Source organism: Ambystoma mexicanum, chromosome 1q (assembly GCF_040938575.1).
Source record: "Ambystoma mexicanum isolate Mex_15411 chromosome 1q, UKY_AmexF1_1, whole genome shotgun sequence".
Classification (NCBI taxonomy): Eukaryota; Metazoa; Chordata; class Amphibia; order Caudata; family Ambystomatidae; genus Ambystoma; species Ambystoma mexicanum.
The window spans coordinates 155,438,366-155,510,454 of NC_090922.1; the positions used below are offsets into that span (position 1 = coordinate 155,438,366).

General features: G+C 46.1%; 1 protein-coding gene across 1 annotated transcript; it reads right to left on the reverse strand.

Annotated features, from left to right (window-relative positions):
* Positions 1 to 51,546: 51,546 nt before the first annotated feature.
* On the reverse strand, positions 51,547 to 54,711 carry FOXC2 (forkhead box C2). Its single transcript, XM_069636284.1, has one exon. The coding sequence runs from the start codon at positions 54,147 to 54,149 to the stop codon at positions 52,800 to 52,802; it is 1,350 nt and encodes a 449-aa protein (XP_069492385.1). The 5' UTR covers positions 54,150 to 54,711; the 3' UTR covers positions 51,547 to 52,799.
* Positions 54,712 to 72,089: the final 17,378 nt, after the last annotated feature.

Here is a 72,089-nt window from a genome sequence, read left to right on the forward strand (position 1 = left end):
GCAAGGCGTTTTCAAATGGGATAGCACCATTGTTAAAGGTTTTTGTAAATCACACCCAACATGTTTCCATTCTGTTTAATACTCGTCTGCTATTCATATGTTTAGTACTATTCTTTCCTATCGGTATTATTGGTAAGGATATTAAATAAATTAATCATTGTGTATTATATTTATATGAAATGACGCATATGCACACCTTACAGCAGACCTTTCGCCAGTTCCTTCAGGAAATATCACATCCTGGTGGACATTCTGCTTTTCTACCACAGCCAAGTCATTCATTCTATCAAGGGCCTAGAGATGGATCAATGCACTGGCAGCGCTACTAAAGAAGGAAAGCAGAAGGTGCAGCTCTTAGTGCTCCGCTGTAAATGCTCATGAGTGCGTGTAGTGCCCACCTTGAGGCCGAGCTCACGTCAGCAGAACAAACAATACCTGCATGTGATGGTGTTTCGCAGGGCCCTGGTCCTTGCAGTGCAGCTCGCTGCTCAGGTTGCGTACCATTAGGTGTGCAGCGGTGTAGACGCAGTGCGGTAAGCCCTGGCATTGACCAAAAATATTGTAAATAAAAAAAAACGCCTGCTTGGAATGTTCAGATTTCGGCTGTACCAAAATTGCATACAGCTGAAAATGCCAAACATATCAACCATTCGGTTTCATTATAGCGAACAAGGGAAGCCGGGGTTACGGGTGTGTCCCCAGCATCCAAAACAAGGAAGTTTTGGAAGAAAAAAAGAAAAGTAAAGGTCCCTGCAGCACCGGTTCCCATCCACGGAATTGAAGGGAACCGGTGCTGCAGGGACTTGGCGGCGCACAGCGAGGTGTGCTGCCAAACGACAAGAAAGGGGGTTAGGGGAGCAGGGTGTAGAAAGGCCATGTAGTGTTGAGGTGCTTATTTCTAAAACAAACATTTAAAATGCACGGTTTCCATCTTCGTAATGATAGCGTTCAAAATAATCATGCACATCCCGGGCTTTAAGTGGGCTGGGGCCAAGCCCCAGCAGGCTCCCAAATCTCGTTTGGGGCAGGGCCCAGCCGGGGCTCACTAGTCTCCCCTGGCAGCACCGGTCACTAGATCACAAGGATTTGTTTCTAAAGCCTGAAGTTCTCGCTCATGTGCGAGAGCTTCAGGCTTAAGAAAAAAATGTCTTTCATCCATAATGGTGGTGCCGCATCTGCGAGGCATCTTTTCAAGCTAGAGATGCCCATGGGCCGGCACCACCATTATGGAGAGAAATGTGAGGCTGCTGGAAGCAGAGCCCTTGTTTTCTAAATCGTGAAGCTCTGGCGCATTTGCGGGAGTTTCAGTCTTTAGGAAAAAGGCCTGCGCTTCCAGCGGCCTCACCCTTTCAGCCTTAATGGTGACACTGCCCCATACCAGCTACTGAGGGGCAGCACCACTATTAAGGCTGAAAAGGCGAGGTGCTGTACCCTGCCAGGAAAGCCTATAGACAATAAATGCAGACCAAAGGGGAGAGGGTGCAGATCTCTACAATAGGCAGCCTGGCAGGGGTGCCTATAGCCCATTGAGCTGGGGCTCTTCAAGGGGGCACAGCAGACGACCCCCTACAGTTAGGCCACCCCCCCTTGATGAGTCCCGGCTCCATTCGCAGTGCCACTTAAGGCACCGCACACATCCATAAGCCCTTGTAAGCATGGCAGGACTGCTGTCCAGGGCTGCACAGGGTGCTCCATGTGCACGATGTTTGGTGTGTGATGGATGCGGTATGAACATGGCGGGCGATTCAAGGCCAGGACAGTGCACCCCGTATGCGCAGTGAAGGTTTGCTCTACTCACAGCGCATGCGCATTGAAGGATGCTGCGTGCATAGATGCTTAAAGAACAGACAGTGCAGAATTTGACACAAAGAACACTTTGGTAAATCAGGCCTTGTACAATTGCAGAGACAATGGGCCTGATTCACAGAAGCCTTTTACAATGATGCAATCCCACTGGAAAATGCGCTGAGAATCAGGGGAAATATGTAGGGCTGTACCGAATAGCATATTTAGTATTCGGCCGGATACCGAATAGTTTGTCAACTATTCGGCCGGAGCCGAATAGTGAGCCGAATAGTTTTTTTTTTTTTAGGCCCCCCTATGCAATACAATCTCGGGCCACCGGCTTTGGCCCGGTGGCCCGACAAACACAACATTATTGCGGTGAGGCCGCAGGGGTTCCCTGTGGCCCCGCGGCCTCACCGTGCTCAAGGGGTGAGGGGGGGGGCACATTTCACAGCGAGGCCGCCGGGGTCGGCAAAGGGCCCGGCGGCCTCATGAGTCTGGGGGGGCGCTCCTTTAGGAGCGGCCCCCCAATGCAAAATAAACGTCGGGCCACCGGCTTTGCACCGGTGGCCCGACAAACAGAACATTATTGCGGTGAGGCCGCGGGGGTTCCCTAAGGCCCCGCGGCCTCACCGTGGTGAGGGGGATGGGGGGCACCGAGGCCGCCGGGGTCGGCAAAGTGCCCCGGCGGCCTCATGAGTCTGGGGGGGCCGCTCCTGTAGGAGCGGCCCCCCAATGCAAAATAAACGTCGGGCCACCGGCTTTGCACCAGTGGCCCGACAAATTGAACATTATTGCGGTGAGGCCGCGGGGGTTCCCTGAGGCCCCGCGGCCTCACCGTGGTGAGGGGGATGGGGGGCACCGAGGCCGCCGGGGTCGGCAAAGTGCCCCGGCGGCCTCATGAGTCTGGGGGGGCCGCTCCTGTAGGAGCGGCCCCCCAATGCAAAATAAACGTCGGGCCACCGGCTTTGCACCGGTGGCCCGACAAACAGAACATTATTGCGGTGAGGCCGCGGGGGTTCCCTGAGGCCCCGCGGCCTCACCGTGGTGAGGGGGATGGGGGGCACCGAGGCCGCCGGGGTCGGCAAAGTGCCCCGGCGGCCTCATGAGTCTGGGGGGGCCGCTCCTGTAGGAGCGGCCCCCCAATGCAAAATAAACGTCGGGCCACCGGCTTTGCACCGGTGGCCCGACAAATTGAACATTATTGCGGTGAGGCCGCGGGGGTTCCCTGAGGCCCCGCGGCCTCACCGTGGTGAGGGGGATGGGGGGCACCGAGGCCGCCGGGGTCGGCAAAGTGCCCCGGCGGCCTCATGAGTCTGGGGGGGCCGCTCCTGTAGGAGCGGCCCCCCAATGCAAAATAAACGTCGGGCCACCGGCTTTGCACCGGTGGCCCGACAAACAGAACATTATTGCGGTGAGGCCGCGGGGGTTCCCTGAGGCCCCGCGGCCTCACCGTGGTGAGGGGGATGGGGGGCACCGAGGCCGCCGGGGTCGGCAAAGTGCCCCGGCGGCCTCATGAGTCTGGGGGGGCCGCTCCTGTAGGAGCGGCCCCCCAATGCAAAATAAACGTCGGGCCACCGGCTTTGCACCGGTGGCCCGACAAATTGAACATTATTGCGGTGAGGCCGCGGGGGTTCCCTGAGGCCCCGCGGCCTCACCGTGGTGAGGGGGATGGGGGGCACCGAGGCCGCCGGGGTCGGCAAAGTGCCCCGGCGGCCTCATGAGTCTGGGGGGGCCGCTCCTGTAGGAGCGGCCCCCCAATGCAAAATAAACGTCGGGCCACCGGCTTTGCACCGGTGGCCCGACAAACAGAACATTATTGCGGTGAGGCCGCGGGGGTTCCCTGAGGCCCCGCGGCCTCACCGTGGTGAGGGGGATGGGGGGCACCGAGGCCGCCGGGGTCGGCAAAGTGCCCCGGCGGCCTCATGAGTCTGGGGGGGCCGCTCCTGTAGGAGCGGCCCCCCAATGCAAAATAAACGTCGGGCCACCGGCTTTGCACCGGTGGCCCGACAAATTGAACATTATTGCGGTGAGGCCGCGGGGGTTCCCTGAGGCCCCGCGGCCTCACCGTGGTGAGGGGGATGGGGGGCACCGAGGCCGCCGGGGTCGGCAAAGTGCCCCGGCGGCCTCATGAGTCTGGGGGGGCCGCTCCTGTAGGAGCGGCCCCCCAATGCAAAATAAACGTCGGGCCACCGGCTTTGCACCGGTGGCCCGACAAATTGAACATTATTGCGGTGAGGCCGCGGGGGTTCCCTGAGGCCCCGCGGCCTCACCGTGATGAGGGGGTATGGGGGGGGGGTCGGGTCACTTACCTGGTGAATGGGTCCGGGTGCTGGCATAGGAAGTGAGGGAAGGGAAGAACTGTTCCCTTCCCTCGCTTCCTATTTCAACACGTTAGGCTGGTTCCTCTGTGGTCAGACTGCAGAAGCCAATAGGCAAACAGCTTGTTTGGCTTCTGCAGCCTGAACACTGTCAAACATTCTATGATTGGCTGTCATCTCCCAAACAGGGAGAGGGCAGCTAATCATAGAAAGTGGACTTCGGCTTCGAGTCCCTAAACAGAAACTATTCTGCCGAAGCCGGATAGCTGTATTTCAGCCGAACTTCGGCAGAATAGGGACTCGAAGCCGAAGTTCGGTACAGCCCTAGAAATATGTGGTATTTGCAGTGCAGCAATGGCTGCCATTCCAGGAGCGACCGATAAGTGTGGGCTATTTCTTCTCTAAGGCACACAGAATGCATCCTTGAGCAATGTGATCATTTCCAGAAACAGATGCCGTACAATAGCAATGTGTATTGTCCACTGTATGGCTCCCTGCTATTCCCGAGGCGTTTCCATATTGGCGATACCACATGCGCTGGAAGGGGAGCCCCCTCGGACTTCAAAAAGGCAGTTTCTTTTGGAAGTCACTCTGACTTCATAGAAAAATGATTTCCGTTATGAGATCGTAATGGAAATTATTTCTTTACGAAGGCCGAGTGACTTAAAAACAAACGATTTCTTCATGATTTCATAGGGCTCTCCCCACCCCTTGACATGGAGCCCTCCATGTCATGGGGTGGAGGAGAGGAAGAGCCAGATGAATTAAAAAAATAAGTAGTTTATTTTTGCAGTCTCTGCCTTCATAAAGACATTATTTCCACTATGGTTCGGTACCTAAACAGAAATAATGTCTTTATGATGGCAGAGTGACTTCAAAAAGAAACTATTTCGTTTTGAAGTTATAGGGCTCCCCTCTCACCCCATGACATGGAAGCCTCCAGCTCTTCTGGCATGACAAATGTGCCTGCTACAGGGAGCTGGAGGGCTTGCTCCCTGCACAGGTGGATTCAAAAGGTAAGAAATGTGTTTTTGTTTAAATGTATGTGCATGTAAGTGTGTGTGTGTGTATGTGTGTGTAATATCGAATGAGTGAGTGCATGGTGTATCAGTGGCTGCCTTTGTGTGCGCGTGTGAGTTTATGTTGAAAGGATGCACAAGTAAATGTATTAGTGGCTGGATGTGCATGAGTGCATGGTGAACGAATGTGCGTGTGCTTGCCTGGATTACTTATTGGTTATCTTCATTGCTCATAGCCTTACTCTTCCTAGTCCCAGTACTTGTGTATGAGGCATACACACACACTGGGACAAGGTAGAGGAACGTGGAGGTAATGCCGGGCTTACTTAGATGTAATCTTCAGTAATTCTAGCCCTAATGTTCCTCATCCCAGTACTTGTGTGTGAGGCACTGCAACAAGGTAGAGGGAAGTGGAGGTAATGCCTGGCTTAGTCACCTTTAATTTTCATTTCTCCTAGTCTCATTCCTCCTCATCCCGGTACTTACCGATGAGTCAAGAGTCCCCCTACACAAGTTCTGAGATGAGGAAGAGGAATGTGGAGGCAATTCTGGCCGGAAGAGATAATTTTAGTGTAGAGGGTGGGAGGGAGAGGGGATGTGTTGCAGGGGTTGTGTGCTAAATCATAATGGTCATCCATGTCCAGGCTAGGCAGGCGTTGATAGGTGTTATTAATGGCTAGACTGGCATTTTGATGCAGCAAGTCTAGCCATTTCATAGTGTGGCATGCAATTTTGTATTGGCATCTTCAATAAAGCAAGCATGTTAAGTGTTATTATGTAGATATACTGGCTTTCATATGTAGCCAGATTAGCCATTTCTATTGTGGTATGATATTTTATATTGGGCATCTTTGATACAGCAAGCATGATACGTTTTATTATGTAGCTAGACTGACATTTTGGTGCAGCCAGTTTGGATGTATTTTCACAATGTGGTATCCATTTTGGTAAAGCCAACTGGAGTATGGTGTGGGGGTACTAGTATATATTGGTAGATTGGTAGAACCAGCATGGGCATATTTTCTCATAGTATTGTTACTGGCATTGTGCGCAAAGCAAACACAAGTATGTTCTTATATGGAAATACTGGCATATACTGGTGCAAACACAAGAGAGGAGTATAAAGCTACCCCTTCCTCTTGTGTCAAGACCTTACGTGACCTATAAAGTGAGTGCAGATGTAGAATAAATGCTGCACTGAGCCCGGCTTATCCTGTTTCATAAAAAAATAACCAATTTCATGATCAACTAAGAAATACATTCAGTACACAATAATGAAATTAACAGAATTCAAAAACGAAAAATCATACAATTTCACATACATATACATTTATCATAACATTTTATTAAGCAAGCAAGGTCATAGAACTCCAGTACTCCTTGCTCATTAAAGTGCACACATGTGGTGTGGGGTTAGTAATGGAGAGTGTTTTGTATACAAGTGACATATTTCAGAGAATTCTTCATAATTAGCCTATAAGGGTATGAGAACACAACCACGTCCATCTTTTCAAAAAATGCTAGTGCATTACTATTCATTTGTATATATCTAGATTAAATAATTTTGTTTCACTGTGGTTTTATGTGTTCAGCACATTGCCCAGTGGTTGAGATCAGTTGATTTTACTTTCCACTTTGTTTTGTTCACAAAAGGGTGTTTTTTTTTTCAAAGAGTATTCTGTCGACATGAGCTGTTTCGGTCCTTTATTGATGATTAGCACATCCCAGCAATCATCTTGCTAAATGTTGTACTGGGCCTTCATCAGGACATACAATAACTTAATCACAATATTCAAATTGTTTGACTACTCCTTCGTAATATCATCAAAATCTGAATCTCATTCCGATATTTAGGGAAGATGAGTTATTTCTTTTGACTGATATCTCTTTACAATTTCAAGGATCTCCTCCCAATGTGGTTTCAACCTATCTTCATCAGGTGGGATCTTTTTATTTTAGTCGGTCTGTAGGTGCCTGATGGTTTTTATATATTTTCTTCTTTATTGCAATCACTGTCTATGTTCATGGAGTGGCTGTTCATGGGTGTGTTCTTCATCGGCGTGACCTTCCTGATGCATCCAATATGGAAATGTATGGGCGCAGTCAGCGTGACCTTTATTTTACACTTGCACCTATTGGGGGCAAAGGCATCATGAAAATATGTTGGAGAAATCCTCCTGTGCACGTCAGTAACTTGCATCTATAGGATTCTTTTCATGAGTTACCCTACAAAACCAATTGAAAATAGTTTGCCTTTGTACCCAACTTTTCCCAAAAAATTGCTGTAAAATGCACCATTTTAACACATTATTAAAAAAATATTTTCGGGGTGAGATCCGCCGAAGCTCCTTTAATTGGTTCGGGCTCCCTCGATATGCTCAGTCACTAAGACATATTTGGGGGAAATATTTATGCCCATCCACTTAACAAATTCACCAGCCCCACTGCTGTTTCTTACTGTGGTATTGTATCTTTTTCTGGAAATCTGTGATAAAATAACCATGATAATTACTATTGCTTCAACTGGCAATTTGGTGCAACCAGTCTAAATATGTCTTAATGTGGCATGGCATGTTATACTTTAATATGTTTATGAAGTGTCTAGACTGGTCTACATTGTGCAGCCAGTTGGACACGTTTTCATTGTGGCATGGTATTTTTATAGGCAAAGCATTACATTAATTAAAGCATTAATGTTTCTGTGCACTGTTGGTGACTTGCATGTATTGGATTTTTGGATTGGTGTTTGTTTGTTTGTTTGTTTATTTTATTTCTATAGCGCTCCGGACCCGGGAGTAAATGGGCGCTTAGTACAAGTTGCAAGGCACAGTACATGGTGATAAACAGTAATAGTTGCCCAGCAAAACAATTGCAAACGCTCTGGTTTTGCAGAAAGTGTGCTGTATGCATTAAAACCCATATTTATATATTTCTCCTAGTGCAGCGTGTTGCGTGACCCTGCAGCTGCATGATCATCATGTGTTTTGCGCAAGTGTGGTAGTCTAGGCCGGCCCAGAGTGTGGCGCGACCTGTGATTTGTTGCAGAGCTTTGAGGGGGTGGGGCCCATATTTTGTGCTAAGCCACTGCCTTGCAATGGAGGCTGGCTTGGATCTATGGCCGGCAGGATGGCCGAGATGGAGACTAGACTATCAGACCACCACGGCCTGGGCTTGCAGCACCGCTGCACGAGCATTGCAAGCAACAGAGAATGGGGAAGAAGATCCGACTGACACTGTCTGAACCAATGTGAAGACATTTAAAGCGAGAGGCGAAGTTCCACGGTATAAGTCCTGAAAAATAAGTGATGGGAATACGGAATGAGCTTCAGCACCGAGAAAGTGACAGGAGAGCGAGATAGGGTGCCCCGGCCACTTTGGGATACATAAACTTCATTGAGATTAGTATTTTTATTCTTCTGCCACACGCATACGAAAAGTGATTGCAATCAACTATTCTCACCAATGGTCACCCCTTGATCACTTCAGACTTAATTGCAAAAATATATAGGTTGTCCACAAATGAAGCTTTGCTTGTGCTGGCTTTAAGCCCTCTTCTTTTGGAATTCGTGTTCGTGTTCTTTTCCTTTTAGAAGTATAATACTACATGTACCAGAATGCAGTGTAATGTGTGCTTAAAAGCCCAAACTGTCTGAGCAGCTAACCAATGGGGCACCTTGGAGCACTGTAAACTCTCCTACTGCTATAAAAAAAAGTCTTAAAGACACCCCCAAAGGAGCCTGCGTGGTAGTCCCTGCTTTTAGTCATTTTTTGACGGTCATGCATCTAGCTGTGAGGCATGATGAGATTAAATCCTCTGTGCAACAGACCAAATATATATTTTATTTAAGTAAATGTAACAGACAGATTTGAAAAGCGTATTCATTTTATTTAGTTATTGTTTTGTTCAAAGTATGCAATTATTTAGCATCCAGTTGTGGCTGTGGCTGGGGCATAATGGTCCAGGCACATAGTTAAAAAAAATGTCAGTAACTAATTGAGACCCTGCTGGGGCACTGAACTCTGCAGGCACCTCCGCTACTCCCTCAGCGGCCTTTGAGGGGAGGTCTCCCTCTAAAATCAGTAGTAGGCCTCATCCACTTGCGGGTACCCTTCACCTGTGCCCCTGTGCCCCGGTCTTCAGTGAGAATGTGTGCATGCCCCGCCTGGGCTTTGATTCCAGGGAACACAATTTCGAAAGGGCTGAAGTAAACTGTGGGGCAGAGGAAGAAGGTGAGTCGTCTGCTGGAATTATGCCGGTGTGTTATGTCAATATGCTGCGCCACCATAGCAGTTTCAGAGCATGCAGATGTGTTCATGGAGTGGCATAATGCGCCTCCGCCAGGGCTAGCCATGGCTCATTCCGAGTATGGCGGTAGTCATAGCGCTATTTGCGCCATGACTACCTTCCATACCGGTACCGACTCCGACTTGGTTCGATGGGGACTTACCGGTGTAGTCCGACCTTTGCGGGACCGGTAAGTCCCCATTGAAAAATCCATTCCCCATTCCCATTTGAGCCCTCTTAGGGCTCAATGGGAATGGGGAAGTAGCTAATAACGGTACCACAATTTGCGGTACCGTTATTATCTCTGAAATCCCTTAACGGGTCCCATCCATAACGTCTGGTCAGACCAGGCATTAAATGGGGGACCTGCTAAGGGACCTCGGAATAGGGCGCAAAGAGTTTACCGGCACCGGTGTCCTTACTGGTGCCGGTAATCCCTTTGTGCCCAACTCAGAATGAGGTCCCATGAGTGAAGGGAAGATTAGCGGAGGCGAAAGGGGCAATTGATGCTGGAAACGCAGAAGGGGTGCATCAGTCGGAGTATGTTTTGCGACAGCACGGGGGAACTTCAGTCCTGTTAGGTTGCCCATGGTTCTCCAAAAGGGAGGAGGTGGTTGTGATTATACCCAAGTGTTATACAAGTGGAATGATACTTACAGAAAAACACATATGCAATGAGTGTAATTAACCCACCCATCATCTGTATGACATTACATTTGTAGTTATGTCTATTTTTACCTATATAGTAATCTTTTTTTAATTTTTTTTTATTGATATAGCTGGCATAAGTCAACGTTACAATACATAAAATATTCAATTTCTAATATATTTACAAAACAACAAATACAAAACGAAAAATAGAAAACGAAAAGCGAAAGAAAAAAAAGGTAAAAAGAAAAAAAGAAGGAAAAAAGTAAATAACTATTAACTTCATAGAAATCCGTTACATATATGTACATTTCCATTGCATTAAAAAAGAAAATAATAAAATGAGTAATTTAGATTAAGTCAACATATGCATACTCTCAATTATCAATCAATTAATTGAACCCTTTAGCATACACTTAAACCTTATGTGCCTCGATGTGTTAAATGTAATTCATATTAAAAACCTAAGGCACTTATTCGTAAATGTGTCAGGTGGCCAGAGTGAAAACATTTCAACAAATAATCCGGGGTGGCATCCCAATAGGGTTCCAAAACCTTTTTAAAAGCGTTCATTCGCTTGTCCATTAACAGCCCATTCTACTAAGGGAAGTTTCAATGTCTCAATCTGTAGATGGTTTTTACAAAACTGACAGTAGCTTTCAGAATGTGGCATAACTCGACGCCGTGCCAACACCTCCCGAGTAAGCCAGAGATTGAATATTGAAGTGGTGGAGACGCAGAGGGCCTAATTCACAAAGTGTTCTTCAATTGTAGCATCCTGGTTTATGCTGCGCTACCTCAGGGTCAATCCTGCCCTGGCTGGTCCTACAGCCACTCCTATTTGACCCATTGTGTTTCTTGACATATGCAGGACGTCCAGGTTCTGCTGGACCCAGAACTCTTCAAACTCAGCCAGTGGCCCGCCCCTGCCAGGTGCACCTCTTGAATAGCCCCGGGATTTCAAGAATACAAAATCAAAAATGGTAAATACACAATGCAGCAAATATTCAGGCGTCCCCCTCCTCCCCGAGAGAAAGCAATGGATAACAATTTCACCTAGAATCAAACAAATTAAAGGCGATAGTACGCAAGCCTACACAAATTGCCTTGAAAGGCCTAGTATGAGTGCACACCCATGCGTCATGCGTTTATTGGCAGCCCAGGTCCGTACAATCTGCCAAACCCTGCATTTACCATCTGCAGGTCCTGTGCAAAGTGTTGCCCCATCTGAAATGGTTGTTGTTGGAGCCCACATTTTGGCATCATGGCGCCAAGCATTGCAGTTTCCCTGATCAGGTGTAGTTATCGGGCATTTTTTTATAAATTAAAGTGACCTGTCCTCACTGCTCTGAAAAATGGTAGCTGGGATTCAGTTGTTAGGTTTGATGAGGCTTGGAGTACATAGGCAGGAAGGAAAGGATGAGGAGGAAGAAAAAGGCTCTGTAGCCAATCAGAGAGCCTCTAAAGTTCTTAAGCTAGGCAAGGCCTCCAACCTACCAGTATTTTATCTTAATGGCCTGGGAGGGACATGCAGTGTTATACTTGCTCTCAGAAATGCAGGGCACCGGCTGTATTACTTTCTTCAGTGCAATAGTTTAAAACAACATGTTTCACAAAAAAACAGTACATAATTAACAAACAGCAGCACATTTTAATCAGTTTAAAAAGCAATTTTTCAGATCAATTTTAAGCCTTCTTTGAGAATGTCATAGCAGCAATATATAGCGGGATTTCTTGTCCATTTAAAAAACGATGCCAGAAAAGCTCTGTCGATAAGGCCGCTTCGTTGTGTACACATTTTCCCAACTTCTGTGTTACCTTCTAGGCCACTGATACACAAAGGCATCGCTATGGGAACTGTGGACCCCCAAAATATCTTGTAAGGCGCCTACAGAATCTTCCAAATGTAGCACCGGGGCTAGCAGTGAAAATGTAGTATAGAACCCACCCGCCACCTCCTGGCACAGCTTCATTGGCTAATGTTGCAGAGGAGAAGCCATTTTGGGTCCCTCTCCATTAATGTAATGGGCATTTGTATGGCGCCTTTCACCGCTGGCATGGTCTCAACGCGCTGCAGGTTGAACTCCCTACGGGACCGAAGTCCAAGTACGGGAATTCATCAGTAGGTCATAGAATGGGTGTGTGCATGTGATCAAATATGAAGGTAGGCAAGGGTGGCCAAGTCCCAGCTAGTCACTCATGTTGAGTACGCATGTGGGTGGGTGGAGAGCTGTGTTCTTGAGATTATGCGCAAGAGATATTGTGTGTGCAGCGAGACTGAAGAACAGTATCTTCCACAAATGCAGCCCTCTATTCCAATTTCTAACCTTTTCCCATATACGCCAGAACACTTGTGGCACTCATGCAGGGGAGGCTGCCACCTCAGATCTAGATATTCCTGTTTCCGTGACTCCTTACTGTCTGCATATCCTTCATGATAAGGTTGGCATAGCTCCCAGCACTAAGAGAAAATTGGGGTATACTCATGAATTATAAATAATAACATAACATTAGTCTTCCTTAGTGATCCATGTTAGGTAACATTTCACTCACTGCTATTTTACCTCTATATTTGTGGACCCCCTACTTTTTGCTTTTGTTTCAGCCTCCTGTCCTGAATTTCTGCCATTGAAGCACAGCCTTCAGCTGCAATCCACTGGGCTTTCGCTCATCGTTCTGGGGAAACTGACTTGTCCTTCTGGACTGAGGTCCTTGCGTTTTTTGGCCATAGACATCCCTTAAGGAGTTTTTGGTAACTGGACAATTTGCCAAGAAATAGACTAGTTGCAGCAGAAGCTTTTTGTGTATTTGCATTAACTTTTACTGAGCCAAACCGCGTTTACTGTGTGTGGCTCATGACTGAGGCTAATGTCCGTCATAGCTGTGCCACAAGGTCTTTTGTCTTGTCTTTGGCCATTTTGTCCACTGGCCTTCACCTTGCGCTTTGTGACCCAGGGAGTCCTTCTTGGGCATGCAATCTCCCACGAAAGCTGGCATTTTTAGCAGGCTAATGCATGTTACATGGGTGGGTACCCAGGAAGTGGGCTGGGATTGTCTGGTCCCAATCCACACTAGTGGGGCCAGAATGTCTGGTGTGCCTGTGTATGTGAGAGCTGCAGTAGTCTCTGATTGGACTGTTGGCGGGCATGAGTGGGCAGACCTCCGCATTGGCCAGCCTGGTACGAGCCCACCCTGGACATTTAGGATTTGAAGAGGGGCTCTGAGTGCAGACCCGGAGATCACACTTAGTTTCGTATCAACCTATACATGGAGTCAAGTATCCTGAGAAAAGAAGCAGATCCAAAGACTGCCCGGAACCACGCAGAGAAGGCTTGGCACCCTGAGCCCACTGTTGTCCTGGTAGAGCCCTGCTTTGCGCTCGATCTCCAAAGACCTGCAAAGGTGCTTTAACCCTTTGGAATGGTGGGACCAGTCCCTCTAAATGCCTCCTTGGTGCCCTGCAAACAAGCCATCTCGGAAGTGTCCCTGTGCCCCCCAGTGGACTGACCAGTTGGTACCTTGACACCCGTGCTGGAGTTTCGGCTTGAGATTTGGGAGCATGGTAAGGATTCTAATCAGGTGTCATACACCGGACCAGGACTCTTGCCCTTAGCCTAGGATATTGCGCTCAATTAGAATACTTTGTTTTTATTTCCTAGAATTCAGATTGAGCTGGCACCCGACCAGTCTCACACCCCCTTTTACAAATACCCCGGGTCACAACGGACCATGAACCAGGCCGGTGGGTGGTAATACAATATTTATTTATTTTAAATTCAAAGAAAAACACAATTTTAAAATTGGGCAGCAATCACCAATGGGGTGATAATTACAATGTAAACTGATGAAATACACTTGGTTCACCTTCTACTAGAACATATCCAAAGCACAGATGAATAGGAGCAATATTACTGTTCAGGTAGATAGCACCGAGTTAAGATTTCCCCCTGCAATGCTCCCTCAAATTTTGAGTGGATAGAAAGGAGCAGCAAGGAGTCAGAGATACTAGGCAGCAAATGGAATTACAATTACGGGTTTGAAGACCTTTGCATTTGCATAAATGACACTCAGAATTGCTAAATAATGAATTTATATGTGCGGTTAAATAAATGGGGTAAATATGATTTCTAACAGTATCAGCGATATCTACAAGGCAAGGTATCAACAAAGGGCATACAGTTCAAAAATCAACTTGAAAGTAAGACACAATGCAGCCAAAATCACAAGTTGGAAAGTTGAATTTTCTGCTTTTTACAGGTTTAAATGTCAAAAACGTTTTTTTTTAAAAACGGGTGAAATAGACACAATCGGAATGCGGTTTTTAGGCTGGCTGGTAGATGCACATCACATGGATTATATAGAAGTGAAAGAGTGACTCTAGCTGAATAACTGGTTGAGATTTTCAATGTGGAAGGAGATTCGGTTTTGGGAAAATAAAAGCAGTTAACAGAGAAAATAAGTTTGGAAAGAAAGGACAAGTTTTACTTAAACTAGATTATCAAGAAGATAGCTCTGCCCATGAAACAGGTTAAGCAGCCGTCTTGACCTCCTTCACACCCGTGTTTCTTTATGTGGAAATTAATTAAATTATTAAAAATATGACTAAAAAATCAAGGACAGGGTGCACAGAGAATTCAGACTATCTTAAACAAATTATCAGGGTATTGATGGGATTACTTAGAGTTGGAACGCAGACAAGATATCAAGATAGGGTAGGCTATATAAAACACAACTCTTCCAATAATGCCTTAAAGATGTCCCACCCTACCTCTAGACATGCTTTCTACCACTCTTGCATCAGGAGAATATTGTAACACTCATACCACTGTAAAGGAAATCTGTATACTCTGCACTAACCTAGTATCCATGCTGTTCTGTATACTCAACCACCACGTAAATCTATCCTCGGATAGAGAAAACACCACACAATATGATTGTGTGCTGACATTGAAATGTACATTCTAATGTATATATGAACTGCATCTCAAGCAAGTATCCATGTAACAGCACCACGATGCCCCTGAGCCGTTGGCGCTTTATAAATCCAAATAAATAAATAAAAAATAAATATGTTTTGTGATGGGATGGGGAGATACTCACAATCAGTACTGGAGTTTGGAATTTGGGACAGCCAACCGGATTGCTGGACACAAGGCAATATCTGGTCACCCCTGGGCTCTCCTAGCAGAAAACCGCTGGGCAAAGGTCTGGTCACGGCACAGTGGCATGCAGATAGTGGGGCAAGAAGCTGGTCTGGTCACAGGATAGTCTCAAAAAGGGTACCATAGCTTTTTCCCCTTCTCCCAGAATTAGTGGGATTTTGTTATGGGGTTAGTTCTGAAGGGTGATTCTGCCTGGAAAGGAGGGCTTCAACCAACTATCCCTTTCTGGCAGTGCAGTTTGGAATCTGCAGGGTGGATCTGGAATGTCTGGATATGCAGGCGCTGGCAATTTCAGAAGTGAGTGTCCTGTCTCTGTGAGCTCCGGCTTCCATTTCCATAGTGGACACCCCGAGCACGTTTTGGCCAGGCCAGGCACCCCAAAGTGCAAAATGGCTCATAAGAGGTTACATGTGATTTTACCAAAGTAAAACATAACTAAAACGTTTTTAACTAAACATTTTTACTGAAAAATAGACCAATATTTTTTTACATTTAGGGCCCCTAGCCCCAAATCCCTGTTTCCCTTTGTTTATAATCCCACCCCAACCCCGCCAATCCCATGTTAACCCCTAACCCAAACCCATATATATATAGTATATGGCCCACTCTGAATTTCTTTGCAAAGTTTGGTGAGGTTTGGTCCAGGGGGGGTGTCATGATCTCTGCTTCCAAAAGGTCAGGGTTTTCCCAACTCCCTTGGAAGCAGATCCATAACCCAGGTTCTTCCGAGTGCCAACCAGTCGCAATTGGGACCTTTTGGACCCAGTCCTGGCGCCAGTGGCACCAGGCTCATAAATATGCCCAGTCCCAGCGCTGGAAGCGCCGGGCTCATAATGCTTGGGTGGACTTACCTGCAGCAGACCATGCTGCTTACTTGCCTGCCAGTTGAGTCTCTGATCCTCTTCTGTTTGGAACTACTTTTCCTGTTGGGTGGGGCAGGAGCCACTCCCTAGATTCAGAACACTGGAACTCTTCTGGAAAGCAGGAACTCTTTTCTTACCTAGGCGTGGCTGTGGAAGGAGACACCTAAGCACTACAGGAGACTATTTAAACCACACCCGATGGATGAATCTTGCTTTGCGTTATTCTGCATCCTCAGCAGCAGAACGCTCATCGTGTCTTCTGCATCTGATCCTGGGCCTAAGGAAAAAGGCTTACCATTCTGAATCCAGTCTTCAGCAACACCTATAAAGACAAGAAAGAACAGGTTAGCATTACGGTCTTCAGTGACAGCTCTTCACTTACCTGGTCCATCGGCTGTCACCAACGCCTCGCGCTGCATTCCGGCATCTGAAAGACAAAGGCTTACCTACTCTTCGTGCGCTCCGGAGGTCTCCACACTGCATTCCGGCATCTGAAAGACAAAAGCTTACCAACTCTTCGCACGCTCCGGAGGCCTTCGGCGCTGCATCCCGCATCTGAAAGACAAAACAAGGTGCGTTTAAAGACATTGGGGAACTTTAATACTCACGTGCCATTACTCCTTTCCACATCTAACCCAGTGGGTATTCCGGCACCCTGCAGCCGCCCCGAACTTGTACCTGCAAAATAAAAAGACAGTTAGAGCGCATCGTGAAGCAGGCAACAAGCGCTTACTTACGTGCTTCCAGGCGCTTCTATTCATCACACGGGCTCCATCTTCAACTCACTTCAGCCCGCCATCCGCCATCCGCCATCGCCGGAACCCTGCAAAACTAGAGACATCATTACTAAAGACTTTAAAGACATTAGAATTACTCGAAACTTACCGTTCGTGCAGTAAACGACGGACAGCAGTCCTCTGAAGTCAAGAGGCCTGCTCGCCTTATCCAGTGAAGAAACTGGTTACAGCACCCTGCCTCGAGGCAGATGGAGAGCACGGCGTTCACTTACCTAAGGTGAGAGCGTTAACCTTTGGGGTTCTACAGGAGAAGAGAAAGGGAAGAAGAGAGAGACATTCAATAACCCAGTTCATTAATCCCACATTTTCTATCTGCAGACATCTTACTCTTCGAGCCAGACATACAGTGCACAGAGGTCCAGCCCAAAGAGCCAGCCGTGTGTTACACATCACCTTTGAAGATACGGTATATGCCCAGTCAAGACCGGCGCCTCTACGGGAATCAGGTGAGCGTTACAGAACGCAAAGCCTACCACATAACTCCCGTCCAGGCGCTATGGAAACCTCAGATACCGACCAGCTAGCCCAGTTACTTGGGGAACTAAGGGCAGAAGTGCATGCAGCCCGTCAGGAAACAAACGCTCTAAGAAGGGAACTGATTATTTCCAAGGAGCGAACAGATGATCTAGCCCGACAAGAATAGAGGTCCTCTTGCCGAGCGTGAAAACCAGTTCCGTGACCTCGCATTTGGTGATACCTCTGGTCCTCATTAGCCCTGATAATCCGGATCGATTACATGCAATTGAAGCTTACGTCGACAGCGGTGCCATCAGCAATTATGTGGATCATGAAATGGTTTTGAGGATGAATCTAACTCTTTGTCCCAAGGCTGTAAAGGACGTCATTACTACGGTGGATGGTACGGAGATAGCCTCCGGGCCAGTAACGCATACCACTCAAGAAGTGACGCTAGTAAGTCAAGATGGACACCATGAGAAGATCGTGTTCGATGTGATCAAGGCCCCTCAGTTTCAGATTATTCTAGGAATACCTTGGTTAGAGAAACACAATCCTCTGATCGATTGGCGAGCAAGAACGGTCCAGTTTCCAGAATGTGCCTCTACTTGTCACCCTCCACCTGGTGTTGCACTGGCAGCAATTTCTTCAGAGACTCCCCAGTTACCTCCCGAATACCTAGAATACCAAGATGTTTTCCGGAAGGATCAGGCTAACTCTCTACCTCCTCATAGGTCTTATGACTGCCAGATCGACCTGATACCTGGATCTACTCCTCCTTGTAGTAGAATTTATGCCCTCACCGAGCCTGAGAACCTTCACCTTCGACAATACCTGGATCAATACCTGGCAAATGGGTTTATTCGTCCTTCCAAGTCCCCTGCTTCTTCAGCTTTGTTCTTCGTTCCAAAAAAGGAAGGAGACCTTAGAACTTGTATAGATTATCGCTCCCTGAACCAGATCACCGTTAAGAATAGATATCCGTTACCTTTGATCCCTGAACTCCTGGACCAAGTCAGAAAAGCATGCATATATACAAAGCTGGATCTTAGAGGAGCTTACCACTTGGTACGAGTAAAAGAGGGCGATGAATGGAAGACGGCCTTCCGCACCAAGTATGGGCTATTTGAATATCAGGTCATGCCCTTCGGACTTTGTAATGCCCCGGCCGCCTTTCAATATTTTATGAACGATGTCCTCAGAGAGCTCATAGATGTGTGTGTTGTTGTTTACATTGACGACATCCTCGTTTATTCTTCATCGGAATCTGAACATCGGAAACACGTGAAAATGGTCCTCGAAAGATTGCGTCAACACAAACTTTTCGCTAAGTTGGAAAAATGTGTTTTCAACGTGACTGAAGTTGAATTCTTGGGATTCATATTATCACCTGGCGGAGTGCGTATGGATTCAAAGAAGGTCGATGCAGTTCTCAAATGGCCATCACCATCCTCCGTAAAAGGTGTGCAAAGCATGTTAGGCTTCGCTAACTTTTACCGCAGGTTTATCCCCGAATTCTCTCGAATAGTCCAGCCCATCACTGCCTTGTTAAAGAAAAACAAACGTTTTGAATGGTCTACCGAGGCGGAACAAGCTTTCCAGGATTTGAAGACTAAATTTATCTCTGCACCAATCTTAAAACACCCTCGCCCCGAACTCCCCTACATCGTGGAAACTGATGCTTCAAGCCTTGCCATGGGGGCAGTTCTATCACAAAAGGACCCGGTAACCAATCAGTTGCATCCCGTGGCATTTTGGTCCCGCAAATTCTCGCCTCCTGAAATCAATTACACGATTACTGACAAGGAACTTCTGGCTATCAAGTCTGCCTTTAAGGCTTGGCGGCATTATCTGCTGAGGGCCCGACACACCGTTACTGTGATTACGGATCACCGAAACCTGCAATATTTGAAAACCGCAAAAGCCCAATCCTCTAGACAACTCCGTTGGGCATTATTCTTTGCCGAGTTTGACTTTATAATTACCTATCGACCTGGTACAAAAAACGGTAAAGCTGGTGCCCTTTCTCGGATGGGAGTGGAAGAACACTTGATCAACCCTAAACCTGTACCAATCATTCCCGAACAAAGAATTCTGGGTGTAATCGCCACAGAATCCATAGAGGAAGTTAAGGATAAAGCCAGGCATCTGGTAACTCCAGCAGACATACAGAATTGGCATCTGCAGGGAAAGGACTTTGCAGTAAAGGACAAATTATTGTATTTCCAAGAACGATTATACCTACCCAGCACAGATTTACAGAAAAAAGTAATCTCTTGTTATCACGATTCTTTAATGGATGGACATCCCGGTATGGCCAAGACCTCAGAAGAGATCAAGCGCTACTTCTGGTGGCTGTCTTGGAAAAAAGATATCAGAGACTTTATAATGTCCTGTGGAGTATGCGCCCAAAACAAGAGTCAAAAGGAAAGACCAGCAGGCCTCTTACGCCCTATTGACATCCCACCTCGCCCTTGGCATACGCTTTCTATGGACTTCATCACCAATCTACCTCCATGCTCCGGATACAATACGATTCTAGTAATCGTGGACTTATTCTCCAAGATGGCGCATTTCATTCTGCTCAAAGGCTTGCCAACAGCAGCAACTTTGGCCCGAGAATTTCTCGAAAACATCGTCCGACTGCACGGTTTTCCTTCGGTTCTAATTTCGGATCGAGGTAGTCAATTTATTTCTCATTTTTGGCGAAGTTGCTGTCGGTCGGCACAAATTGATGTGAGACTATCGACCAGTCACCACCCTCAGACCGACGGACAAACCGAGAGGACCAATCAAACTCTGGAACAGTATTTACGCTGCATGCTGCAACAAACTGAAAAAACTTGGAAAGACATCCTTTGGATAGCCGAATATGCCTACAATAACTCTGTCCATTCGGGAACTGGGAAAACCCCGTTTTTTCTTTTGTACGGCAGTCACCCTCGAACCTCGGAGTTGGATCCCCTCCAAGATCTTGAAACACCAGCAGTAGACTACCTGCATTCTACAATCACCCAAGCCTTTAAGGAAGCTGTTTCTCTCCTTCAAAGGGCTAAAGAACAATACAAGAAAGGAGCAGATCAACATCGGAAGGAAGCCCCTCAATATCAAGTAGGAGATCAAGTCTGGTTATCCACCAAATATCTACCTCTAAAAGGGCCACGCACATTCAACCCAAGATACCTTGGTCCCTATTCCATCACTACCATAGTAAACCCAGTAGCGGTCAAGTTGGTCTTGCCCCCGCACATGAAGATACATCCGGTCTTCCACGTCTCTCTATTAAAACCCGTGCAACCTCAAACCCGACTAACCAAATCTCCAAAACCTATCCTAGTTGATGGAGAACTCGAGTTTGAAGTCAAAAGCATTCTGGACTCCAAGATCTCCAAATCTAAACTATTCTACCTAATTGACTGGAAAGGCTACGGCCCCCAAGAGAGATCCTGGGACCCTGCTGAATATGTCCACGCTCCTCGCCTAATCAAAAGATTTCACCGAACATTTCCTGACAAGCCAAAACCCCCGGAGAAGCCCGGTTTGGGAGGGGCCTTGAGGGGGGGTACTGTCATGATCTCTGCTTCCAAAAGGTCAGGGTTTTCCCAACTCCCTTGGAAGCAGATCCATAACCCAGGTTCCGAGTGCCAACCAGTCCCAATTGGGACCTTTTGGACCCAGTCCTGGCGCCAGTGGCACCAGGCTCATAAATATGCCCAGTCCCAGCGCTGGAAGCGCCGGGCTCATAATGCTTGGGTGGACTTACCTGCAGCAGACCATGCTGCTTACTTGCCTGCCAGTTGAATCTCTGATCCTCTTCTGTTTGGAACTACTTTTCCTGTTGGGTGGGGCAGGAGCCACTCCCTAGATTCAGAACACTGGAACTCTTCTGGAAAGCAGGAACTCTTTTCTTACCTAGGCGTGGCTGTGGAAGGAGACATCTAAGCACTACAGGAGACTATTTAAACCACACCCGATGGATGAATCTTGCTTTGCGTTATTCTGCATCCTCAGCAGCAGAACGCTCATCGTGTCTTCTGCATCTGATCCTGGGCCTAAGGAAAAAGGCTTACCCTCTGAATCCAGTCTTCAGCAACACCTATAAAGACAAGAAAGAACAGGTTAGCATTACGGTCTTCAGTGACAGCTCTTCACTTACCTGGTCCATCGGCTGTCACCAACGCCTCGCGCTGCATTCCGGCATCTGAAAGACAAAGGCTTACCTACTCTTCGTGCGCTCCGGAGGTCTCCACACTGCATTCCGGCATCTGAAAGACAAAAGCTTACCAACTCTTCGCACGCTCCGGAGGCCTTCGGCGCTGCATCCCACATCTGAAAGACAAAACAAGGTGCGTTTAAAGACATTGGGGAACTTTAATACTCACGTGCCATTACTCCTTTCCACATCTAACCCAGTGGGTATTCCGGCACCCTGCAGCCGCCCCGAACTTGTACCTGCAAAATAAAAAGACAGTTAGAGCGCATCGTGAAGCAGGCAACAAGCGCTTACTTACGTGCTTCCAGGCGCTTCTATTCATCACACGGGCTCCATCTTCAACTCACTTCAGCCCGCCATCCGCCATCCGCCATCGCCGGAACCCTGCAAAACAAGATACATCATTACTAAAGACTTTAAAGACATTAGAATTACTCGAAACTTACCGTTCGTGCAGTAAACGACGGACAGCAGTCCTCTGAAGTCAAGAGGCCTGCTCCCCTTATCCAGTGAAGAAACTGGTTACAGCACCCTGCCTCGAGGCAGATGGAGAGCACGGCGTTCACTTACCTAAGGTGAGAGCGTTAACCTTTGGGGTTCTACAGGAGAAGACAAAGGGAAGAAGAGAGAGACATTCAATAACCCAGTTCATTAATCCCACATTTTCTATCTGCAGACATCTTACCCTTCGAGCCAGACATACAGTGCACAGAGGTCCAGCCCAAAGAGCCAGCCGTGTGTTACACATCACCTTTGAAGATACGGTATATGCCCAGTCAAGACCGGCACCTCTACGGGAATCAGGTGAGCGTTACAGGGGGCCAAAGTTTTGGGGGCTGCCAAAATTTCTTTTTTTCCCATAGACTGAATGGGGGAAAAACTTTGCTCATGCCTACAGGCCAAACCGCTGGGCAGATTTTCACCAAATTTGCAGCAGGAGCAGCGGCTTGGTCCCGACAGCGTGCTTTTGTAAATTTGGTGAAAATTCATCCAGTAGTTTTTTTAAAACGACCAAAAAGTAGGTCACAAAACATTGGTGATATCTATGTCCACTCCGCAGACAACCTTCCCTGTTCGGTCTGCGACCAGGACACCGATTGGTTAATCGGCTTGCGTCATGTCCGTGGACATGCGACGTGTTCGCTGATTGGATGGTGAAGAGTATGAAGTGCGTCAGATTTTTGGAAATGCCCGCTACCTTGGATTCGCGGACAGTGGTCGGTGTCCGCAGACATCGCCGTAAAAACATATTAAAAACACAACATTGTACTTGTCAAACATATCAAATAATCTCTGGGGAGATGAGTGGTGATGAGGATGGGATGGTATATGGCTGCAAGAAGCAAAAAAACAGGTGTTTTTTTGTCACAAAAGTCTGCGAACAGTGCTGAAAAGTTTGTGGACACCTCAGCATTACAGGGTTGGTGAAATGCAGTTCTTTGATGGCTTATAACATTGGCAGCACTTAATGGAACTGCATCTAATTATGCTTGTATATGTCTGCCCTGATTCTGAGTGAGTATGCAAAGTTTGGTGGGATACTGTCATGAGGGGGCAACATTAGAGGGGGGGGTGTTCCTAAAATAATGTAAAGGCTTATAAATGAGGTGCCATTTGACGAATCTACACTTAATTTGGGAAACCGATAATACATTTAGATATGAATGTTTTTGTGAAGTTTGGTGGGATTTTGTGAAGAGGGGGCAAAATTAGAGGGGAGGGTCCCAAAATAATGTAAAGGCTTATAAATGTGGTGCCATTTGACAAATCTACACAAAGGTTTGCAAAATGGTTATAGATCTATATATAGATGTTTTCGTAAAGTCTGAATGGATTTAGTCAAGTGGGGGCTAGGTTATATGACGATTGTATGTGCATACATTTGACACTTTTGAAAAAATAAAACATGGGTGGATTTCCAGCAAACTTGTGTAAGGAGCATTGGCAAGGACCTACAAGCATGGTTTTGCAAGTGTGCCAGTGTTTTATTATTTGACACTGGCTTTGTGGTAAAGCTATTCGAAATTAGGATAGATCTGAAAGGGAAGAAAAATATGTTTGTGGTTATAGGGTCATAGGGTTCTCTTTTTGCCTTTTGCAAGCTGCCATGGAAAGCGAAGAGGGGCCTTGTATGGAACCCTCACCTTCCCTTTTCATGGTGGCCATCTTGGAAAAGGATTTTCCTTCCTACACCGGGACACCATAGGCCTCCCGGTGTAGGAAGAAAAATCCTCTTTTTTAGCACCCCGGGTTCCCGCTTTGGGAACCTAGGGTGCTAATGGCCTTGATCCCCCATTTCAGGGGCTGGAATGGGGGGATAATGGCCAGAGACCTCGTTATCCACCCTCGCTTTGCTTGGGCTGATAACTTGGGCTGCTGGGCCAGTATCCCCCGTTTCAGTCCCTGGAACGGAGGATGAACGCCACAATATTCCCATTAGCATAACACAAAATGCAAATGGAAATGATGGAAAATCTTGAGTCCATGTACTTTACTGAGAAATATAAAGTAGGTGGAGTCCATACATGTTTTGTTGGTCTTAGCAGTGCACGGTGGTGGCGTGAGTTATGGTTGTTTATCTTACTGTAACTGGCGAATTTCTGGTGTTTTTCAATTTTCCTTGAAACCATGACGTCCCTTTAACAAAGTTTTTTCTTTGAATTTCATAGGTTTTTATTAGTCCAACATAACGATAACGTCCCTTTAACAAAGTTTGTTCAGTGAATATATATATATAGATCAATTCAGTAAAAAAAATGTTGTTAAGAGGACGTTATGGTTACAAGTAATATCGAAAAACCCCTGAAATTCAACAGTTATGGTAAGCTAAGCAACCGTAACTCACACCACCACCGTGCACTGCTAAGACTAACACCCAGGACATCAAAGATGACATCACAAATATCATTGATGACATCACTGATGACATCACATGGGCATTTACTTTTCATACAAGGGGTTGTGAATGTAATGTTGGCAAAAAAGTATCAGGGATTATCGGGAGATGTGTAATAAACTACATACTTCATCACACAATGTAGTGTTCTAAAGAAAATTCTATTGCAGTATTATTTCTAGTACAGGAACCTACTCACAAAGAAATGTAGTTATTGGCTGCAGCATACATCACAGAGGTGCTATATTTGTAACTTTCCAAAGTCATATAATAAAACAGTGAATGCTTCTGTATCAGACCTTTCAGGTCTGTGAAACATGTACTAAGTAGCTAATAATGCATCACTTACTACATATTTCTACTAATACACACAAAACATAAATAGACTACAATGCATACAAATATGGGGCTTATATATGGAGAGTATAGTAAGCAAACAAGAGGCAATATCATTAGAAACTGTGTATAATCTACATGATTGTATTCACGCACAAAAATGATTTCTGTGTTTCAGGCCTGCTTCTTCCCCTATATATGTACATCATAAAATGTGATTAAATTCTAAGGAAAGTAGTGTTAGAACATGTGAGAATAGCAATATCCATAAATGTAATACCTTTTGAAAGTTAACTTTCTGACTGTCAGTAAATAGACCCACCTGGCCTAGATATGGCAGTGAACAAAAAAGAAGGGGCTAGACATGTGATGTCATCAGTGATGTCATCAATGATATTTGCGATGTCATCTTTGATGTCCTGGCTGTTAGTCTTAGCAGTGCACGGTGGTGGCGGGAGTTATGGTTGCTTAGCTTGTCATACTGTCGAATTTCTGGGGTTTTTCGATTTTACTTGTAACCATAACGTCCTTTTAACAGTGTTTTTTTACTGAATTTCATAGGTTTTTATTAGTGCAACTTAACCATAACGTCCCTTTAACAAAGTTTTTTCATTGAATTTCATAGGTTTTTATTAGTCCTACTTAACCATTACGTCCCTTTAACAAAGTTTTTTCAGTGAATTTCATAGGTTTTTATTAGTGCAACTTAACCATTACGTCCCTTTAACAAAGTTTTTTCAGTTCATTTCATAGGTTTTTATTAGTGCAACTTAACCATAACATCCCTTTAACCAAGTTTTTTTTACCAGTGCATGCTATTTTCCTACAACTTACTAATATCATACTTAGCAAATATAACAATATTTGTGTCCAATTTACAAAGTGTCACCTTAAAACTGCCTGCCATTTCCCACCTTCTAAAAGCATTTTTAACACTTCTATAAACTTTTTGCAACTATTTCAACTAGTTTTGCATCCGTAAACATCTACGAACATCTGACTTCATTGCGGACCTTCCGGACAGTGCCACATGACCATACGCTGGCGCGCGACATGATGACGTGTCCGAGAACCCGTCCACACTGCACGATAAGATCTGTTTTTCTCGGACAGTTCGGGACTGCATTTTCTACTGATCTAGGAACTTTCAACTTCAAAATTTCCCTAGCACACTCCCTACACCTTTTCGTACTCATTATCCATTACCAATCTAGTACACAGTACATACTTGGAAGAAATGTATCAAAACTGCTTTTTATCTTAAAAATGGAATCAGTTATTGCCATCCCTCCTCCCCAAGTGCCACAACCACCACCACCAGCTGGAGGACCTTCATAACAAAAAAAGTGCAGTACTTTCAAAGACAATGAAAAGGACCAAGAAGATGAGGTAGAGGAAGTACCTACTTCTAGCACCAAGATTGAATAATGCGTGTGCCAGTTCGTTGCTACTGTTGGGAGTGTACCAAAGACTAAAGCTACCAAAGTGAAATGCACTGAGTGCAATTTTTTACTCAGTCGCAGACTACCTGGACAGTACTCTTACAGGACCACCTCCATACACCACCACACCAAATCCAATGACCGCAATGCTCTCAGAAAGGTTGTGCCTTTCTCAGCAAGTAGTAAGCTGCCTTCCTCCACCTCATCTTCCTCTACAAATACTGTAACCACACAGCCTGATGTTACAGGCATTGGTGCATTATAAATAAATAAATAAGGAGAGCTACGGACCATTATCGTCCATTGCAGCCCGTGAAATGGTGGATAAAGGCCATTAGCACCCTTGGTTCCCAAAGCGGGAACCCAGGGTGCTAAAACATAGATGCCATGACCCAGACAATCTGGCTACTGCCCACGGCTACAGGCTATACCGCGGTCACCAAAGGTATAGGACTATTTTTTGTACCTACATTATTACACTTGTCCAAAAATAAAACACGGGCACATTTGCAAAACCATGCTTTAATGTCCTTGCCAATGCTCCTCACGAGTTTGCTCGAAATCCGCCCATGTTTTATTTTTTTACAGCGTCAAAATGTGTGTACAGACAATAGTCATATAACTTAGCCACCACTCGACAAATCCATTCAGTCTTTACACAAACATTGAAGGTTTGGTCTATAATCTTTCTCAAACCTTTTGTCCACATTCGTCAAATAGCAATAAAGTTATAAGCCATCAAAAATGTTGAGACCCCCCCTCTAATTTCACCCCCTCTTGAGAAAATCCCACCAAACTTTAGAAAACAATTTATATCTAGATCCAAAATCATTTTGCCAAATGTTGTGCAGATTTGTCAAATGACACCACATTTATATGCCTTTACAATATTTTGGGACCCCCATCTAATTTTGCCCCCTCTTGACAGAATCCCAAAACATTTTGCAAAACCATTCAGGATTAGTTCTAGGATAAAATTGCAAAATTACATGCAGTTTCATTGAGTGGCGCAAAAGTTATAAGCCATCCAAAAAGTGCTTTTATCCAACCGTGTAATGCAGAAATAGGTATAGATGTCCTACGACATCTAAAGTGTCCGCGAACACCACAGGACTGTCCCAGGACATCCAGAGTGTTTGCAGACTTTCGGGGGGTGAAACAACCTGTTTTTTGCCTTCTTATGGCCATATCCAATCCAATCCTCATCCCCCCACATCCCCAGAGATTGTTTGTCGAGTTTGACAAGTGAAATGCTCCGTGACAAGTCCGCGAACCAAGATGGTGGGTGTTTCAGGAAAACAGGCACATTTCACGTTTTCACACCATCCAATCAGCTGCCACGTCCCGGTGTCCGCGGACCACGCAAAAGTCTGTGAATTTTTCTGGCCAATCGGATGCCAGTCCGCAGACAGTGCAGCCAATCAGAGGCCAGTCCGCAGACCGAACAGGGAAGCGAGTCCGCAGAGCGGACATAGATATCACTAACTTATTTTCCCTTACGTTTTGGTCATTTAAAAGAAAATGACTGGACGGATTTACACCAAATTAACAAAAGCACGCTTTCGGGACCAAGCCGCCGCTCCTGCCGCAAATTTGGTCTAAATCCGTCCAGCGGTTTGGGCTGTAGGCGTGAGCAAAGTTTTTTCCCATTATGTCTATGGGAAAAAAAGAAATTTTGGGACCCCGCCTATAACTTTGTCCCCGCCTGGACCAAGCCTCACCAAACTTTGAAAAAAGATTCAGAGTGGGCCATATACCTTTTTTTGAGGATTCGTCCAGAGGGAGCAAAGTTATAAGCTACCCAGAAAGTGCTCTTCCTATGGGATTAGCAACTTAACCATAACTACACGGCCACTACCGCCACTATATATTAAAAGATTCAGTATTGTTTGGGCAAAAATGTTTAGATATATATTTTAATAGTTATGTTTAATTCGGTAAAATCACTGCATACCTCATAAGTCTCAATCATCATGAACATTTGCATGTCATCACTCAATTCCAGGACTTCCTTCACTCAACTCAGTCCCTGGGCTCCCACACTCCTCTCTCAGCAGAGACTGTGGCCTCCCCCTCCCTAACCCAGCAATCCTTGGTTTATCCCACCCCTCTTCCAGCACAGCCCCGGGGCTACAACCACCACTCTCTCAGCAGTCCCTGGGCTCTCTCCATCCACCCCTTTCGCATCAGTCCCTGGGCTACACCCAGGCCCCTGCAAGCACAGTACGTGGGCTCCCCCACCGTTCTCTTAATGCAGTCCCTGGGCTGCCCTCACCCCTCTCCTAACACAGTCCCTGGGCCCCATCCACCCAACTCCCATCACAGTCCCTGGTCTAGCCCACTCCTCTTCCAACACAGTCACTTGGTTCCCACCACCCCACTCCAATCAGTCCCAGAGCTCCCCCACCCTACTCCTAGCAGTCCCTGGGCTCTCCATCCTGCTCGGAGCAGTCCCAGTGCTCTCCCATCCCACTCCCACACAGGAGCAAGCTACGCTTACCTGGGGCCACAGCCAGTCAAGACGCCTTGTTCGCTCTGCCATTCCTCTGCTCCAGATGGAAATAATACACCTGGAAGTGTACTTTCTTGCTCTTCCATTTGTGTTCGTTTCCTGAATCAGCCACGCCCACTGCCCCTAAGCTTGGCCCTGTGACACAAAGCATGTGCAGCAGGGGCCATATTGGTATGGGATATGCACGATAGTACATACCATCGCGCGGCAGCTTTTTTTTTAACCAGTTTTTTTAATTGCTATTTTCAGGCTATGGGGCTGTGCCCTCCCATGCAGCAGGACACCCTCCCCCCCCACGCCCCTGAGGGGAGGGTGCCCCCCCCAATTTGAAGACCAATGCCAGTTTAATTAACAAGGGAAGAGGACACTGTAGCACAAATATAACTATACATTTAATGACCATTGCATGATACCGTTCATTATGACATCCCACAAGGTTTTGACAGGCACAGTGGCTTCATCAGGGACATCTAGCAGTATCAACATGAGTGAGTCAATTAGACGCCCCCGCCCTCCCAACACTGCAGTGATACAATGGCAGGTATGCTTGGAGGGTTCAATCATTATTATGGTGAGTCGGCACCACTATTTATCTTGTCGCAGCTTAAATAAGATAATTAGAAATTGTATTTCATTAATTTCCATAGAATTGTGAGTGGGGTGCAACCCACTGTGTCGTGCCTCCGTGCCGGGAAAGCAGAATAACAATAACAAATAAGTGACCTAGGCTAACTAGCCTTCGTGTGGGCTGCACACCCTTGTAACCACTCTTTTGGTTGGATGAATTTAATTCAGTACATGACGTTTGAGGTAAAATTATAACGGTACTTTATGTAAATAAGTCAATTGTTCAAAAACAGAATGCTCAAAATATAATGTATGTCCTTCATCAGGGTGTCTTTACATAATCCCAATTTAAAATAAACCGTCTTCAACTCAGGAAACTCTAACGCATGGAGAGATTTCTAATCCGGAGCAGGGTGTGCACTGTTCGGCTTGTGTGCCCATGCGTCCAGCGCAGACCAGCCCATATGCACTGGCGCTAAAATGCTGACAACGACTGAGGGTTAATCACAAAGTTAATCACTCACCCCAGACACCTGACCTCCCCTCTGCGGGACATACGATTGTGTTTGATGTCCCTACAACGACATGAGTTTTTTCAAAATAATTTTATTTGACAAAATTATCTGGAAAAAAACTCATTGAATGTTATTTTTTTTATATTTGGGGGCCGCCATTATATTTGGCAGGGTGTCCCCAAACCCCACTTAGCCTATATAATATAAACCCTACCCGACCCCCTCCGAAACCCTTGTATCCACGTACACTCCATATATTTTGATTAGTTATTTCAAAATAATTTTGTCGAAAAAATGATTTTGAAAAAACGGTTGGGGATGAATCAACGCAATACCATATGTTTGAATCTGAACATGCCAGGGCTGTAACTCATGTATGTAATTTCAAAATAATGGATTACAGTACTTAGAACTGGGAGAAAACAGGCATGGAGCGCTACATTAATAGGTGGTAATATTATTTATTACAATGTCAGATGGAGCATATATATCTCTCATGTGTAGACTGTAATTGCAGATGCTAACTCCACTCTAGGGCTACAGAAACCACGGTCCACCATTTAGTGCCTCAAAGAGTATTGCAAAAATACATTGTTCACTGATGCATGTATTGTTTAAATAATATTAATTCCAAAATCAAAAAGGATTGGGGCGTACAGTTACAAAGATTCACTGTCAGAATGACATATATCATGGTAATCACTTCGTGTTGTATTATTAAATCATTTTTGGGTACATGTGTACTTAACTGAAAAACTCTACGTGTTATTACAGGCAAATCATACCGACGGTCCCCGATAATTAGCACTACTTTAATAGGTTTTTGCCAAATTGGCAGTCATAAATTTGGTTTGGGAGCAATCTGACATTCAGGGTGCGCTAACTGTGCCATGTAACATTCATGTATGTGTTCTGGAATGCTCCCCCCCAGAAAGAAGGAATTCAACCAATGTGGAGCCAAAAGAAAAACAATGTAGGCTACATAAACCTTTCCAGCGAGGGCACTGATGCCATGCAATGCTCCTAGCCACATCCCTGAACACTCTTTCTTGTACCTCGTAATTTATTATTTCACCAGAAGGGCTCAGTTGGTTTGTCTAATATATATATATATATATATATATATATATATATATATATATATATATATATATATATATTGTGCTGGAGTCGGGCCACTGCAGTGTTTCAAACCCATGTTGTTCGGCATTGACTTGTCAAGACGAGAAGCTTGCCACTCATCTATCCTCCCTGCCCTATACTAATCTGCCTCGCTCCACATATTGATCTGTCTTGCTCTTTTTATCTATCTGGCACTCTATATGGAGCTGTCTCACCCACTATCTTGATCCGTCTCCCTCTCTATATTGATCTATTTCACTCCGTATCTTGATCTGTCTTGCTCTCTATCTCTGCTTATCCCACTCTCTATATCTTTCTGGCTCGCTCTCTATACGGATCAGTCTCGCTCTCTATATCGGTCTATCAAGCTCTCGATATCTGTTTAGTTTGATCTCTATACTGATCTGTCTCACTAACTGTATCAATCTGTCTCATTGCCCCTATTGTTCTCTCTCACTACCCATTTTGATCCATCTCCCTCTCTTTATTGATATGTGTCACTCCTTATATTGAACTGTGTCACTTACTATATCTAGCTCAATATCTATCTATCTCACTCTCTATAGTGATCTGTCTCAATCTCTATATCTATCTCACTCTCTATAGTGTTCTGTCTTGCTCTCTGTATTGATCTAGCCTGCTCTCTATATCTATCTCAGCCTCTATTTTAATTGGTCTCACTCTCTATGTTGATCTGTCTTGCTCACCATATTGATCAGACTCTCTCTCTATATATACATATCTATCTCCCTCTATATCTATCCATTTCACTCTCTATACTGATCTGTCCCAATCTATATCTATCTGTCTGTGAATCTCCTTTTCTATAGCTGGTCAACTATATAATGCTAGATATAAGTATGCTAAATTATATAAAATGATTCAAAGATATGTTTACTAGACAGACTCTCCGGCATGAAATTGAAAATATTGCAGCATGAAATGGAATATTTGCAGCATAAAAAAGCTAATTCTGTGGCACAAAATTGTATTTATTGCAGCATGTTTGCGACACATATTTTATTGACCACAGAGTCAAAGATTGGCAGGTTGCAAGAACAAGGCAGTATGTGAGGCCACAAAAGAGCTAGGTTGTCACTATTTGCCCCTTTGTATCAATTTAATAGGAAGAGTCCCAGATGTACCAGGCTTGCCAAAACAGTGTTTATTTTATTCTACATTGTTGGTTGAATGTACTTTCTTACTTAATATTATTATTTGTGTTGTTTATTATCAGTTGTAATGGTGAAGTTTTTCCACTTCTATGTTCTCCAATCCCCCAAGTGGGTACACATCGCACTCACAAACATCCCTGACCAATTCCCCATCACAACTTACACTCCTAATCCTCTAACTCTGCCAGTCATGCACCTACTCACATGTTCTGTCACACTGCCAATTCACAACCCAAGCTCCCCGGGCTTTGCCATACTCCAAAACATACAATTGCTATCCTCTACCTACAAGAACTGAGGACTATTCAAAACATTACTCAACATTTTTCCTGTTCAAAGTCATACTTATCGAATTCACTTTTATTCCATCTGACCGATCCACATCTTACCCCACTTAGTGAGGCAAACTAATACAAAGAATTACATCAACATTAAAAACATATAACAAAACATACTGCAAGGTGAGTCCTCTAACACAATCTAAAAGAAATTCTAAGAAAATGGCCGCCAGTGAAGGAAAAACGGAGTTAGTTTTCCCTTTCCATGGTGGCCATCAGAAGTGAAAGCGCTCGGAACCAAAGTTTTCCCGGCCTGTTCGCACCCAAAAAAGGACAGATAAGAAGGTAAGTGGGGTTGGGAGGGTATGGAGAGGATTGGTTGCAGGGGGGTGGAAGGGAAGGAAAAACAAAATCTTACCTGCACCCCCGGCGGGGGAGAATGGCGGCCTACAGCTGTGAGGAGGCTCGGAGTGGGGATAGCCCTGTTCAGTTCCGAGCCTCGTCATTGGCTGAGGGGCTGCCACACCCCCCGTCGCGGACAAAGGAATGGAATCCCGGACGAGGGATTCCCGGCGAGGTATGGACCTGGCGATGACGAATCCGAATGTTTGTTTCATTCTGGTTGACTCTTGCCGGGTACTATTATAAAATATAAAAACTCCTGGTCGTATGGTATTTATTTTTTCAACATTTCTGTCTGTATTGAGCCGTATTCATTTTTTGTCATTTTGTTTCTGTATGTACCCACAAAATTGCAACCAGTGGTTTTCTGCATTCATTCAAATAAAAATGGTAGTGCTTTGATGCCTGTAATGGAACACTCATAGAGCTGGATGAGTTCTTGCCCATCCAGCCAAGATCCATGTTCACCCCAGAAACAAAATCAAATTATTTTTATGCTTACATGATAAATATCTCTGTGGCCTTTTAAACATTTTCAAAGTGAAACTAATCACTTTTTGGACCTCTCAGTTACGTTAATTTGCAGAGCTATTGGCCTGCAAGGCATGATTGACAATCTGAAGAGCTAAAAATAAGACTGATGAATTCCCGCTTTTTCATTTTTTTACAAATAAATAATGAAAGCAATCGGAGTGGTTGCCATCTTTATTTATATGTAAAATAAGTAAACCCAGAAAACCGAGAGCCCTTATTATGAATATGAAAGTGCAGATCAGCTTCTTTCCTCACCACAGTCAGTGCTGCCTATGGGTCTGATTTGCAAAAGTCTTTTTCAATGGCACAATTGAAAAATGCTTTGTAAATCAGGACCTATGTGTTTTGACCTTCAAACTGTCACCTTCTGCTGTTGGGAGGTGTCATGGCATTGCTGAGGGTTAAGAGACTTATTCACAAAACAGTTTTCAATCTATATCTAAGACATATGATAAACATTCAAAGTCATACTTAGCCAATTCACTTTTATTCCATCTGACCGATTCACATCTTACTCCACTTAGTGAGGCAAATACAAAGAATCACATCAACATTAAAAACATATATCAAAACATACTACAAGGTGAGTCCTTTAACACAATCAATGTGAAAAGTAATGTTTTGTTAAAAATAATTGTATAATAAATCAAAATTACATGGAGTATATCTTGCTCTTTTTTTGAGTGTTTAATCATTTTTTTGGATAGCCCCTTTTGATCGGCCTACTGTCTATCTCTGATACATGATGTTTGAAGTCCTCTAGCCTTGTACAGTTCATCCTGAGTTGGAAATACTGCCCATATAGTAAAATAGCTCTAGAGTAATAAGGATGAGAGCTATTAAAATGAAGCAGAGTATTGCGGTCTGTGGGAGATCGCATATCAAACTACCTTCTTCAACTAGAATTCCCAAATATAGAAAATGTATTTTGTAAACAGATTATTTGCTGGTAAACTGTATATTATTTCTACAGCTATTTTCGTCAATCACAAAAAAGTCTTAAGCAAATCTACATTGCCTTCCCAAATCATGATGAGAGTCTTGATTGACATGTTGTCTTTTCAATGTTTGATGCTGCACAGTTTAAAGACACATTTGGGGTGAGTAGTCCTGTCAAAGCTAACTGTTCTACTTAAATTAAGAATAGTACAAGATGCAGAATGAGTTTTATCTTAAATATTAATATAAGGCATTCCTGATTGTTCTTATATGTTTAGACTGCATTGAATGTACTCATGGTGAAGGCTGATTCAAATTTGGGTGTGATGCACAGATATGAAGGAAGCTTGGTCTAGGTCCTGATGAAGGCATTTTGAAGAAAAATATATGCCGAAACGTCAGCTTGACATTGACCGTCTCAGACTTATTGCAACAAATTTGGGGTGTTTAGTGATGGATTCACTAACTATTTTAAGTGGGAGTTAGAGTTGTATTTATAGTTAGGTGATTTTCTTGTTTAGATTTATGTTTTTTCACATTGTAAGATGTTATTCTACTATGGACGGCCTGACACGATGTATTTATTTTTTAGAACCCTTTTTTGATTCATTATAAAACATTTTTTTTAACAGAACTGTTTTTGTAATTGGTTATTTATAATGTGCTTAATACCCAGAGGTTTAAAAGTGCGGACGCGGGGACCGAACCTGTGTTGCTAAGCATCGTCTTGCTTCCAAGGCGAGCGTGTTGCCCCTGAGCCATCCTCCAGAGACTTTTCACATCTATTATGTTGAGGAGCTCACCTTGTAGGATGTTTTGTTATATGTATTTAATGTTGATGTAATTCTTTTTGTTAGTTTACCTCGCTAAGTGGGGTAAGATGTGGATCAGTCAGATGGAATAAAAAGGAGGAACAGGAACTTTTAATGGGAAGTTTTTTTCGTAATGTCCTGCCACACTCCAAATCATGCTCCCAACCATACCTTGCACTTCCTCAGTTCATCTTGCAATCTACAATTCTTCATTCTTTCTCGCTTCTTCTGCATCTTGTATACTTTTTCCAATTCTATTGCGCTCTTCCCCATCCTGTCTTCCAATCTGGACCTGCCCTCCCTCTCTGCTTTATTGCCCATTGCTACCACTCTCTCTCTTTAACCCTCCTATTATGACTATTTTTTTTGTAAATGTACGTTTCGGGGCAGATCCTCAAAAAAGGAGCATCTAAAAATAGAGAAGAGGATGTGCTGCTTTTAGATGCCCCATTTTTGGAATTAAATGAGCAGGTCACCTTATTCTCAAAGGTGACCTGACCATTTCCAGGGGGCAGAGTTGTAGCACAAATGATGTGCTGGCCCCCACCTCACATACATTACTGCTGGGAGTGGTCTCCTGACACCATTGTTCTACAGGCTCTCAGTGCACTACACTATGAAAGACCCTTAGAGGGCCTGTCACTATAAAGTGTGATGCAAACAAAAAACATTTCTGTCCAATCCGAGGAATAGAAATGGAAGTGAGACAGCAGCTGTTCATACCTCTGCTGTGAAACTTAAATAAGAATTACATGGCAGGGGCAGGAAAGACCCTATTATGCAATGTGCATCCCTCTGCGCTTATTTCAAGCAGGCGCATGGGGTTGCCTACGTTTTCTGCACATTTAAAAGCGCACCCTGTTTGTGAATTTGGGATGTGCTTTTAAATGCACAAAAAACGCCCCCTCATTAGAATAAATGTGCAGAGGTAAAACAGCAAATCTGAAGGGGCACTTCCCATAGGCGCCGATTCATATCTCCTTTGTGTATTGGGCTAGGCGCAAGTGATGAAATGTGCATTACATTACTTGCACCAAAAAAAAAATGTCAGAACATGATTGGCCCTTAGTATTCTTTTTTTTAAACTCAGTTTTTGCAACAAAAAAAAAGCCATTTTCATGCTTTTTTAAAAACAGACATTTTCACAGCATTTTTTGCGTGCCGGATCGCGAAATCATGATGGGCGGTCTGACTAGACCTACTGAGGGCGTAGCCTTTTATTGTCATGCAGGAAGACATAGAGTAAAAGATACCACAGAAACATCTTGTTGTACTGTAGCCTTATAGACAGCAGTAAGGGTCATTATCACAGGATAATGGCCTGTCCCTACTTTATAAATTAGGAAATGGCCATTCTCGCAAGCAATAATACCCCCTCTCGAGGTCTAGAAGGCTATGGATGGCCATTGTTGATAGTAATGTAGATTCTGGAGTTGTGGTGATGAAGTAAAGAAGTGAGATAATAATGTAATATACTAAATGGACAAAACTCGATGTTAGGTTAAATGTGGTTTTGTTTTGAGTTAGCTAAAATTAGAATGGCTTCAACCTGATCATGCATTGGGTGTAAAAGTTGACAGGTTTTCTATAGTTACGTGAAAGTATTTTTCCATGCTTTACCTCTCACTTTGGTAAATAAAACTGGACGTGCCTTTCACATTGACAGGGCAGTGAAAGGGACATACTTGCAGAGAGGGAATGTCTTGTTTCTTGAATGTTGATCACTGGTTTCTTCTGTTTCCTTGTTTGCTTCTTACATCAGAATGATGGGAATGCAATCAATGCCAGAAGTCATTGACTACATTCTGAACATTCTATTTGGTTTAAAGGTGTTCAATAATGACTTCTATGTGCTAAAAATATTGCACTATCTATGACTTGAAAGTGATCATTTGTTTCATACAGTTTAGTGAAGGGCAACAATTATTGTTAATTTGGTCATGGAATACATTTTAGTAGAATGATTCATTTTATTTAGTTGATTACCATCTTTGCAGCACGCTTACCAGCTATATTTAAGCAATATGCCCCAAGCGGCTGGGCCATTACTGAGTCAGGATATACCCCGGGGCCATAGTTACAGGCCCAAGTGAAGCAAGTGCCTTAATGAAGGCCCCGGTGCATTACCTGACTCTGTAATGGCCCCACGGCGAGGGTAATGTTGCTATTAGTAAAAGCAATCTTTTTCTGCCCCGAAATGCTGCAGCGTTTCAGGAAACAGAAAAAAAAACAATTCAAAGAAAATGGCCGCCAGGGAAGGAAAAACAGAGTCCATTTTCCCTTTCCATGGTGGCCATCGGAAGCGGACGGCTGGGAACCAATGTTTTCCCGGCTTATTCGCACCCAAAAAAGGACAGAAAAGAAGGTAAGTGGGGTTGCGAGGGTGGGGAGGGGATTGGTTGCAGGGGGTGGAGGGGAAGGAAAAAAAAAACAAAAAAATCTTACCTGCATCCCCGGCAGGGGAGAATGGCGGCCTACAGCCATGAGGAAGCTCGGAGTGGGGATGGCCCCGTTCCGAGCCTCCTCATTGGCTTAGGGGCTGCCACACCCGCCAGCGCGGACAAAGGAATGGAACCCGGAAGAGGGATTCTCGGCGAGGTATGGACCTGGCGATGACGAATCAGAATGTTTGTTTCATTCTGGTTGACTCTTCCCAGGTACTCATATAAAATAAAAAAACTCCTGGTCATATGGTATTTATTTTTTCAACATTTCTGTCTGTATTTAGCCGTGTTCATTTTTTGTCATTTTTTTCTTTATGTATCCACAAAATTGCAACCAGTGGTTTTCTGCATTCATTCAAATACAAATTATAGCGCTTTGATGCCTGTAATGGAAAACTCATAGAGCTGGATGAGTTCTTGCCCATCCAGCCAAGATCCATGTTCACCCCAAAAACAAAATCAAATTATTTTTATGCTTACATGATAAATATCTCAGTGGCCTTTTAAACATTTTCAAAGTGAAACTAATCACTTTTTTGACTTCTCAGTTATGTTAATTTGCAGAGCTATTGGCCTGCAAGGCATGATTGACAACCTGAAGAGCTAAAAATAAGACGCATGAATTCCTGTTTTTTCATTTTTTTACAAATACATACTGAAAGCAATCGGAGTGGTTGCCATCTTTATTTATATGTAAAATCAGTAAACCCAGAAAACCGAGAGCCCTAATTATGAATATGAAAGTGCAGATCAGCTTCTTTCCTCACCACACGCAGTGCTGCCTATGGGCCTGATTTACAAAAGTCCTTTTCAATGGCTCAATTGAAAAATGCTTTGTAAATCAGGACCTATGTGTTTTGACCTTCAAACTGTCACCTTCTGCTGTTGGGAGGTGTCAGGGCATTGCTGAGGGTTAAGGGACAGATTCACAAAGCAATTTTCAATCTATATCTAAGACATATGAGTTGATCTATGTGGTGCATGTTGACCTCTCGTCGGCCTTTGACCGAGTGGATAGGGAGAACCTATGGGTCAGGTTGGCGACGTGGGGTCTGGCGGATGGACTGCTGAATATTCTAATCAAGCTCCATGAATCGTCTAACACTCAAGTCGGATTAAATATGAATGTGGTCCCTAAGTAGGAAAATTGAAGCAAAATTGGGCCTCAGGCAGAGTTGTGTATTGGCACCCTGCCTCTTTAATCTGTTTCTGGCATGTATCAACGAATACCTGAGACTGGTTGCTTGCATCCTCCCTAAATTGAGCATGGAGAGATAAACCTGGATGTCCTGCGTGGACGACTATTTATTGTTTGCCTGTACACGGCTGGGCCTCCAGAGTGTTAAAGGCCTTTACACAATATGCAAGCAGAATGGAAACTAAAATCTTGGAACTGACCACTAAATGCAGTGTAATTAAAAGGAAATGGTCCATCAATGAAGCACAAATAGAACAGATGGATAATCTGATTGATCTGGGTCTTCCGGTGTTCAGTAGACCCATGAAGTATTGCATGTGGGAGTACTATATGAGTAAGGCCTCTGTTCTTTCGACTCTATCAGTGAACGTTTTTAACAAAATTGGGAAGTTCTCCCTAGGACCAGCTGTGAAGTACTATGAGGCAAAAATGGTGCCCAAACTATATGGTATAGAAACTATGCATCCGTGGATCTGGGAGAAATTAGAGGTGCTGGAAGGCTATTTGTGGAGGCGAGTACTGAAACTACCGAATTGTGTTCCTGCTGTGCTCATTAGATACGAACTAGGCCTTTTGTCATTGCAAGCAAAAGTGAAATGGAAGTTATGATGAATGTTTGCAAAATTGTGTACACCGACAGCTCACTCAATATATGGGGACATCAACTCTCAGCACTTAAGTCCAGATTCAGATGACAAGGCACGTGGTTACCTAGTGTCAAGACCTGTTTATGGGGATTAGATTTGAATGAAGAAGGTCTGTTTATCCGGCCCTGTCATGTAACGCGTTTTCTATACCGGGCAGACTGGATTCTCACAATTGAGACGCTGCATAAGTATACCTCTCTTGTCCATTTGCAAAATGCGCATGCAGAATTGGGCATGATAGCCCCTTACCTACCACGATGTCGGAATAGGTTTGTGAGCGGAATATTGATGCGCTTTAGGTTTAACATCTTGCCAACCTGGCAAACCGTGGCTGGAAGTGGGGTGGTCTTGAAGGAAGCAGACAGTGTGACGTACAATCAGAAACAGAGACATGGAACCATGTGTTCCTGCATTGTCCTGGACGTTTACTCTTTGGAATGCTGCATTTGGGACAGTTTGTGTATTGCACTAATGAAGTTGATAATGCTGCATGCACCCTGGAAAATATTAGTGAGTCTATTGAATTAAAAAATTGCTATCGCAGTCTGGGGCTTCTGGGGCTTTATTAATTGCTTTAAAGTGTACACACACCTGACTTCAATTATTTGAAACATACTTTAAGTTTGACACGTATATGATGTTTAAATGGATAGGTATTATGGTATATTTTTAAACATTGTTGAATAAAATGAATGATATTTAAAGGGTAGGAATAATGTGATGCTATAATGGATAGGAATTAATGAGTGGGCATAAAATTGAAAGATGAATTAGGTTCTAAGGTTAAAAATAAAGTGAAGTTAAAATATATAAGTAATTATTGTGTGTTTTTTAAAAGCTGTTTGAATTTATTTTGTTTAGATGGTCATTTTATCACATATGTACTTGGATTCCTTCGTAATATTGCATTCTTCATTTTTAATGAATGTTTATTTGTGATGTTGTAACGGTTGATTGTGTTCATTCAAATTTTTAACCAAAGAAAATAAAACATTTAAAAAAGAAAAAGCTTTTTACAATAGCACAATCCCATTTTAAAAACAACGCTTTGTAACCCACGGCCTATGTGTTTTTACTTTGAAACTGTCGCCTTCTGCTGTTGGGAGGTGTCAGAGCATTGCTGGAGACTAAGGGCCTGATTCACAAAGTGATTTTCAACCGGCCAATTGAAACACGCTTTTTAAATCAGGGCCTAGTAACAAAGGCAGGAGCACGAGGTGAAGTTCAACGTTCTACTTAAGAACTGATGTTCAGGGAAGCTGGGGCTAGGGTTGAGTGTACGTCCTGTAACATCCTTGAGTATGAGATGTCATCTGAATGTTGTCATTGAGGGTAACTTGTGGCCATGAGGACACTAAAGCAGAAAGCCTTACACACAGGTCCTTTGCACAAAAGGACTGGTTTGTGTTTATTTGTAGATTATTTTTTTTTAGAAGAATATGTGTTCACACATATTTTGCACATTCTGTGCACTTTCTCAAGGCTTAGGCACTGGGAGGTACATAGCTAAATGGGCTTGTAGTAAGTCCCAGCACATGCAGGTACTGCGGCTTTTACCCGGAAGGAGTGAAGTGATGTGTGACGAACTGGGAACCAAAAGAGGCTCTGGAAATCATTTTTAAAGTGGCCCCTTATTACACATTTTCAGCAAGCCCAACCCTTTCCCTGGTATAACTACATATTATCCCCACCCAAAATATCGCCATATATTTGGTCGTCTGGAACGACCCTAGGTGATATTTTTGGGGGGGGGGATAATTATTTTGGTTTTTGGGAGTGGGGTTTGCGGGGGCATCCCCCGCTCCTTTAAAAATAATGCAGGGGTTGCGGGGGTGTCCCCCGCAAGTTCCATGCCTTAATATTGCCGCAAACATATGGCGATATTTTTGTATGGCGATATTTTTGCGTGGCTATTAACACATGGAACCCTTTTCCTATGAGAAAATGTAAAATAAAACAGGTTACCACACCAAAGAATCCCAGGGTGCAGAGTCCGACCAGGAAATATGTGGAGTTCCCTCATAAGGGTTCAGGTGTGGACCAATGCAACATGGCTTACACAACACCTCGCAGTTCACCCTCCCACTTGGAAACAACAGCACAGCTATATTGACACTGCACAGTGGCAGCTTGCACTACCCTATGTGAGTGCTAAGAAAAAAATTCACTATGAGGTTGTCACTGAGGGTGACGGGCCATGGGCCTGATTCGCAACGCATTTTAAAATAGGAGCACCCCATTGAATAACGTTTTATGAATCAGGCCCAGGACACAGTGCGTGAATGGAAAACAGTTTTCTTTTATGCAATTAAGAAAACAGATAAGTGGGTAATTCATGTATTATTTGCGCCGAAAAAAACGGGATTTGTGCGCCATTCTGCCCGCAAATTCCCATTTGTCAAACAGGGATTTCGGGCAGAATGGCGCACAAATCCGTTTTTTTTCTGGCGCAAATAATCCCTGAATTACCCCCTAAATTGAAGAAAAACGTCAAGGGTCCTATGTTCCCCAAACTCACACTCAATAACGTATCGCTTTTGATTTGGTTTTACGGCCAATGAGTATCTTTATATATGTGGAAGGAAGAGTGTGTCCATGATATGGCTCAAGATCGTTTTCTTGGCAAGCTTGTAAGTGAATATTCATCTCAGAATTCATTGTTTCATTAATTCTGAATAGCTCTCTGCAGCACTGTTCAGTGTTGTTATTGAATTGTGGCTGCATTGGCACCTTGAGCTCGGCTTTCCTGACATTTTGGGCTTTTGCTGGATTTTTGAAAATTAATTTATGGAACGTTTAGCGCGGTGCAAAGTGACTATGCACTGCCAAAAACACCTTGACCCTGGCCTAATTCACAGAGGGTGCAAAGTGCATTTTAGCAGAGAAAAGTCTCTTTGCACTGCAACAGTACTCCCTGCACGGAGCTAAATGGGTCTCTCTGCAAAAATACACTTTACACCGCTCTGTGAATTAGGCCAGTTATAGGGCCTTTTTGGCAGTGCAAAGTCACTTTGCGCAGCGCTAAACAATCCATGAATAAGGTCTTTGGAGTGATACAAGCTTCTCTGACCCCGTAGCAGCTACACTTGGATAACAGGTTGCAAGCAAACTGAAAATTAATTAGAACTAATGGTAACGTTACTAACCATAATTGTCCAATTTTGGTGTTTTGGGGGTTTTGCGTTGCAACCACCATGCACCTTCAACTAAAGACTTTTCCCTTACTTTCAATGTTTTTTTTAATTAATAGTTCAGCATTAAGTTAGAAATGTTTTGTAATGCTTTTTTCTTTTATTGACATACTCTTTTCCCATAGCATAGCCTTCGGCACGCCCTGCAGAGTGGCCCGGTCTGCACTGCGTGTTGGGCATGACTTGCTCCCACACCCTGCCAATTAGCTTTGTCCCGGCGCGCAGTCACCATCTCTCCTCTGCCCACCGAGCAGGGTCTCTGGGGCCATGCCCCACTCTCACTGTGCCCAGTGCATTCTGCTCCAATTTAATGCCAATTCCTCCTTTCACTTATATGTATTTCATTTCTGACAAATGTCCCTGTGGGAATTTGAATAGAGATGTTATGTTGTGATCCCTGCCCGAAAATACCCCACCAGTGGGCTGATCATCACAACACTTTCCCAAAATACCCACAAATGACTTCATTTAAGTTTCATGCAGTTCCATCATGGGGATAAAGGGCCCGATTCATGGAATTGTTTTACACTATTCAGAGTGACTTTGCAAAGCTGAAAACTGTCTTGGCACTGCTGACACAAACCCTGATTCATGGAACTGGGCAAAGTGTATTTTTGCAGTGCAAGGTCAGTGCAAATTCATTTTGTAATGCAAACATGACTTTGTACTGATTTTGCAGTGCAAAAATACACTTTGCACAGTTCCATGAACCAGGGTTTGCGTCGGCAGTGCAAAGTCACTTTGAACCGTGCAAATAAATTCCATGATTCAGGCCCAAAGTCTTTAAGCCTACACAAGTTGCATTTTCCTATGGTGCAAAATTGTACTGCAACTGGGCATATTCCACCACTGTGGGAAATTGCCACCTGAGAGCCATAACATGGTCCAAGGGGCCCCAATGGGCTCCTTTTGAAACTTTTTGAAGCACAGAATCTGAGGATCCAAGATGGCAGCCGGACTAAAAATGTTCAGTCCTGCAACAGACAAAACATTCATGGATGCAGATTTGAATTTGCGTCCACTGGATATCCACGGACTAGCCGCTGATCCAGCCGACACAATTACTTTCTGGATTGTTGGTCCATTAAATTTATTTCAAACAATGAACAGATTTTCACTAAACCAAGCAAAGCATGTCAATGGTCCCCGATGTCAGCTTCATGTGCAGGTCTAGAGTAAATACATCAAGAGGCTTTTGCTGCAGGTGGGATCAAAAAGTCTATGCCAAAGTTTGGATGGAAAATTCAGTTTTGTGAATCTTGCATTCTCTTGACAACACTACTATATATCCTAAAAATGTACATGTTGCGTCATACTATTGGGGGGGGGGGGAATTTAGTGCAGTTTCTGCAACCAGCCTAAAGATTGCACCATCTTCCTGCGGGGAGTCCAACTTAAATACCACGACAGAGTTTCGATTGCTGACACTATAAAATATATAGAATATCATTTGAAATAATGTGCCAGACCAAAAAAATAATATCACCATATTGTCATACATAGATTTACTCCAATAAATATTATGCTGCTAGCGTGATGTATATGTATAGAAAAACATATAACACGTACCCGGCAAGTGTGTAGTACACGTACTAATGTAACCTGGCAGGCTTCGGTGAACTGTGGTGTGTTGATACTAAAAAGATGAAAGAATTTGAAAGAGTACTATTTGGAAGTTAAAGAAGGCTAATGCTCCAAATTACCCCATTACAAATCACGTTGCGATTTAGGGCCTGATTCTTGGAATATTTTGCAGGGTGCAAAGTACTTTCCAACAAGTCAATTTGCACGGCAAAAATAGAATTTGCACTGGTCCATGAATTAGGGGGAGCAGTGCAAAGTGTATTTTTGCAGTGCAAAGCAAAAATAGAATGTGCACTGTTCCATGAATCAGGGGGAGCAGTGCAAAGTGTATTTTTGCAGTGCAAAGCAAAAATAGAATGTGCACTGTTCCGTGAATCAGGGGGAGCAGTGCAAAGTGTATTTTTGCAGCGCAAAGTGGCTTTGAACGGCAAAAAGACCATTTGGACTGTTCCATGAATCAGGGTGTTTCTGCACTGTGTAAAAAAATGCCATGAATCAGGCCCGTAGAGTATTGCAAAATGGTACTGCTTTGAGTTTCATCGTGCCCCAGAATCTCTCTGGGGAAGGGAGCTAACTAAGGAAGTGCACAACCTTGAAACAAAGTGCATCATGTATATGGCAATCAAGAACCCAAGAGGCACAATTTGGACAAGGACTGCACTTTTTTGCTTTGGCAGGATATACACAAAATGTTTGCGATCGGGGCAAAGTAATGAATGAGGCCGCTGCAATGGTGTCTCGGTAGAGGATGGTGCAATAAGCAGGCAAGTTCAATGTGATCAAGGGCCTGCATTATGAAATGGAACAGGTAACCCATTGGATGAAAAGAATCATGTTTACCTGTGAATCAATAAAAGGGCAAGGGGAGAGATCCTACACTGTGATGAGATGCATAAGCGACTTCTGACTGTATGGAACAGAACTGATATATGTACAGGGCTGATTCGGGGAATTTTTTTGCACGGTTCTGACTTTGCCCTGATGAAAAGTAATTTTGCACTGACGACACAAACCCTGATTCATGGAACTGTGCAAAGTGTATTTTTGCAGTACAAAGCCTGTGCAAAGTCATTGTGTACTGCACAAATGACTATGCACTGACTTTGCACAGACTTTGCACAGTTCCATGAATCAGGGTTTGTGTCGGCAGTGCAAAGTCTCTTTTCAACAGTGCAAAGTCACTTGGAACCGTGCAAAAAAAATTTCCATGAATCGTGCCGACGGTCTATAATCCGGATAGCACCAATGCTGTGGCGGCTGAGCGGTAACTACTACGTTTCATTATTGGTCAAGAGAGCCATTTCTACTTAAAAGAGTGACTATCAAAAGGATGTTTAGGAAAGTTGGCCATTGTGGGAAACATACAAAAGGCCTGTGAGCTAAAGATAAGGAATAACAACTTACACAAAAGTATGTAACATGTGACATGCATCAAATTGAAAAAAGAAATGGAATACGAGTTTAGTTGCTCATTGTAAGATCTCAGGCATTAATGCCATACATGAACATACAAAGTATTCCTTTGTATAAAATTAGATGCAGAACCTGTACTAATACTTCTGACATGGCAGACAGGGAAGGACAAGTACTGCCCTTTGGCTTTGCTATAGTTGCCTAGACTTTACTAAGGACGCATCCCATCACACACGTACAGGTCCTCACATTACGTTTATTAAATCAAAGCTAAAAAAAGTGGCGGAAAAAAAGCTATAACTGCTTTTCAAAAAAGGGAAAAACATCTTTGAAATTTCTAGCAATTAACCTTTTTTTTAGAATTTACCTGTGCGCTGAAATGGAGCAAAGTCTGTCTTCTATATTTACATAGAAGTGAGCTAAACAAAGACAGAGGACACTATGTTTCGGAATATGCAATGGGTCGCACTTAACCATGTAAGGGCAAAACACACAGGGCCCGATTTATAAACATGTTTTCCATGGGAATGAGGTTAGGGACCTGAGTTTGCCGCTTGTCCTTTTCAGTCAATATGATTCAGTCTTTAAATATATGACAATAAGGCATAAGGGATATACGTGAAAAGCAATGCCTTTATTCTAGAGTGTGACCTTAACTTGACACGAGTTTCGAACAACACTGGTCTTTTTCAAAACAGGGCAATTATTCTTGTACAGTGCTGTCACTCAGGAACAGTGGGAGCTCACACTATGTGTAAGTATACTTGGGTTAGATCCCCAATTCCTGAACTGCTCACGCCTTACCACGGGAATCATTATCAGTTCAGGATTTAGGGACCGCACCCCATTTTTTTTCTTTTCTGCGTATCCCAATTTTACAGTGACACAAAACAATGGAGTCATGGGCTGGGAAGTAAAGGTTTTCAAACAGTTATGGACAAAAGATAACCAGCCAATCAAAATGATACCTGGTAGTGCAACGTTCAGGATGTGAAGACGAACCTTTAATTAGGCCCATCATTCCCCACCATCCAAGAGATGTTCGATAACTGATACACCACAGACCTCACAAACCGAACTTCTGCCTTCATCCACAGTTTGAGGCAATCTGCCATTAATACATTGGCTTTTGAGTGTAAAATCGCATGTATTTTTCAGACCATAGAGGCTGTTTAATAATACAATAAGAATGGGCACTACAAAACGCCCTTGCCCTTTCTTGGTGGCTTACAAAAACAGAATAAATACATACATAACTGGCTTATGTATAAAGAACACTCTACTGGTCAATTGACCCCCTACTCCACCTGCTGTCAATGAAATATCCGCAAAATCAAGCTTGGTCAGAGAAAGGCTGGACGTGCAGTGTTCTGAGAAGTTCTGACTAGGGGACACGTCTCCTTGTCAGCACAGGCCTCTCCTACTGGTGTGCGACCCTCGGACCTCAGCGTGTCTCCTGGATTCACATATCACATGTGTGTGACGTGACAGAAAGGGGACACGACACACGATCATTAAGGCAATTGCAAAGCGTGTTGAAAGAATTTGATATCCGGAAAATCGTCATGCCTGCTCACATCTTGCATGTAACACACGGGCCACCCGTTGCAGCCGCCATTTTGTACGTCAAGGGATGGAAGAAGTAGAGCAATGGAATATCGTGACCTAAACCTCATACAAGAGATTGTGGAGTAGACGTGGTGACATAGTCAAAATGTGAGGGTCTCCCTCGCATACTGTGCATTTTAACTCACGAGTCGCAGCCCGGCCTCGCTCCCTGTTGGCTAAAACGCGGCATTACGTATTACAATATTACTTCACCCCCCTCTTTGCATCGATTACCTTCCAGGGTGACTCTTAATAGATCGAGTGCGTTGTATATTATGTTGCTGGAAGCCTGCACTGTCACATTAAGCAAAGGAATACGTACTGAAGTGTTTTGTTTTTGTTTTACTGTGCCCCTTCCTGTGTTATGCGCTTGCAAGAGTGTAACCCAGCGTAAAAAGGCCCCGGGTGCATTTCTAGTGCCATTCGGTGAATATGGCCATCCAGGGTCTTCACTGCACCCGGGGGTTCACGAGACCGTGAAATCTGAGCAACGCCCGGCAGTACACGGATGCTGTGACTCGGGAGATAGGGCTCGGCCTGCTGGAACTCCATGTGGGGTGAACCAGCTCCATTCACACGTAGGGTCGGAAACTCACCACCACCAGCGCCGGCTGGGAACTTGGGAGCTCTGCCGTTCTAGAAACGGGGAACTCTTCCCTACGCGGCGGACATGTTGCTACTGCGGCAGGACTACCGAGATCACGCACGAGGGAGCACTTGCGCGTCAGGGTGGCCTACACCTGGGGTGTTCATCCAGTCCCCCCACCTCCCAAAAGCCACCACGTTCCCAAAGTGCATAGGTTCTTGGGGCGGAGTAGGTGCAGTGCTTGAGCGCCAGAAGGCTGAGCCTCGCTTTAATAATACCTGTCCGAATAGTTAGCTCGCAAATTAAGCACTCACCTCTGACCCTGTCTGTTTGTTTTCCAGTTCAAATCATGTCAGGACCGACTCAGTCCTTCCTCCTTCCAAACTGGATACATTGAGTAATAGCAGCTGTTGTTACAGCTCCTAGAAGCGGGAAGCGGACGTGAGAATCCACGGAGGTCTGTGAGGGGACACTCACGTGCGTCTCGCGTGAACTCTCGTCTCGCGCTGCACATTGTTGCAGCAGTCAGGTGGGCGCTCCTGTTGTTACTTCCGTAACTGCCTGCAATAAGTAGACCTATTAAATTCTGTGTCCCCTCTCATTTTTTAATTGAATAATTGGTTATGAAATTAACACTCTTACGCTTCTCTTACATTGTATGTATGTCCTATGTGCAATTCTCTGAATTATCAACAGGAACATGTGGGAGAAGCTTCTCATTATTGCCATCATGTTTCGTTGGTCTGCACGGTGCGCCCGGACGGACCCACAAAGCGTTTTTCAATGGGAGTGCGCCATTATGAAACACTTGTGTGAATCACAGCCAGAGAAGCTGGTATACTGTGCGTGTGTTTGCAGAGTGGGAGGAAGAGTAGGGAAGCTGGGAAGCCAATCCTTTTGGGGATGGTGTGAATTACGTTGGCTCTGTGTGGAGAGATAAGATGGGGGGGGGGTATCTTTAGCTGTGTGGGTAGAAATAACTCAAGATTGGCTCAGTTGTGGTATGTCTATAATTATCGATGATTCCAACCATCACTCTGTTTTAATAATTGGTAATTGTACATCTCTTGTATTCGTGCTGATACATATCAGGTCATAGTTATCTTGGTTATAAGTTCCAACCCTAGCTCCTGCTATGTTTTTTCTTACAAATCTCTCGCATGTACGTGCAATGACTTACCCCCGATTACATTTGGTCTGCCATTTCTCTTTGTAATCAGTTTATCATTCGTGCCTGGTGTGTCCGTCCACCGCTGCTCTTCTTTGAAAGTACAACAGTTTGCACTCGTTGTCTATATTCTGGTACCCCTCGGGATTGTTACCGGTGCTTCTATTTAGTAAGGTTGACTAAAATACATGTTGCGCAGTACATTGGATTGCTTAGTTATGTTCTAGCAATCTTCACGCACGAATGCACATAGTTTTCTATACCCGTTTTGTTTTTTCGAGTTATTGTACATATATATTAAGTGAAGACTGTTATTTGCTGGATTAGAAGAAAACACTGGCTCTTTTATATGCAAAAACGCATTGACCTGGGTCATGAGAACCCTTTGGTTCTGACATGTATGGCCTGTATTTCCCCACATCAGTGCAAATGCCTGAGCCTGTATTTCTTTCTGCTCTGTTGTGTTGGTTGATTAGTGGCAACGTGTGGTTCCATTAGTGATAGTTAAATATCAGGATTATGAAAACCATGTATTTGTTTCGTTGTAAAACCTAGGGCTTGTTAGATTTAAAACATTCTAAGATAGTGTTTACATATTCCCAGGAGAGTATATTGTCCTGGATCCCTGAGAAATATATGTCGTGTGCTCAGCTGCCCTTGGCGTTATTAGGGATTCTGAAACACGGCCCTCCGTGGCTGTAATGCTGCAATTGGCTCGCAATCGCGAGCCATTGTCTTTCCTGCAATGCATCGGCGATGGGGCTTAACGCCTGTTGAGTGTTCTAATCGTAAAGACGTGTATTTAGCTGTGTGCACTCCTGCCATACACGTCCTCAATTTCTGGCGCGCATCCTCCGGTATTACCATGGGGGCTGACCCTTGGGCTTTATGGACGAACACATATGGTCATGATTAACAAAGCGTTTTTCAATGGGATTCTCCCACTGTAAAACGCTTTTGTAAATCAGGCCCGTATATGCATTGTTTTTACTCCGCAATGAATCCACCCTTTTCTGGTTCCAGCACACCCCGACTTTGTACAGCAAAGGTGCTATGCATTTGAGTTCGCGGACAAATGGGTGACTGATTCTCCGCGGATGTTCGCGCTCTCTTTCCAGACTTTGTTTTTCCAAAATAAGGGTGTGTTTAAAACTCCACAACGCACGGTATTAACGCTTAAATCTGTCGCACGAGTTCGGGACGCTCACATCTATTACTCTTTAACCCTTTTCTTCCTGAGCTCGTCGTATTGCAGGACCTCCATAACATACTCAAAGGGAATTGTTAAGGAGGCCAAGAATTTCTGATTGTGAGCAGCGTATTGTGAAAATAGGGCGGTGTGGCTTGTAAAAAAAAAAAAAAGCCAGGATCTCAGGAACAGGTTGAGTCCGGTAGGCGGTAATCTCAACCCGAGGGCAAAAACCTACCTCGAGACATACTACAGTCGCGACGGTATTGTACCAGGCAGGCAGCCTGGGACGATAGAGTGGTTTGGCGCGTATTATCGGCGCGTATTATCGACTGTCATTATTCGGGATTACCACTGAAAACAGGGATAATCCGTGGGCGGTTTAATGGAGTAATTGATGGGTTAACGGAGGTGAGGTGTAGACCGCGGCCAATCAGCGGCCATTCCACGAGGAACCTTTCGGCTTTCTCAACAAATGGCTAAACCTCAGGTCGCCATGACTGGTGCCTCTAAACTGCACGTGTGTTTAGACGCCCGCTCACAGGGGTCACGGTAGGAAGATGCATTCTCTAATGTACTCTTGCGGAAAATTACTACAGGAGAGTCTAAGAAGAACACCATTTGGGGTTTAAGGTGGCGCTATTTAACACAGGCTGCAAAGTGCGCCTTTCCGTTTGTGAATTCGCTGTGTGCCGGGCATCTTTTGAAGTGACATTTCAGAAACGTGGCACCATGTGCACTGCTGCGATGCTCCGTTTCAGGTAATAGAAGCATCTGACAAGCCCCGGCCGCAAGAGCCGTGCCAGGACTCGCGAGATCCATTGTCACCGCGCCGCTGCGAGATTCAAGTGCTATATCTGTGCCCTGCGCTATGAAACAGGCGAGCAGCGGCGAAGTGGCGACCAAGGCCTCTTAAGGTGCCGTGCACTTCAGGTGGGTGGCGAGCTACACAGCGACGCTAATGTGTAACCCGTGCAGGCTATTACATCCTGCTGCCACGGCTGTTAAGGGCACAATCTAGCGGGCAGGGTAAGTGCGTCCTTTGGGTAATACACAAGCTAATGACACAATACAAATAAAACAACAGACATTTTGAGCATGAAACCGAAGACTCAGAAAATGAGGCATCAATTGGTGGAACATGCACTGAGTTTGAAGACGATATCAGACACGGGCAACTTTAGAAGTACAGGCATTTGGCACGGCCAGGAAAGGCATGAGCAAAACCAGCCGCGTGTAGAACAGTTCGCGGACTTATGTTATACAATGATGCTGTGGCTGAGCTGCTTTTAAGCACCCTCAATTGTGGCAATCAAGACACCGTTTTTTTTTTGTTTAAAATTAAAAAACACTCTTTAGTTTGAAAATGCGGAACAGTAATCTTGTGAAATGTCAACTTACTTTTCGGTGGGTATTACATCAATAAACACACACACATCTTGAAGAGGAGTCTGGGCAAACAGCAATGACATGGGTTTATTTTTCAGTATGTACACAAGTTAAGACGCTTAATAAAGCATAGGTGCAAGAAGATCAGAACCTCCAATGGAATGGTCACAGAAATGCATCCATGACAGTTCGCGAATAGAAAAAAAAACGGGGGCCTTTCTTTATCCACCGAAAAGAAAAACAATAAATAATGTTTTCATTTGTACAAAAAAATGCAAAGGAAAATATATATATATATATATATATATGTATATGTATGGATGAAAACAAAAGGGATATTGCGTCTTTGTAAAAAAAAAAAAAAAACAGTTAATATCAGTTCTGAGGAATTTGGCACAATCGCGGGCTAATGAAAAAGAAAAAAAAAATGCTATTAAAAAAATCCAGTGACCGTAACTTTAAATATTATATTAAAATGGCTCTGAAAATCGGGCCGCTCGTCAATCCATACACTTTACAGCGAAATCAAAAGAGCGTGGTAACTAGGAGACGCGTCTTGGCCACTACGGTGGGTCCGTCACTTACTTTGCGGCCTCGGCCTCCTCGGCGGCTCTGCCCAGCAGAGTTCCAGCGGCCCCGCCTTCTCTGGGCAAGTGCCGCAGACTCGCTAGCAGCGGCGGGCGCTTTCACACATCGTTTTAAGAGGTGTCTGAATCTTTACAGTTTCGTTTTCCAGATTCCCAGGTGCCCTCTCGCGAGTTTGTGTACGTGTTCGCTTTGCAGTGTCCCGCTCCCCTTTCTGGGAGAGAGCAGAGGGCCGAATTGCCCAGAAGAAGAGTGGGTGTTCTCCAGAGAAAAAGAGGTTCGGGGTCTTGAAGTCTTCGAGCAGGGGTCGAACAAGGGGTGCACTCGGACAGGGGTTGGGCGCGCGGGCACCGGAAGAGGGCATGCACTTTGTGAAAGCCATTCATGAGTGCTGGTTTTGTAGACATGAGAGCGATGCCTTTTATAACGTGAATTGGGGCGCCATGGGGGTCCACGGCGGAGCAAAGAAAGGACGGGTGTGTGCGTCTGAAAAGAGGGGTGCAATTGAGTGCTAATGTCAGGGCTAGTAATAGGTGGTAACGGTGGGTGTTTGTGCAGGTGGGCGAACTGGTTGGGGGGCAAATTAAGGCATTAGCTTAATAGCTGGGCTCACAATAAAGGACCAGGAGAAAGGGGCAATCGACGAGGGCGGGTGGGGCAGAAGAGGGCACCGCGTGTCAGAGGAATCGAAGATAGGGTGACAGAAGAGGAGCGGTCATCAATATTTGGTGCATTCATAGGAGTAGGGACTTGGGTGGCGGTATATGGAGGGCGCGGACCTGTACGGGATCTGGCAGCTACTGTTCCCGCCCCCCTGGTGCTCCCCCAGGGCCGAGCTCTCCATGGCCAGCCGGTGGGAGGCGAACATGTCCCGCACGTTAGAGAAGCCCTGCGGCTGCTGCTGCTGCTGGTGGCCGAAGGTGTGTCCGGGCAGGTGGCTGAGCTCGGCGGGGCTGTGGTTGACGTACCAGGAGGTGGGCGCCTGCGTGCCGCCGGCCTGCTGCTGCTGCTGCTGGTGGTGGTGGTGTGGGGCCGGGCTCAGCACGTCCTGGCCCAGGCCGCCCAGGGGCGAGCTGGCCCCGCTGTGCTGCTGCTGCTCCGGCAGGGCCTCGTCCATGTGCGCGGCCCGCTCCCCGCTGTAGAGGCTCATGGCCCGCATGCTGCACTGGTAGCCGGCCTCCACGGCCTGGCTGTAGAGGGAGGGCGGCTGCTGCGGCGGCGGCGGCGGCGGAGGGTAGGCTCCCAGGGAGGGCGCCGCCAGGGCCGGGTGCGGCAGCTGCTGCTGCTGCGGCGGCGGGGAGCCGCGCAGGGTCATGAGGGTCTCCACGCTGAAGGGCCCGCTGCGGGGCGGGTGCTGCTGCTGGGCCTCCTGCGGGGGCGTGGAGGAGGCCACGCTGCGCGGGCTGCCCGGGCTCAGGCTCTCCACCTTGGTGATGACGGGCAGCTCCAGCCGCTCGCTCTTCACCACCACGGGCGCCACCGCCGCCGCCGCCGCCTTCTTGTCCTCGCAGCCCTCCTTGGTGGCAGGCCGCGCCGCGTCCTTCTTCTTGAAGCGCCGCCGGCGCCGCAGGAAGCTGCCGTTCTCGAACATGTTGTAGGAGTCCGGGTCCAGGCTCCAGTAGCTGCCCTTGCCCGGCTTCTTGTCGTCGCGGGGCACCTTGACGAAGCACTCGTTGAGCGACAGGTTGTGGCGGATGGAGTTCTGCCAGCCCTGCTTGTTCTCCCGGTAGAAGGGGAAGCGCTCCATGATGAACTGGTAGATGCCGTTCAGGGTCACCTTCTTGTCGGGCGCCTGCTGGATGGCCATGGTGATGAGGGCGATGTAAGAGTAGGGGGGCTTCACCAGGTCCTTGGGGGCGGCGGGCGGCGCGTGGTGGTGGTGGTGGTAAGGCCCGTAGGCGCGCCCCATGCCCCCCGCCGCCGCCGGGTACTGCTCGTGGCCGGCGTACACGCTCATGGGCGCCGCCATGCCCCCGTAGCCGCCCGTGCGGTAGTAGTTCTGCTCGCTCAGGTAGGGCACCACCCCCATGGTGTTGGGGTCCGACACCGAGTAGCGTGCCTGCATCATCTGGAAACCGGAGTCTTGAGCGAGAGGAGGCGAAATGGAGAGGGCCCCCCAAGCTGTCACAGGAGGTCCAGAAACGGGCAGGATCCGCTTGTGGCCGGCACTAGCAATCAAAGGTACCCGGCCGCTTCTAGGCGCTGGCTGCCTCAGGTGTCCCACAGCCCCAGAAGCGGGGCCGGCACATAGACCGGCTGAGAGAGAGGGCCTAGCAACAGCTCTTGGATGCGTCCCACCGCGGGCAGTGGCAGACGGGTTCGGGGGCACAGGTCGTCCAAGCGGGGTGACCAGGCGTAGGATTTCAGATGGGGTCCTAATCGCCGGCTGTCACAGGGAGTTCCAGAGAATGCCGAACCCACAGGCTGCCCTTGCAAGGCCGTCTTCAGCAGCAGCGCCCTGGCAGCATCGTGCGATTTCGGGGTGTCAGCTGACTTCAACTGCAGCTCCTCGGGCACAGGGTGAGCTGCAACAACCCCGAACGTGCGACACACCGGCTCTGGTAGCCCACCCGAGGGAGATATGTGCCAGCGAGCCCCTCTGCGTCAGCTCCCGCTCCCTGCCAGGTCGCTTTCCAAACTTTCCAGGGAGCTGAGCTTTTACTCGCTCGGAGTCACGCCCCGTCCCCGAACTTCGGACCAATTGCGACAGAGGAGTTGCGCCTCTCGGCCAATCCCCTGCCCTAGAGGAAGAAAGTTTCTCACACACACACACCACTCGCATCGCAGCGATGGACTTCACTCGCCTTCCCCACGCGAACGAACAATCCCGCGCATGCAACATCGCTCTGCGAAAGAGGGGACGTGTAGGGGTCGCGAAAAAAAAACAAAAAAACCTTCCGCTGGAAATGTACAGTGCAATGTTTTAAAGATCATTGAAAATAATGTTCTCGCATCGCCATCATATTCTTTTCAAAATGTGTGAGGTCTTTGATGCATTCAGTCACTACCCACGTTGTGAATTTCGGAACACACTGCCGAAAGTCAACCAAGGAAGACGCTAACACAATGCAGGCATATTTTGTAACCATGCATGAAACACACACACAGTGGACGCACGTTCAAGTTACGCAAGTATATTTCAGAGGTAAACGATTCTTTGCTGTGTATCCATCTGACAAACAACAGCAAATGCGTGGACGTGTTTTTGCAAGTATGGTGGATGAAAAAATAGTTATATAGAAAGATGGATGGTTATTCAAGAAGAAGGGGAGGGGGTAGATAGAAAGAAGACAGATAGATGGATGGAAAGACAGATAGAAAGATAGATAGAAAGATAGATAGATAGATAGATAGATAATGGCTAGAAGGGCGAATGTGTACATAGTCCTGTTCTCCCAAACACGATTCCTCACAATATCTAGTGTGCCCTCTTCTTGCCCGTTTTAATTCTATGACAGGGTCGTTTTAATTGTGCAAAGTTGCCAACGCCTTGATCTCACACCAACGCGATTTAGGCGCTGGATCTATTTTATGAGGGCAATCTGGACGCGTCGGCTGGCGGGTGTTTCATTTGAAAGAAGCCCCACTATTTGTCAAAGCCACCCCCGTGTGAGGGCCAGCGGGGCGCTAAATAAGTCGGCCACCATGCTTCACTAATTAACACAATCTGATTACCCGAATCCTCACTCGGTGCAAAGAAACAACAGCCACCACAACAGCTGCTTGCAGCCCCTGTAGGGAGTGCCGTTTCGCCGGCTCCTCTTGAATGATGTTTTAAAAGCGGCTAAAAGACGCACGTACATTCCTCGTGGAAACAGCGACAGTCGTGCAACGTTCACAGCGCTAGATTAAGATTCAAGAGGGAAGCTACCGAATAAGGCAAGGAGCTGCACGCGGCGCACCTTCCCGGGACGCAATGTTGTTTTTGGGGATTTAGATACCCGTCCTCGAATGCATCACGAAGCTGCCAATTGCCCAATTTAAATGCAAATGTTTTTTTAATGGAGTGGACGCTGGTACTTTGAAGGGCCCGTCCGGCTGCGCCTCCTCTGCGAGTTCGCCTCTGCGGCACCGCAGCATCCCACGGAGGCTCAGCCCATATAGCACTCCTTACATTTGCCTCCCTAAGAAATCCCCCACATTCGACCCTTCTGTCGGAATGTGCCCCCACTGTCGCCCATCTGTGGCCAGATCTAAACACCTCCACGTCTCTCAGATGTCACTATTGTCCTGCTTCATGTGGATCGTGTCTGCGCGGGACACCTTTACAGGCGCGTGCCCGGCGCACAGCAAACGCCGCATTCAAGCCATCGGCCAAATGCACTTCTTTGCCCTTCAAGTGCAAATCAAATCGGCTACAGGTTTAAAAAATGCACTGTTCCAATTCAGTACCAATTGGCAACAGATATTGCATCGAATTGATTTTACATTCGAAACAAAACGCTGTTTCTTTCATGGGAAAACGAGTATTCGCATCACAGCCTGGTCCAATTTGTAGATCGAACACATTCAAGTGCCCCGAGTGCTTTGTTATCCGCTTTCTTGGAAAATACGTCGAATATATCGAATATTCACTTGGACAGACTGGGCATTTTTTTAAACTTTGTTTTATGTAAAGGGCAGAGATTTAACCCTGCAACATCGATGAATGTAGCCTCCACAATTATCTCGAACAGAAATCGTTGGATATATATATATATATATATATATATATATATATATATATATATATATATATATATATATATATATATATATATATATATATATATATATATCCAACGATCCAACGATATATATATGTGTATGTGTATATATATATCTCATATATTATATATCCCCAGTCAGTCTCTACGTGGATACATGGCCAAGACACTGTCTTTGCTGGTTCTGGCAGTGCCAGCGCTGTGCAGCCTGCACGCCGCAAACGGCTTTGCAATTGCTTGCTTCCACTGCTAGACAAGCACGGTCATTGCAAAGGAAAGGGAGACATTCCCAAACTTGACCCCGTCACAGCAGGCCACCGGCAGGAACGCCCATTTGGCGCTGCCCTGGGATACGCGCGGGGCCCCTTTTTCGTGAAATGACACGCGTGGTGTTTTTTGCCAAACGCCCCCGGGGAAAGAGCGAACAGGCGCGTTCAAGTGGTGCCCAACACAGCGTTGCAGACGCTTTCCTCCTCAAGCTGCAATCGGCAATTAGAGGCAAGAAAGCGCCTATAGACAAGGACGAAGCACAACAACATGAACACAACAGCAGGTCAACGCATTTGGTTAAAGTATTCGCGTAGTGACGTCTCCAAGCCCTCATCGAGAATTAAGAGGGGGCGCAAACCACGCGCGGCGGAACACCGCAGGGAGCACCAGTGCATGGCCTCCCTGGAGGATTTAACCAGCATTCATAAATATTTAATATCATTTCGGATCTCAACATTTAAGATATGCTATCTTTTCGATTAGGGGAAGCCTCAAGTATTATTAGTAGTAGTGTTGTTATTACTTGCCTTCCAATGGGACACTCCTATTTAGAAGAGGCGGGCCAGCACCGCAGGTCCGTAAACCTCTCCTTCACCATCTCCAACTTCGGAATGCTAATATTCTCTGCAGAATTGCGAGTCCAGCCCAGAATCGCCCGTTGATATATATTCAATGCAGCGGTGCATGGCGGCTGTTATCAAACATTGCTTCGCAGAGATTGCTTGGTGGTCGCTTAGAGAAGCCGCGCAATGCTTACCTGTTCCTTTCTTATTTTTCAGCCTGTGGGGGGGGGGGGGGGGGGAATTTGAGGAATTTCTTTTTTCGGGGCTTTAGTGCCCTCTTGTGGCACAAAGTAGAATGTGGAGTTTTCCCAAACAGCCAAGTGAATGTAACAAACACATATAGGTATTTAAGATACTGTGATGAGGGAGTGCGCCAGAGCGTCCCGTGGGCCGTATCTGCTGCACTGTATTTGGATTTCTAGTGACTCTTCGCCCTGAACTGCTTTGAGGACCTTGAGGGCCGGTGTCAGGCGACAGCGGACTGTGGGCAGTGGGACTTCATTCCATACCTGCCTACATTTGAAAATCAAAATTCCTGAGATGTATGTCCCGCCCACAGTCACACAAACGCCGCCCATTTTCACATGGCTCCGCCCACATGTCAAAAAGGTAAACTCTGTTGTAACGTGATGTGAAGCCAGAAATGTGCAGTTCAATGTGAAATATGCGTATTTCATTACATTGCCTTTTCACAACCACCCAAATTGCATAGGACAAAAGGCAATAGCCTTCCATAAAATCAACACGTTAAAATGTGCACATGTAAACTCCAAGAACCAATACAAAGGTTGTCCCTGAATTTTGCAGTACCGATATTGGACATTTCACCTTAGATGTATTTCATCAGGTTATTTAGTGCACTGGTGAGTTGTCCAGCCTGCAAACCTCAGGGCTGTGGTTCAATGGGGCTGAGTCCACCCTCATAAAAATGTCCGCCCACCCACGTACACTCGACTTCAGTCCTGGTAACGTGGGCAGAAAGACTGAAAGGAAAAGAAACGCGCGTTCGCATTGAAAGTCGGCAAAAAAGAAAGAAAGGTGAAGCAGAATAAACACGCATTATTTTGCTTCACCTGCATTCTTTTTGCCAATGTGCTGGAAGCGTTACAGTCATTGCTGCAGAGATAAAGCCACACTCAGGCAAGGAGTCCGAGGCGGTGCAGTCCTGCAAGCATTACAAAAAAGAAGAAAGCAATTAGTGAAAGCTTTCACCCATAACAATTCCTGAGATTCCAGGGTCTTTCCCGGAGAAATGGGTAAAATTCCTGAGTCTCCGGGGAAAAATCCAGAGGTTAGGCAGGTATGCTTCATTCACATGAGAGTGAAGGTAAGTGCAGAGAGGGAGCAGCGTCCCCTTAAATCAACAGCCATGCTTTGGGCTTACTGTACAAAAACACCCAGACTCGCTTGCAGTGGAAAAGGTCGCCTTATTGTGACAGGCCAAAGCTCACACATAAACGCTAACCTGGCTGCCTGGTCTTACAGACTAACATATCTGGTTATTAACAACCTGCCAACAAATTTAATAATTAAACACTTTCAATTCCCCCAACAATTAAATAATTAAATGAGTTCAAATAACTCCCTACCTATCCCTTGCTCCTTACCGTCTCCTTGCCATCTTCTCAAGCCTGCCTTCCTCTTACTTTCTCCCATCTTCTGCCCGGGGCCATGCCCCTCCATCTTCAATACCTGTTCCCCCTCTTTGCACCCCCGGGGTAGCCCGTTTGTGCAAGCAGCACCACCCCCATCCTTTCCCATGCTATTGCCCCATTGTGCTTCCTTCCCACCTCATCCAAAGGGGTCATGCCCCGGCATCAGAAAAATCCTCCCCTGAGGTGTTCTTTCTGCCCCACCTAACCTAGCCCTTCCGCTATTTCCAATTTGTTTTGTGTCCTGCACCAACAATGACGCATTCACTAATTAATAACTGTCACCATATACCTAAAGATGCACTCCATCCTCTCGAAAACGAAAACCTCGAAAGTTATTTCCCCTTGCTCCAGCACTTGCACCCCAGCCGCACTAAAACTTCCCCATCTACCTGCTAAACTACTTCCTAGTCCTTCCCACTGCCCCTTCATTCACGTCCCCCTCAAACCTTCCTCAGCGACAACTTTGCCCACACCACCTTCCCTAGAGCCACATCTCCCGCACCACTAGGTCCCTTATTATTTTCTTAACAACATTACTTCTGCTTCATTTACTAAGCCATCCCCCCCGCGTGTACTATTATTCCCTCCGGAACCCCATGACGCTCCCTTCCCCCCGCTAACATGGGCCACAATCAGTCCCACCTAAACCCCTATCTCACTAAAGCACTGTTGTAACTGACCCCAGTTGTGTCTCAACAATCTGTTTTCTCCCCTCATTCCCTGCCCATTAACAATTTGATGAACTCAATTCCATATCAGCGGCAACTCACCACTCCTCCATGCCCTCATCTGAAAAATAAAATGTTTATGAGTTTCTCTTCACCACTGCCAACACCCTCCTCCTCCACGACCTGCTCTTGCCTTCGTTCCTAATCGGCCACAATACCCAGAACTCTCAGTTTTACCCCCGGTACTTTCCCTAACCCAGCGCCCCCCCTTTTTCCTCCTTCTCGGCTAGGCCCATCCTGCTACCTTCTGATGCCACCCGCCAACCTAATGAAAGCATTAGTTCCCAAAACCTCTGTTCTCTCCCCCAAAGCCACCAAAGCCCTCCTCCTACCACCAACACCTGTGCTGCCAACTCTGCTGACCCATACTCGTGCTGCAAATCCACCGACCTTTCCCCCATATGTCTTTTAGCAGCAGTTCGAACACAGAGGAACCTGGATCCCACACGGCGGGTCAATATACAAGTAATTGCATGAGTGCTTGCAGACACTATTAGTGCGAGTCACTAACCACATCGAGTGTTCATCTGGTGGAACACACAGGGACCATGTGTCGATGGCGTTAATCCCCTGAGCTAACTGGCCCATATAAAACCTGGCTGGGAGAAAATAATATCTTGATGAAAAGGGATAGAACTGTAAGGTATAAGAGCATCCTAACCAAGAAGGAACTTTGCCTTTGGCGTAGCCCTATTGGTACCACACGAAGATACTAGATTTGAAGCCAACAGACCTTGGTGGCTTTCCGGGAAACACACTTGGTTTACAGAAACTTGGCACCCTGTAAAGAGACAGAAATGACCCTTTGCACATTGGACAACAGCCAATTCACACCAACCTGAATTTGCTTTGTATAAGGAACTGTTTGTTATTTGTAAAATATATGTCCTGATGAGGTGCACCAGACGGAAATTGTATAGGCCGATCTGGTTGCCCGAAACTCGAGTCGACATCACCACAGAGCCCACTCCTCCCAGAGTTGGCTCTAACTTGGGTTTACACAGACAAAATGTGGTAATTGATCTATGTTCAAGAGCAACCGCCTTGGAACATCTACCCTGTATGTTCCTGTCGAATGTGTTTCTGTTCTTTGGTTTGCCATCTGTCATTGTTTCCGATTGTGGTACACAATTTACCTCACGGTTTTGGAAGGCTCTTACGACTTCTCTCGGCATTGAGGATAGGTATTCTTCAGCATACCACCCTCAGACGGATGGACGGATGGACAGACTGAAAGGACCAATGCTACCATTGAACAATATTTACGTTGTCTATGCCTTTGGTTCCAACAGTCCTGGTTTACTTCTTTACCACACGCTGAGTTTGCATATAACAACTCTCTACAAACTTCCACTGGGGTGTCTCCCTTTTTTGCCCTGTATGGTTACCATCCTAGAGCACTTCCGCTGGACCCATCTTTGCCGGAGTCCAACCCGGCCGCACGTGACTGTGTACGAGATCTGGACCAGATACGTTGTGATGTACACTGTCACTTGCTCCGAGCTCGAGAACACGCAAAGCGATTTGCTTATGCCCATCGCATGCCAGGCCCGAATTATCGGATTGGCATAAAAGTATGGTTGCCCTCCCGTAATTTACATATTGCGGGTAAACGCTCTCTTCTGCCTCGGTTAGTGGGGCCTTATACCATCACGGGGGTGATTAACCCTGCGGTTTTCAGATTGGCATTGGCACATTCATGGCACATTCATCCTGTCTTTCATGTCTCCCTGCTCAAGCCCTTTGTCCTGTTTACTCGTTTGCCTACTCGTCCTCCTCCTGTTCTTGTTTCCGGTGAGGAGGAATATGAGGTGTCTCGCATATTGGACTGCAGGATCTCTAGAGGTATGGCATTCTATCTGGTGGACTGGAAAGGTTATGGGCCCGAGGACCGCACCTGGGAACCATTGTCCAACTTGCATTGCCCTGATTTTTTGAGGGATTTTCATTCCGCCCACGAGTTGCCGGTGTCTTTGGGGGGGATACTGTTACGGTTCGGCAGGGATTGGCTCCTCTGCGGACTGCTGCGCACTCACGGACATCCTTGTGGGATCGCTACAGGTTGCCATGGCGCCTGTGTAACAGTTGGCACTTTTCGGGTCAGCTGACTCGCCGTGCACGTAGTAAACATGCTTGTAGGCCACGCCCCCTTATGGCTTAAATTAAGGCACTAACACAAATAGATGGGATGTTCTGATTTACAGAACAGAACTATTAAGACTGCGTTTTTTGCACAAGTACGAGTGGTGTTTTGTATGAATGGGGATGAAAGAGTATGTGAGAAATGATATGTGAGATGTGAGTTCTTTGTTGGTGTGATAATATGTGTGCTTGGAGAATTGGTTTGTAATAGACGTGACATTAATGTATTTGATGTGTTTCTTTATAAATGTTTTTCATGATTATAGTATGATCAAATGAATAAAATAAATGAATTGTGACATACTGTCTTCTGTCTAGAATATACACTCTTTAAATAGGGTTGTTGCTTTGGAAGGGATTATGTGGCGTCTTCACTCATGAATTGTATGAATTAACAATAGGAGGGTGTGCACTTATCTACGGATAATTGCAGTTTTGTATGCTCTCCCCCAAAGCCACCAAAGCCCTTCTCCTACCCCCAACATCTGTGCTGCCAACTCTGCTGACCCATACTCGTGCTGCAAATCCACCCAACCTTTCCCCCCATATGTCTCCCCCAAGTTAAACGCATCCTCACCGGGCACACTCCTTACTCTCCCTGCAAAAGCACCCGATAGCCCTTACCTTCCTGGCTCTCCTTTCATTCGTGCATCTTTACCCACCTAATTCTAAATAATTACACCTATCTTCTATCCTGTTCCCCCGCCTGTCCTCACTTGATCAAACCTCCAGCCCTTACTTCCATTTCACCATGTTTCTCACAATGCACCAGGGGCACTCGTGCACCCCGTCCATGCAGCCCCATCTCCTCGCTCCCTCCCCACTGCACCAGGGGCCAACCTGTGCCCCGTCCATAAAGTCCAATCCACATACCCTGCCCCTCCAGCACCTTACGTCCATTTCACAATTTATTCCCACACTGCATCAGGGGTTCTTGTGCGCCCTGTCCAAGCAGTCACATCTCATCGCTTTCCCCCCACCCCACTGCACCAGGGGCCAAACGAGCACTCCCGCCCATGCAGTCCAATCCACATGACCTGCCCCTTCACGTACCTCTTGTCACACTTAACCCCTTGAGACCCACTCTTCTTCTGCTCCTACCTCGAGCACCAAATCTGATATAACCCCTTTTTGCCCCCAGCAAATACTTCAAATAATACCAACCGCTTGCAAATCCCTTGGCCGCACCTGCCACTTCATCTCGTGATGTGTATAATGAGTTCCCGCCATAGCTCACGCCCAGTCTTCTACCCACATGCGAACCGTGGCCACTACCGGACACTCAAAATTGCAATACCCACTTAACCTCTGTCGGACTCTCAATATTATTTCCGTGCCGCGATCCCCCCTCACATCACGCCCACAAGCCTCCTCACCTTGTCGTGTGCCAATCGTGAGGGCCCTGCCACAGCCTTCAACTCCCTCCCCATAAAGGCCAACACATCCAATGGCTCTTCCGTTATATCCCCACCATGGCACTCCCCCATTCTACGGTAATGTCTGCCCACCTCAATCTCCACTCAATTCCCGTTCTCGCCCGCTCCCTTGGGATCATCCCGCTAATGCCCCCCCTCCTCCATAGCCCAAACCACCAATAAACCTTGTTGCACCTCAAAGACAAAATGAGCAACCATGCACCTGGAAAAAATGTCCAGCCCTTAGGCAACGCCTTGTCTTTATAACTTTGACCTATAAACTGCATCCACCTCACCCCTGGACCTTGATAACTTACTTAAACCCATGCAAAACCTTTTCCCAAACCTTTGACGCCCCCCCACCCTTTTCGGTAAACTAAGGCACACCCAGAACCAGAACTTTAACTGGCGTACAGGCCTTCCCCCCGGGTCCTTGCCCTACTCCTCGCCCTTTCCCTTTGTCCCCTGCTTGAAAGCATTGGTAATCAGATGCCGACCCTCACATCTGCTGCACTCGTGCTTAAATGTGCACATCGTCCTCGTGCAGCCTTCTTTATTGAAGGCCCAACATGCTGCTGAGGGCTGACCTCTGCCTCCTACCCCCACCCTCTCTGGGGTGGGGCAACCAAGAAAGGGCCGCTAAGGCACGGGTAAACCGCTCGCCGTGTGTAATGTTGGAGCTGGCCTCGGCGGTGCCATCCATTGCAGCCAGAAATCCATGTCGATCTCACCCCACATCACCTGGCTTTCCTCCGTCATCCTCACCCTGAACTCCTCATCATATCTTACCCATGAGAAGCCCCCAAAGCTTGTGAATGCCTTCCTTATCACATCCATGTACTTCAACAGTGCTACGCACCTCTCTGGGAACTTCTCGCAGTAAACGCTTGTGTAAACAATAAAAGCCATGCCCATATCTCAATCGTGACGGCACCTTCCGACGCGAAGACAACTCCTTCTCCTCTTTCTTAGACCCCTCTTACTTCCCTATGCAGGAGTTTAAAAATGTCCACAAATTCCCCAGCCCATATCTTATCCTTTGTTGCCCCCATCAAATGCATGCCCAATGGCTTTGTAATGCCCATATAGGGCAACCTTTTATCCTTCCTGGTACCTTCTGCAGCCTTCTCCTTCGGGGCCTGTATTACCTTGGGTGCCACAATCTGAATCACCTTGTCCGTCTGCACCTCCACCGAGGATACCCTCCTTGCCATCTCCATGGCCCCCATGGCCCGTAATCCCTCTTCTCCCCCTCGCCCCTGCACACCAACCCCATCCCTTCCTACCTCCCACCTCATGTCCCCCCCTGTGCCAAGCCGCTGAAAATTCCCCTTCCTGCTCACCTCTTTCTGCCCTGCCATTGCGCAGCCGCAGCCTGGCCTCCACTCCAACACTCCTCATCTACTTCCTCACCCGGCTCCTGCTGCGGGGACAAAACATATCAGCAGTCTCACCTGTCCAATTTCCCCACCATCCCCCGCACTCCTGCCCCCCGTTCTTGGCCTTCCTCTTCCTGCCTTCCCTCCCTTCTCACCCATTCCCTCCCCCTTTCAGCCCTGTGCTCAACGTCCTTCCACTCTCTCACATACTCCTCCTCCCCTTCGTCATCCCTGATGCAATACCATAGCTGTTTCGAGCGCATGCTGGGGACGGGTAGTGCCTCCTCTGGGGAACCTGGGGCATCCACCCTGCCGCTCCAGCGATGTCTTCTTGGCGGGGCCATAGAAACCCCTGCCTGCGCCCCCCTTCTCAGGCGAGGGGCCTTCACCTCCACCTTTCGGTCCACCGTGTTCGGGGCCGTGCTGCGCCCTCTGGTCTGTCCTCGCAATTCCTCCAGAGGGGCCGTTCTTAAGCCCTCTCCTGTCTCCACCTCTGGAACCACGTGGGCCGTACCTTGCCCTCTACCCGCATTTCTCCTAGCTGGGGAGGCCGTTCTGCACCTCTCCCTTTCCTCACTACTCTCTGGTGACTGTTCCCTCCTCCTTCCACCTGCACTCTTCTGCATGTATTTTCCTCCCCTGGCCCTCCACACTGCTGCCCCTTTTGGTCCCCAGTACTCCTAGCCATGCCCCCATCCTGCCTTGCACCTCCCTGCAAACCTCTTCCACCTCCACCAGCTCTATATTTCCCAACACCCTCCCTGACCCCTCACCTTCCGCTCCTCCCCCCCTGGACACTCTCCTGGGAATCTCCTTCCCGCTACTCCTGACCCCTTTATCCCAGACCTCCCCTCTGCCGGCCTCAGGGCTAGATGCCACCACTGCAGCGAGAGCCCCATCTGCCGCCGCTCTCCACTGTGGCCTCCTCCCACCAGCCTCCTTTTCCCCCGTAACTTCACCCACCGCCCCCTCAAGCTGGGCATTGGTTGCCCTGCTGATAATATCTAGGGCCTCCCTCAGCGCCTGGGTGTCGACCAATTCATTATTCTTCGACCCTTGCCCCACCAACCTGCTGCAGCGGCACTGCATAAATGTGTGTAACCACCCCTTGTTGTTCCCCAGAAAATATATATACTGGCCCCTGAGCCAAATACCTCCTCGCATGACAGCCTACGGCGGGAAAAGTACCAAGCTTTGTCACTGCAGCCTGAAGAAATCCCCACTACCTTATAATTACCCCCTGAAGGTTACTTATCTATATAAGTACTTGCTTACTGTCTACCTGTTATTCGTGTAGTACTTTATTTATTATTATTTGTATTTTTTTTAATACATATATATATTTTTTTACAATAACTGCCTACCCCTGTGCTAGCTTAACGTACTTTGCCCCAGCCCGTGTCGCGCAGCCATAGCTGCCAAACAACTGCTCACTGCTCTGCATGTACTGCTCTGGGAGGGCGCTGTACTCCCCACTAGTGGTGGTCAGGCATCACCGCCGGCACTCACTGCCCCTGGGAACCAGCCCCATGTCAGACCACAACCCTGTATGGCACTGGGAAACTTGCCCGCACTGAGGTTGTAGCACTGGCCCTTTACAGTCATAACGCCCACTAGTTGCACTGGAGAGTCACTGCACTCTCACACTACAGATCCCAGCAACCCGCCTTCATGCTCCCACCATGCCCCTGGGCTCAGCCGGCGCTTCCAATAAGCCCCGCTGAGAGGAAGCCAATGTTAAGAACCCCACCGTTCAAAACCATACAGATACCACTAGCCCCCACTTGTAATACGTGGCCCGCGCTGACCAGGCACCGCTCCAGACAAGGTAGGATGGCACTTTATGTACATCACCTCCAATTATTAATGTAACCCAAATTAAATAAACTATTAGCTAACTGCCCATATACCCAAACCTCGCTCACTATCTACACTCCCTACCTCCACTGAACAAGGCCCCACATGCAGGGAAAGCTCTGGAGCAGGCGACGCGGACAAACGCTCATCCTCAACCATCACCTGCTCCAGAACCTTCCCTGCCTCCCTTATATAGCCCCGACAGCCTGTGCAGTGCCCAAAACAACCCCGGGGGGAAACGCTTCATGTTCCCCCCCTACCCCCTTTCCTCTGCTTTGCCTCCTACCCGTGGTCGGCCGTCCACTTGGGAATCACCAACGTTGGTGTCTAAACCCACTGAACTTGATAAGGAGTTCCCCCATGATTGGCGTGTTGAAGGGGGGCAAGGGGACTACTGCTCCTCGCCTTCATGGGCGGCTGAAGCGGAAACGCCGCCCTGCACCTTGAAAGATCAAAACATATCAGAGATTCTGAGCGTGTGTCCCTTTATGATCAATGTTAACATTGGCAACAGTATATCGACAACCTGGCAAGAGACTCAAAGAGCCCGGAGGACGCTGTAACATCCGTAAACCATACACTGGAACCCACCTCAACAATAGGAAACAATAGGAAAGACATCTGTGGAAGTCACAAGCCCGAGCGATAGAGACTGCTCACAAGCACTGGTGCTCATGGACGCAGAAGAGGGGGGCAATGAGGAGGACGAGGACGTGAATAAACAGACGGAATCGAGGAGTCACAAAACTAACTTGGACTCTGTCAAGACCGAAGCTAGCCACGAAGAGGGAACGTGTAAAGACAGCGCCACGGCAGAGCGAGTGAAGATCCCTGTGGCAATAACTGAGACGCCAAAGAAAAAATAGCAAAGTGGCCGTTAACAGGCTCGACTTTCAAAAGAAAAAAATCCAGAGACACTGTAGATGAAAGGGGGCCAAAAAGCCTTCATACTAACGAAATTGAGTGAAATAGATCTGGCTTACTCTTTGTCAAGTCCTCCAATAAGACATATGGTTAAACAGAGCAAACAAATTAGTGAAACTAGAGAATGGAGAAAAATTCCAGTATGTGGCTCCTGTATAGGAGGGGGCTGGTGGTCAAACAGACAGGTCGACCATACCATTGTCCGCCGAAGCTCAATAACATCTGGAAACCTCAGACAATGACAATGACAGACTCTCTGTCTTTAACAAGGTTTGTCTTTGAGGAAAAAGACACGGAGGACAGAGCTGGTAGGTAATTAGGAACCGGCATAAGAAGTCCCAGCCAGTGGCGTGGGCCTGGGCAATGAAATTTCAGATGACATTTTACTAGAAACATTGACTTGAGTGTCATTGAAAGATCAAACATGGAGGTAACCGCCAAGCTCTTACAGAGCAGTTCTCAATCTGGAGAGAGAGAGGCATGTATTACTACCTGCCAACCCTAAGTGCACTCCCAAGGAAATATAATCCCAAAACATGTCACTGTGGCAGTTCTCAATCTGGCTCAAACAAAAGTAAGTTGATTCCAGCTATACTAAGCAACCAAGTGTCCCAGACTATAGACCCAAGGAACGAAAGGCTTGAGAGAACTACAACATCAAAGGAACAAAAGGAGATGGCAACAGTGACATCGGAGTGTGGGAATGCCGGGAGCGAGAGTACTCCTACATTATGGGGCCCAGGGGTCAGGCAGGAGGACAACTTCCTTTTAGTAACCACAATGACAGCAATTCTTGTACAGTTTATGAAGCTATATGAAGATGTGGCTGAGACCCTCAAAGACCACTCAACCTTGCTTGCGATGGCGCACGCAAAAACTAACTTTGTGGAAGGATTTATAACATCCCTCCAGAGCAACATGGACAACCGCACCGTGCCGGTTTCCCCAAATTTTACACAACATAATTGAGCCAATCATGAAAGACAAAAGATATGGGAGAAGGACTCAAAAGGGAGATGAACCTTTAGGAGGCTTAAGTGTCATACTAAAGGTATGGACTTTACAGTTAACCAGATATTGTGAGCGAGTGCTGAACCACAAACAGAACATGGGCTAAAATACTAACTAGCATGCCTCTCCAAGCCAGGCTCTGTTAACCAACTGCACCGCAACGGGGAACCCCGATTATGGAGCAATCGCTCCCATTGCTACTGTGAGTGGAGAATCTCAGACCTTCTACAGACCTCAATCAGTGGGGGCATTGTTGTTCCAGCAGGAGCAAAACAATCCTCCAGTTGGAAACTCTGCTCGGTTTGCTGAGGATAGTGGACCACTTGATAAATCAGCCCATCAAAATAGAAAATAAAATAAAGCGAGACAAGCTGGTACCCAAAGAGAAGATCCATCTGACAGGATAGTAGTGGTTGACATTGACATTGAAACACAAAGTGTGATGGACTTAAGCCAACATCTGTGAGATTTTTATTAAAAAAGGGTCAAAAGTAGGGACCAAAACACACCCTTTTCCACTTTTTGCATCCAGTACATCCCATTCAACATTGCTTTAGCCTACAAGCACCGCCTCTGGGACCACACCTCCCATGATGCTCCACCATTTGAGTAGTTCAATCATGTTCCATCTTCAGGACGCGACTGGTTCACACTCCTTCCTATACCCATTGGGCATTTACAATTCGTTTTGATTGGCTGCCTCCTAGCCTGCAAAATGTATATCCACAACGCACCTCCCACTGATAACAATTAAATAAACAATAGGTGTCTCCATGGAACTATTATGAAATGTTACCAGACTCAGAGCCAACCATTTTGCCTTTTCCAACACACCTTTTTCTACAATTTGCATTCAGTACATCCCATTCAGCATTGCTTTAGCTTGTTAGCACCGCTTGAAGGACCACACTTCCCATGATGCTCCACTGTTTGAGTAGTTCTAGTATGCTTCACCTTCTTGACAACACGCGATTGGTTCAAACTCCCTCCTGTACCGATTGGGTACTTCCAATGCGCTTTTTTGATTGGCTGCCGCCTAGCCTACACAATGCATATCTACATAGCAGCCAGCATTCTCCTCACAGTTTCATTTCGAGCTGAGGACCCCGTATACAGAGGAACACCGGACACACTACGGTAAGCTTGCTAGGAAATGGCATTTTCCCAACTAGATCTAATTGCATGGAATATAGTGTTCCCCACTACCTCTCAGCGCCACTTCATGCACGTATCTTTAGGCACTCTAAGTCTTCTACATCCCCAGTATTTTTTTCCCAAATCGGTTTCACTACTTCAACTTTAGTCTTTCAGACCACCTGTACCACCGGTCAGACGTCCACACCCCATAGCCACGCACTCGCTCACCACCATGCTTTTCGAGGGTAATCTACCCCAAGTAGGATTCTTTTACGATCATCGAATCCACTCCTCTGAATCCTGATCCAGGATCATGCGTTCTGATCCTGTATTCTCTTTCTCTCAGGTCCGGGACCCGCTGTGGTCTTTCACAGTCAGTAGGGACCCGAGAGATGTCGATCTGAAGCATTCACAGGCAGATTCCTAAGTGCAATCACGCACATACTATCCTTTCACTACGTGAGGATAGTTCTCAGCTTGCCACTGCCACTGGTGCAGCAGGTAAGCCGCTTCTTAGTTGCACCATGAAATGTAACATTGTATCTAATACTATCCTAAATCAATTAAATCACCCCTTTATTCGAAGATCCTCACTGCCTCTCTTAAAACCCACAGAATCAACGGACAGCACCACCAATGGTGCCTTTCCTGATGAAGGCCAGCATACAGACCGGCTTCAATCAAGCCACCTTTTTGGCCGAAACACAACTGTGTCCACACCTGTGTCGATCCCTGTGACACAACTGTATCTTCCCCCTTGTGTATGTTATGTAAATATTTGTTGTGTACACCTTATGTGAACTAACCCTGGGGCCACCTTTAAGCCTCAGGTATACTTTCCCTGCTTGATAGTTCTTTCTCTATCACATTTATACAGGGAATGTATTTCAGTGTGGAGCTTCAACCTCAATACATCAGAGGTTGACACTTAACCCGTGTTACCACCGTTCACAATAACTTTTGTCCGTTTGATGCTAAAAAACTTTTGTGCTTATCGAAAGATCTGTAAAATAAATTGTTTAATCAACCAAAAAAGGACTGTCTTAATGTAAAATAAATATACATGCACGGCACAAACTGGCTTAGCTGTAGGATCTTCTTCATCCTGATTATTTCTTTTTGTGTACATATACCCACCTGGGCAAATCAGGACTCCGCCAGGCGCCCTATATTCTTTACTAGAGTGCAAAGAGGACCAAAACGTCAGATAAAAAAGGGAAAAAAAAACTAGACAACACAACCAAACCATCTGCTCTGAAAAAACAAAAGAAACGTTACCAGTGAAACAAAAATCCAATAAAAGCCAGTCATTCATTAAAAACTTGACCCTGCCTAAAGATTCTACCTGCATCAAAGACCTACCTAGGGATACTTCAAACAGAGAGAGAAGGGAACCCAGCAAAATAAAATAGGCAACGCCAGAGTCTTTTGATGATGAGACATCAGAACCTGACCTAATGGACCTCTCGACTTATGCAATATCAGAAGATGAAGAGAGGTATTTGGAAGATGAGCAAGTACAAAAGAACATAAATAATGATCAACGGGAAGGTGGATACGTCGAGGAAAGTGGCACAAGTATGTCTAATTCAGATGTGGTGAGTCCCCAGTAGATTGCAAGGGTTTCCATTTTCAACAGACTAAGAACCGAAGTCAAACCTTAAAATTAAAATCGAGTGATGTATCTTGCCTCCTGCAAAATGTACCCTGGGCCAGTGATGTACAAGGAGCAGGAACCAGGCTGACCCAGGTAAGTGGAAAAGGAGCATGCTTTATTGTCTCTTTGTCACATAGTATAGGTAGGAAGTAGGAGAGAAGATCTACAGGCTTCCACCTGATTCCTAGCCCAGCTCCAAGTCCCCAACCATCAAGTTGTGGAACTCCCAGGTGCCCTAACACTCCAAGCGAGCATTCTACAAGGCCCCTACACTCACACATACAATCAATCACACCATCTAGAATACTACACCTCCCCCCTTTAAATAACTACAAGAAAATGCAACACCCCCACAATCATGCTAGGACTACAAACATAAACTACTAAAACGTGTTGCATTTTCTTACCCCCACAATCATGCTAGGACTACAAACAGAAACTACTACAACTCCTTGTACCCTGGCCTGCCACACCAAGGTCTCGGTGCCGCCACCCCCAAGCATAAACCTTGCCACAAAGGACAAACAAAACCAAACTACAAACAAAGACCCTCCTAATCTAAAA

Excerpts from the sequence above, each read along its gene's own strand:
- FOXC2 (XM_069636284.1), bottom strand. The coding sequence starts at position 54,149 with ATGATGCAGGCACGCTACTCGGTGTCGGACCCCAACACCATGGGGGTG.